Below are 56,400 nucleotides of genomic sequence, written 5' to 3' on the forward strand. Positions count from 1 at the left end.
AAGTTTGATATAATACTTCTTGTATTTAATAGCTAATTTGAACGAAAAAACATTTTTATACAATTATGCTTATTAATAATGTAAATAATGAATGGCAGCTGGCAACAATTGTCACTTCTGTTTATTTTTATATTCTTTGACTGTGCCATATTTCTCGTAGCGCTTTCCCGCCCTGTCATCCTATTTCTATCTCTCTTCCACTCAATATAGATATACAAATTTATCAATAGGTCTGAAAGAGACAAACCTATTTCAGGTTATGAATGAAATATTTTCTTAACTTATGCGTAAATTCGATTACACATACGGTTGTATTTGTAAGCAATATTAATTTCTATATTGTACGCGATAAGGAGTATTATCCCATGAATTTCTGTAATTCGGCACTTCAGTGTCTCATACATTATTAGTTTAATTACTCAAGTCGTTTGTTTCGGGGTTTTCACGTAATTAAGTTCGAACATAAAAAGTCACAAAGTAAGATAGTTAATAACTTTACCGTTTGACTTAAGCATACACGCAAATTTATAATACATATTAATTTAAGTATAAAGTATTAGTTTCCTCACGCGACTTTACCCGTTGTGGGGAGTAGGGGAGTCTTTCCAGGTTTTAGGTAACCTAAGTCGGTTTCTCAACCCCTGCGAAGCTGAATTTCGTAATGATCGGTTGAATAAGAGATGAAATAGTAACAAATACTCTCTGTTAGAATTGAATATAAATTATTACGCTTTTCGCATATACTCGTAAGTTACGCTCTTGAGGATAGTCATCGTTCTGCTCAATATATGTATGTACTTAGCAAAAATATAGAGTTTTAGTCCACGTTGTCTAAGTTTTCTTCAGGTCATGAAAGAAGTTGGAACGATCGTTGTAACCCATGAATTCAAGAATCCCAAGAATCTCCATAAAAAAATCATAGAGTTCCAAATTTGTCGTGCGCTCTAATTAACCCCTTACAGAAATAAAACGTTTGAGGAAGTAGTAGTTATGTTGCATGAAGACGGAAGAGAAATGTGGAAATTTGAGCAGTGGCGACACTCGTTCAGTTCATCTCACTCTATGATCGAAGACCAGGCCTTCTCTCGACGTTTTTAGGAGTTCTGGTTATTTTTGAAGGACTAGCCTTTTTGGAAAATAAAAGTATTTAGAGGGCCACAGTTACTAGGTTAGCAATATCATATTTTTGAACTTCGAACACCGAACGCATCCTGCATTGATTTATTGCCTTAAGTTTCTCGGGCTGAGTGGTTGTGGGATATATGGGTATGAAAATCCCATACATAGTATGAGAATGATTGACTAGAGATCATATGATCACGAACAAACTTTTGCACTGTAATATGACACTAATAATATACATATAAAAACATATTTAAAAAATGGTTTATTTTAGTAAACATAGTAAATATTGGACAAAGTCACTTTTATGAAATATTAAATATGTAATGTGATGAAATGTAATAAAGCTAATAAAGATAATAGGCTCCGTAGATTAGAATTCATTATTAAAAAAAAAAGAAAAATTATAAAAATAAAATAATAATCCTTGATAAAAAAAAAATAATCAACCTTGTATTTCCCACCATCCTTCAAACAGTACAACAATAAGTTTTGCTGTTCGGCAAAAGACTATTTTATGCATGAATTTAATTCAAACACACGCGCTTGCACTAAGCTCTACCACCCATTTCCACAGAGTTCTTAAGAGGTCAAAGTAATGTTGGTAAATTTTATCAGACATATTAAAGTAATTCTAGCAGAAAATATTGCAAATTAATTTTGTTTTAACGATATTCTTCTGTCTTCAAAGCGAATATTAGACCAATTTACAAATTGCATTATGCATTTATCGAGTAAAACACTCTTATAATAGAAACGTTACAAATGCCAAGGCGAATAAAATCGAAATTGTGCTTTAAGTCATAGGCTTGGAGCCTAATTTTGACTGTATAATAAAATGTGGTGTTAAACTGAAATTTGAAATAGCTCTATAATAGAGGTAATTTTGCGAGAGTTGTGTAATTTTAGCAAACGTGGCAAGTTATTGTAACGCAGGAGTATATTATGCCAGGCAAACCTGTCTGTAGCTTCTATAAAATATGAATAATAAATATAGTTTGAATATTGATACCATAGATACGAGAGAATTTTTCTTTTTAATTTATATTTTAATTTTTTTAAAAATTCGTTCTATTTTAGTTTCATTAAGACTGTTGTCATATTTTAACTATTTAGAATGTTTTTAATAATAATCATAATTTACAATGCAGCTTAAAGTATTACTTGGTAGGAGGGCTTTGTACAGGCCAGTGTAGATAAGTTACAGCAATACCAGTGTTGCTGTAACCTACCCAAACTAGCAGGTTTTGTTCAGATTTAAAAGTTGAGTGAGCCAGTGTAATTAAAGGCAAAAGGGACATGTCATCTTTGTTTTTAAGGTTGGTGGTACAGATAAGGAATGGACAATTGACCATTGACCATTTATATAAAAAAAGCCTACCTATTGTATAAAAAAGTTAGTGTTATTAATTATATAAATTTAAATATTTAATGTATAGAATCTGTTTTTATATGGTAGAGTTTCAGTAACTGATTATGTCATTGTTTGCCCCCCCCCTCTCTTCAATTATGTCATCCATCCACTTTATGTTGAAGGCGTAATTATCATTATTCTTACAGGCGGACGTTAAGTTAAGCCTACAGGCCTGTCAAATGAGAGCAATCGTTGACACAAAAAGAAGACCTTTTTTGTCTCGCTGAAAAAACACGTTGCGCGTTTCTCCGACTTGATGTGGTCGGGTATGTAGGACTTGCCAGTGCTCAGAACGAAACCCTTAGTACACACGGAATACCCTCAAAAGCCAGCGGTACCTTCCCCTTTTCGGTGCCACAGGATCGCTTTCAAATGCAACCGTTTCATACTCACTCATACTTCATAGCCGCTCAAAATATATTTTATCAATAAATAGGGGTTAATGCAGATATAATACATATTCACATAGCCACTGCAAGGTTTATATTTCATATAATTTTGTTTAATAACAATAACTACGAATTAAAGTAACGTGAAACGGAACGTATTTCAAAAACACTAATTGGCGTTCAGTGACGTCAGTCCTGTTATGACTATTTATTTGAGGTAATATTTGTAAAAAAGTGAACATTGAAACGAAAATTAATTGCGTTTTTCGAATTAAAAAGGAAGTTAGGTTTGTCAAAGCAGACTCCAGATTCCTTTTTTCAGCTTGAAACCAATTTTATCTCAGTTTTGAGTCAGAAGGTCCACTCAAAAACCATTCATTTGAAAACTTTGTTGAAGTACATGGATACATTGGCACAAAACATACGTCAATATAGCTTTTTGCGAAGTATCGATAGTCCATTTTGTATTTTTCCAAAAAAGTATCTCAAAGGTCGAGAAAAAAAGCATAAGTATGAAAACCAGTGACGACAAGTACGATCATGGAACAGTGACAGACAGCAGTGACGTCATACGAAATATAGATCGGTTTTCGCGCGAAACTTTAAACTGATATTTTGTAACCGCATTTTTGCTGTAAATTACAATGTTTTAGATTTTTAATATACTTGTGGTCTATCCTATATGGAGTTCTTTAAAATAAACACAAGAATAAAAATATTGCATCTTCCCTATTGGTGAAAATGATTATATTCTTACCAAACGAAATTGAAATTGTCATTTTGTAAAGAAAAGTCTAATAACTCTATCGGATATTTAATATCAATAATAATTACATTAAATCAATTACATCGAAATCCAACTAAAACGACAACTAATCAATGACTCAGAAGTATTCCCAAAGCACCCAAACATCGTAACTGAAAGTAAACCTAAGCCTCTTTGACAGGCGTTCCTTTTTAAATATATTACACAAGGCATTTATTCATTAGGCGAGAATGTGGTGAGAACACGGTATGTTATAATTGAACACACACATGCTCACAAACAATTTCATGTTTATAATGTCTACGACAATCGTCTTTGTGCGGCTCACAATCTCATCTTTAAACGATCCCTTTGACGTGTGCCAACGAACAATTACCGCCAGCGCTATGCCTAGAATTACAAGATTTTTTGTTTACTTTCCTCTTTATTGCTGTCTCACTTTCACAGGACTTTTTTGCACTTCTCGTTCCGAATTCGAGACTTTAGTTTACTTTCCGATATCAACCTAATCCATGTCTACTCAGATACACTTAGAGTTCCAAAGCAACTGTTTTAAAAGAGTTACATACATACGTACAGAAGATTTATGTATGTATATTACATGTCTACTTTTAAAATGCTTAATGAACTGCTGTTCAGTTAAGACTCCTGTGTTAAAGATGTATTGAGCAATTAGAATACGGGTTCAAGCCAAAATCTTTAAACTGACTTTATTCAGAAACTGGGGTCAGTAAACAAGTCAAAAAACGAAATAAATCTATTTGTTTTTGTCTATTTAAATCGGGTAATTTAAATAAATAAAAAGCCTTATATTTCTTTCTTAATTATAAAAATTTAAAATGAAAACAAAATGAAAAATGAATACAAAATATTTAAAGTGTATTCTTACTATCTAATTATTTTAAAAATAAATATATCTGTAATTTTTTAATCATATAACTGAGAATAACCCCTCGTCTTGAGGGTGAAGGCTTCCTCTAAAGCTCACCATTGGTCTCGATCACAAGCTACACTCATCCAGTGGCTTCCAGCCACTTTCAATATGTTGTCATTTTGTTGGGTAATTTAAATACTCTAACTTAATTCACGGAAATCCAAACATTTTTATTACAATAACATGTAACTGTATAACGCGTATTTATAATCCACTCGCGAACAAACTAGTGTGCACCAGCTTGTGAAATAAATAATACCAGGCATATAATACTAAGCGACATATCGTGTTAAACATTCGAACTGTCAGAAATGTCACGCGATGACAATGCCAAGGAAACAGAACCAAAAGGACGTAAGTCACGAAAAAATACCTTCCGAATTCACACCGATTTGACGCTCAGAAAATAGTCTTTAAGACAAATGTACTAAACTTAAAATACATTTTTATCACTTACATCCTTTTAGTTATAACTCGTTCATTTATTTAAAAGCATTTCTCGTTGCTTCCATTACTTGTCGACGTTACTTCGAAATTTAATCAAAAATATCAAATACACTTCATCAAATTGTATTTTCATTTACTTTTTCGCCGGTCATTTATACCATTTTAAACTAAAAGGTTCGCTTGTGTGGTAAGTAATCCACGCGATGACTTTATACGTTTTTATGTAAATTTAATAATATAATAGCTTGTCACAAATAGGAACACCTACATAAGTAGTAACATAACTTACGTTTAGATTAGTTTGGAAAATAATATTTTTTTTATTTCAATTAAATTCCCTCACTCACTAGCTAACCGTTGTTCCGGTTTGTAGTGTTAGTCAGCCAGTAGACTACAGACACAAATGGCCTAACATGTTAATTCTCAAGGTAGTTGGCACATTAGCGATTTATTGAATTGTTAATATTTCTTACACCAATGTCTATCTGAAGTGGTGACCACTTAATATGAGGTACACTTGTCCGTCGGCAAACTAGAATTAAGAAAAGCACGAGAATTATATCCATTAAATGATTTTTATCATATCTCAGTCGAGATGGCCCAGTGGTTAGAACGCATGCATCTTAACCGATGATTGTGGGTTCAAACCCAAGCAAGCACCGCTGATTCATGTGCTTAATTTGTCTTTATAATTCATCTCGTGCTCAGCGGTGAAGGAAAACATCGTGAGGAAACCTGCATGTGACAAATTTCATAAAAATTCTGCCACATGTGTATTCCACCAACCCGCATTGCAACAGCGTGGTGGAATATGTTCCAAACCTTCTCCTCAAAGGGAGAGGAGGCCTTTAGCCCAGCAGTGGGAATTTGCAGGCTGTTGTTGTTTGTTGTTATCATATCTCAGTAGTGCTGATTGGAATTTGTACGCCAAGAAATTACCAAGAAAAGCTTATAATTTCCGGAAGTTTGTCGTCATTCGATAATCTCATGCCAAGATCTTGTTGGAAACGTCTTAGACTGAAACAAATTTGTATAGTGAAGTAAAGGATACAATAGAACAGAAGAATATCCGACGCGGGCTATAATCAATCAATCAATATACATACACATTACATTACTTGACGACCTCCATGGTCGAGTGGTGTGTACACCGGTTTTCATGGGTACGCCACTCCGAGGTCCCGAGTTCGATTCCCGGCCGAGTCGATGTAGGTTACCATTAGTTTTCTATGTTGTCTTGGGTCTGGGTGTTTGTGGTACCGTCGTTACTTCTGATTTCCATAACACAAGTGCTTCAGCTACTTACATTGAGATCAGAGTATGTGATGTTGTCTCATATTTATTTATTTATTACTCAAACAGGCTTTTACAAGCGCTTTTGAATCGTCAACATCTATATTAAGTGTAGCTAAAAGAAGATGATATTTTATGACTGATCAACGGTACGGTATTTGTTGATAATTCTTTATTAATCATTATTCGGACGATCTATTCGATGAAAACATGTATGTACCTATGTATTTTCTAAAGGAGAATGTTCGATTTTATTTAAATTCGTATAGTTAATATAATTAAATTTTCATTTATAATATATGAATTTAAGTTTGTTTAATTAACACATCTTTTGTTAATGGTTTAGGTTGGCGGACGAGCATATGGGCCACCTGATGGTAAGTGGTCATCATCACCCATGACAATGAAGCTGTAAGAAATATTAACTATTCATTACATCGTCAATGTGCCACCAACTACTAACTAAAATGTTATGTCCCTTGTGCCTGTAGTTACACTGGCTCACTCACCATTCAAACCGGAACACAACAATACTGAGTACTGTTATTTGGCGGAAGAATAACTGATGAGTGGGTGGTACCTACCTAGACAGGCTAGCACAAAGCCCTACCACCAAGTGTGTAAATATAAATATCTGTGTTATTATAATTTAATCAGTGGAAGAGTTCCGATCTGTTGATAGAGCATACTTTAATACTATACATATATTTTGATCTAAATATATATTAATTCAATCAACAAAAGTAACATATTGTCTCAAACATTAATGTATTTTATTACACAATAAGAACTAAACCAAAATTAATTTGTATAAAAATGAAACACAATTAACGTTGTTCAAAAAAATCACACTTTATTGGCATTCTAACAGCATTTTCACCTAAACTTTGTCATGATACTGTATCATCAGCCATCGCGATATAAACCTTAGATACTACGTATTAGAGTCCAATTTACAATTCCGTGTGCGTCGAAGGGAATTTCTTCAGAACAGCATGGTATAAGTTATAAAAAGCATACACTGATACACTTAAGATTACGAAGAGAGAACCGCCGAATACGAAACTGAGAAAATTCCCATCGATCATGGTTGTCCCTTGGAGACTCCTCGCTTGACCTTGGAACAATTCCTTGGTGCCTGATCCGGCGTTTTTCCTTTCTTCCATCATCCGTTTCATAGATGACAATCGTTCCTTTAATTCATCTATCGACTCCATCACATCTACTGGTTCTGAAACACAAAATACTCTTTAGTTATATTATTTATTGACTTATGTAATTCGAAATTTGAAATTCAGATTTTTTTTTAAATTCGATTTGACATTATGATTTGACAAAGGTAAACATAATAAAGTATACACAAAAAAAAAACAACAACGAAAGAATCGTTCAAATTGATTGAATTATTCTTTAAATTCATTGATATTCCTCATTATTTTCATGTGTGTACACTTTAAGGTCGCTTTCGTTTTAGAATTAACACATTCCCGTTTCTTATCACGAATCCTTATCACTGTTACACGAGTTTTTAACGTATTACATAACACTGTCACTTTAGGAAAACACAATACTTTAAAATACCTTGAACTTCTCTCTCTGGACTCATTTTTTTGGCAATATTTACTGCAGTCTTTTGTTTTCGAAGCCACAGACTATCCTGGTCTAGATACGAACGAAAAATGGCCGCCGCGCATGCGTCTCCCTCACTGGGATCGGTGGGCTATTGATCGAAAGCCCCGGGAACACCTAGCTAAGGAAATTCTAGGGAAATATAATCCATTATTTTTTTATAATTAGTAAAACTAATCCCATTTTTTAAATAAAAATTAACCGAGCTTTTCATACTAATAATCATAAATTTAATTTTAAATTAAGATTTAAAATTAATAATTACCTACATACAGTTAATTCATTCTTAAAAAAGGAATCTATTGTGTTTCGGTTATTTGTGTAGGATTTATATTCCAAAACGAAATTTATATTATACATAATAAAATTTCGATTAAAAAAAAGTTCTTTTAATATGTAAGAATGTTTTTGACTAAACATATTTGTTTCTGGCTTTGAATAAACTAGATTCATAAGATATTATTCCTTTTTCCCATAATTATATTTATGTAGATAATATATTTTTGTGTTTTCATATATAGATATAAAAGTCCTGCTCGGCTCCCTTTATATATTTTATTATTCTTTTTATATTCATTATATATTTTATTTATCTATTTTAGTAACTTTAACAATCTATTGTCATACTTTATCATATTAAGTACATAATATCTTGAAAATATATTTAGACAAAATCGAAAAATTGAACTCCAAGACAGGACATTGGCTACTTTTTTATCTCAAACATACTAACACCTATATTATATATATATAATAGATAAGAACAACCTAAAAGGCGAGCGAAGCCGCAAGCGACTACTCGTATTGAATAAAATATAGTTCGATTTGATTAAAATACTTATTTATTTAAATATATATTTTTTTAATATCAAGCTTATTCCTAATAACTAAAATAAATATTACTAGCAAGGTAACCGAATGTGATCGAGTTCATATCCATGAAAATCACATCCACTGTCTGCACGCCTTTTCATTATCTATATAATATTGTGCCTTCTCACTTTATACAGCTTTCCCGAAACTGGATGTTCTTTACATACATATTATATCTATACGTATAATAAAATTTGAGTGTCTGTTTGTAACTTCAAAATAACATTTTTTTACTAAATGCATAGGTACATATGTATACAGGGTAAATATAGCAAATTAACCTTATTTTTCTATTTTGGTCCGTTTGTTTGCTTCGACTAATCTCTGGAACGGCTGGACCGATTTTGACAGGACTTTATAAATATAAAATATAAATATGAGACAACATCACATACATTACTCTGATCCCAATGTAAGTTGCTGAAGCACTTGTGTTATGGAAATCAGAAGTAACGACGGTACCACAAACACCCAGACCCAAGACAACATAGAAAACTAATGGTAATCTACATCGACTCGGCCGGGAATCGAACCCGGGACCTCAGAGTGGCGTACCCATGAAAACCGGTGTACACACCACTCGACCACGGAGGTAGCACGGAGGACCACTTTCCCTGCAAATAGCTCATGTAATAAGGAGTAACTTAGGTTACAATAACTTTTTTTTTAAATTCAAACGCACACGAAGTCACCTGCACAGCTAGTATAAAAAAATATAACTTAGATCAACGTCTTAGTTATATTGTGTCGATACTTTCTCACGGTTGATGTAATAATAAGTATCAAATATATCTGACTGATAACGGTTATCTAGATACAACAATAATATATAATAAGCCTTTAATTCTTGTTTTATAATAATTCATATTACATGGGCATTTGGTTTTTCCAACCGCTTGTTTTCCCCAAACACTTCCTATCTCTATTCTAATCCATTCTCAGTAAATAAAATATACAATGACACATAATATACACGGTAATTTCAACTTAAATTTGGTTTTAAAGATAATCTTTAATACGTGTATAATAGTAAAGTAAAGTAAGTAAACAGCGTGTAAATTTCCCACTGCTGGGATAAGGCCTCCTCTTCCATTAAGGAGAGGGTTTGGAACATATTCCACCACGCTGTTCCAATGCGAGTTGGTGAAATGCACATGTGGCAGAATTTCGATGAAATTAGACATATGCAGGTTTCCTCACGATGTTTTCTTTCACCGTCGAGCTCGAGATGAATTATAAACACAAATTAAGCACATGTATGTATAGTGGTGCTTGCCTGGGTTTGAACCCGCTATCATCGGTCTATCATCGGTTAAGATACACTGGGCCATTGTATAATGCAAAGAATAAATCGATATTATAATTAAAATGAAAACTTATAAACTACACGACACAGTTAGTGAAGTTAGAAGAAATCCACTATCAATCATATTAATGATACTTTTAATGAGACACGCTATTGTTTTCAGCGCTTAAGCGCTTTATAATTATAGCAACCATTTATAAATATTTCTTTTCGTATAATTGATACTTTTTTATAAAATCAGTTTTGCTAGATATATGTTTTTTTATATAAAAAATAGGTAGGCGGACGGGTACATGGGCCTATCGATTGCAAGTGGTCACCACAGCCCTAAATATTGGTGCCATAAGAAATATTAATCATTCATCACATCATTAATATGCCACTGAGCTTGGAACTTGCCTGTAGGTACTTACCAACCATTATCATTATCTTTATCTTTTACATGATTTTTTCTGAATTTGTGGCAACTGGTAGTGTTTAATTTGACAATCAATAAATCATTTTAATGCTTGAATACTGAATAACTTGCACAAAGTCAGCTAAGAGTATAGACATTTCTTCTTATCATTTACTTACAGTCTATGTTTTCGAAAAAAAAGCTATAAGCGATTTAAAGCCGATCGAAATTCTTACATTGAATATACCATAAAAAAAAAGCATTTTTTTGTATTTTTGTTGTAAAGTTGCAATTGTGAGGTCAGATGCAACCTATGTGATATGGCCTTAGTCGATGTACATAACCTTACCCTCAGGTTTTTACCCTTAATCATTCCATTCAAGTTCTTGATTGCCAATATTTTTTTACGAGCATGAAAAATTCCCTTCAATATTTTCCCTTTCTTAATTTAGGTAACAACCGTGATAAAACGTGTTCCGATTTTTCATTTATATCGAAATATTTTTTCTAAGTTTTTTGTTTAGATATTTTTTTATGTAAATTTTACATTTTATTTTAACTTGTCTGTTAGTTTTTTTATGAGCATAACAATTAATAACATTTAGTGCTTACATATACACTAAATATGAACATACAAATAGTGCCTGTATCAATCTTGACCGCGTGTAAATTGTGGCAAAGATGCTAGCAGCATTTCCTCGTTGAATCAAAAAATTATTACTAAATCGCTAGTTAGTTTAGGTCAAAGCTGAATAAGAATCACTAAATAAAACGAATCCTATGACATTAATCGTACATGTTGGTTCTTTACTGAAAGCAAAGCATTATCGTAGCAAGCACGACTGGATCCTGTATCAGAATTTACTCCGGACGAAGGTCTTCAACGGTCACTGGCATGGACACGAAACTTACATACATACAACTTTGTTTTCAGATTTTTTATGTTGTTATACTTATATCTAGTATTAAGTATTAGTAGTAACTAAAACTAAGACGATATTATATACATACATAAATAAAAATTTTAACAAAAAGAAAAACCGACTTCAAACAAAACACTATTTTAAAACAAATGAATATGCACGAAAAAGTAATAAAAATAATTGCGTATTCAACATATTTTTTAGAGTCTTCCTAAGTTAAATGAAATGAAAAATATTAGACTACTTAAAAGTCAATTAACGATTATATCATGTAGTTATAATTATTGGTATATTTGGAGCCGGTGTCAGCTCGGATTTAATACGTCACGCGGCGTGAACTACAAGGATCGCTCGAAAGAGCTGTAATCAAACTCAGCAAAAAAAATTTGAAAAAGACAAACTATATTTCGTACATCATATAATAACACAAAATTTGATTAAAGATAGTAAGAAATTCTGCCCCATATTGCACCCTAACTGCGAGCCGTATAGGAGTTCCATCACTAAATAGTATAAAACAAAGTCGCTTTCTCTGTCCCTATATCTTTAAATCTACGCAACGGATTTTGATGCGGTTTTTTTAAAAGATAGTGTGATTCAAGGGGAAGGTTTGTGTATAATACATGAACAATGTAGTAAAGAAACACTGATAATAGACGATATTATATACATACATAAATAAAAATTTTAACAAAAAGAAAAACCGACTTCAAATAAAACACTATTTTAAAACAAATGAATATGCACGAAAAAGTAATAAAAATAATTGCGTATTCAACATATTTTTTAGAGTCTTCCTAAGTTAAATGAAATGAAAAATATTAGACTACTTAAAAGTCAATTAACGATTATATCATGTAGTTATAATTATTGGTATATTTGGAGCCGGTGTCAGCTCGGATTTAATACGTCACGCGGCGTGAACTACAAGGATCGCTCGAAAGAGCTGTAATCAAACTCAGCAAATAAAAATTGAAAAAGACAAACTATATTTCGTACATCATATAATAACACAAAATTTGATTAAAGATAGTAAGAAATTCTGCCCCATATTGCACCCTAACTGCGAGCCGTATAGGAGTTCCATCACTAAATAGTATAAAACAAAGTCGCTTTCTCTGTCCCTATATCTTTAAATCGCAACGGATTTTGATGCGGTTTTTTTAAAAGATAGTGTGATTCAAGGGGAAGGTTTGTGTATATAATACATGAACAATGTAGTAAAGAAACACTGATAATTTTAGAAGTTTGCGATGTGATGTCGTAAATAAACAAATTCTGTAGTATATTTAGTATCAGTATTGCACCCGTGCGAAGCCGGGGTGGGTAGCTAGTTGATTATAATGTTCGACTATGATAATTACATAATCATAACCACATTACGGAAGGTGACTCAAATATCCAAATAACCTATAAATAAAAGATTCGACGGAGTATCGCTAACGTGCTCCTCAGAATTGTTCCGTTCCCTTCCGTTCCGTTACTTTGTCATGGATCCTGTGCTCAGAACCTTACCAAACTTTCACCAAATTACCCTTGAAGTATATATTTTATAATAAAAAAAGAATTATCAAAATTGGTTAACTTTATTTTCAGTTATTCACCTATTTGTCGCGTATATACATAATGCAAATTTAAGACTTATGTCGTTTTCATATGGATACCATCATCGGAAAAAAAAGCACTACCTTTCAAACAAAAAAAAAATTATTAAAATCGGTCCACCCAGTGAAAAGTTATGAGGTAACAAACATAAAAAAAAAAATACAGACGAATTGATAACCTCCTCCTTTTGGAAGTCGGTTGAAAATAATATTATATCCTTGCTAAATGGGTGATTATACTCCTGTGTAAATCCTTTTATGAATAAAAAAATAAAAAAGTAATAGTCTACTTTCTTTCCTTCCATCCATCCTCAGAACGCAAACTATCAACATCCGAAGTTAATTACTTTCGCATTTGAATATTATTATATAATAGAATTTTCTATATAAAAAAAATGATCCCGCTGAGTTTCTTTCGCTGATTCTTCTCGGGTCTGAAGTGTTAAATTCCGAATCGGCGCCGCGGTGGTAGATTTTTGACTATTAATAAGAAAGTGTAAGCACTTCGATTTTGAATAAAGATTTTTGACTTTGACTTTGAGTTTGACTTATATGTTCACGCAATTATATTATATATATAAATACTAATAGGATCTGCTTTGGTTTTTTTTATTAACAAAACATGTTGCTTAAAACATTAAAAAAAATCGCTATGTAGGAGATTAGGGCCCCAAGTAGCTGCGTGGTTGATCCAACACTACATATACTCATTTAAATTAATATTTAATTTTAAAATAGAAACAGCACTGGTATCTTAAATATTGTAAAATATTTAAAATATTTTTAGACAATCAGAGTCATCTAGTTGAAAACTGTTGAATTTAAATTAACACGTCAGAACGGTCAGATATGTAATGTTTAAACATTTATCCGGTAGATGTCTCTGACTAAGTAATAAAAAAACTTTAGGTTTGATGTTGGTGAGAGGTTATATATATGAATTTTATTTATTAATGTAAAATATTGAATTAATATTACATGTGAGAAATATTTACTTAATAATAAAATTTGAAATTAAGACAGTTTGAATCTAACATCACTGAAAATTAAATATATTGTGTGTTCAAAATTATAACACATGTGTAATTATATAAGTTAAAAAGAAAAGCTCTTAGAATAGGTTTTTGTATTACAATTGATTAGCCCTTTAAATTCCATATTTTTGAATCACCATAAACATAACGTTGAAAAGTTTTATTCTTATATGTTTATAATATAATATTAAATCAAATAAATGAAATGATAAATATATTTAAATAAGAATTATCAACATAAAAGAAATAACTATTTTTAGAAATAGCTAGGTACTTCGTTATGCTTATACATTTATATTATAATTATATATTTAATAAACTCATATTTTCTTAGTGTATCCGTTTTCGTAAAAGTGTAATCGATTTTAGAATGTCATTGGTATGGCTGTATAAAATAATACAAGTTGTTTTCCCGCGCAAACGGATTATTAAAAAAACAAAAGAGAGTCGCGCATGGAACGACATTTTAAAATTATTCGAAAAAAAAAACAATAAATTTATGATGACATTTTTATTACGTCAAAACGGCAGATTCAACAATCCAATCAGTGTAAGATCCAACAGCGCTGCTGATGCTAGGCCAGCTTCCATTCGCGCAGTCATAGCCAAACGATATCACACCAACAACAATATCACCAAAGTACACCGGTCCACCAGAGTCATCGTGGCAGGCATCTCGACCACCGACATTCAGTACACCAGCACATATCATATCCTGTGTAACGTTGAGCGGCACTGACAGCTGTGTGTATAACTGTGCACATAGCTCGTTGTTGATTGTGTATACCGTGACATCGCGGAGTACATGCGAGTGAGGCCCACCTGACTGAGGAAATGAAGTACTATACAACAGAACTAAAATAAATTGTGTTTTTAGTGTTATTTGAAGTGATTTTTTTAACTATAGCTTATAAGACTCCAGAAATCAAACCCCTGGTCGAGCCAGAAAAATGTTTTGACTTTATCCGTTAAAAATCAAAATATACTTTATTCAAGTAGGCTTTTATAAGTATTTTGAATTGATATACTTTATTCAAGTAGGTTATACAAGCACCTTTGAATCGTCATTTAACAACTTTTTTTTATATTAAATGTAGCTACCACTAAAAAATATTTTTCAGGAGCTAGATATCTGGTAATTGGAAGTATTTACACAGCGTGCCTCGGAAAACATACTACATTTGAATATTTGACCTCTTAAACTTTGACATTTACAAATACATACTTTAAAAAAAAAACCATTTAGGGTGAAAATAATATAGTCGGTAAAATTATCTTCATTAACCGGAAATCGAAATATCGATTTTAATTATTTATTTACAGAATTTTACCTATGACAATATTAAAGAGGCTTTAATTTTTTTTTTTAAATTCGAATTTCAAAATAACGAAAGATATCTTACGGCAATCCTTCCCCATCCAGCAAACACAACTGCATGATTATCGGGCACTGTTGAACCATGCGTCACGATGGTAGCTTGCTGGATGGTGGGGGAGTAAGACAGCGCCGTCTTAAGTCTCACCACGCTGATGTCACCACCTATACCGCTGGATCCGTAGCTGGGATGGTTTAAAGCCTCATCAACATATACAACCAAACCACCGACGTGGCGGTAAGTTGCACCGGCTCTTATACGGCGGAATGGGGCATCTGAGTTCCTATAAACATAAGAAAGGAAATCAAATCCTTACAGACCATATGAATAGTCGGAAGCTGTAACCAGTTTAATCTAATAACTAGCGGTCGCTCCGGCTTCGCACGGGTGCAATACTGATACTAAATATACTAAAAAAATTGTAAATTTACGACGTCTCATTAGAAACTTCTAAAATAATCAGCGTTCCTGTACTATATTGTCCATACATTATGTATAAAAACCTTCCTCTCGAAACAATCTATTAAAAACAACCGTATCAAAATCCGTTGCGTAATTTTAAACATATAAGCATACACAGGGAGAGACAGCGGTAAGCAACTATGTATTATATTATGTAATGATAATGATGATGATTATAATATTGATAAAGAATTAGTCACTGTTAATTATAAAATAACAAATCATTTTATTGACAAGAAATAAGATAGGAAGGATAATAATTATTTTGTCAAATTGCCGATAATTATCAAGGGTTGATGCAAAGCTTTTGTTATATGTATTCTTATATGAATTTTGTAAATTTAATTCAAAGGATTCGTATTTTGGATTGTCTGATAATAATGGTAAAACTTTTCAAAGCACGGCGAATATCAGATATTCTACTGACGACAACAAAAACAACAACAGCCTGTAAATATCAGTGGGATATTTATGCTGCTGCGGATTGGAATTCACATGTGGCAGAATTTTTGTGAAATTAGACACATGGAGGTATCCTCACGATGGTTTCCTTCACCGCCGAGCTTGAGATGAATTATAAACACAAATTGCGCACATGAATATCCAGTAATGCTAACCTGAGCTTAGATGCACGTATTCTAACCACTGGGCCATCTCGGCTCCTAACTACAAGGAACATCACATCTTAACTCCTAAGGCGGGTTGCACATTCGTATGATGTAAGAAATAGTAATTATTTCTTACTGCGTACTGTTTAGACACTTTCCCCCTCTTTCAAACCCCTTACTATCAGGATTATTTGGTCGTCCTCATGAACCAATACCCTATAAGGCGAAAGTAAGACAAGGGAAAGTCTTACCTTACTTTCCCTGGTTTTATAAAAGTATTTTACTACTAAACTTTATATTTGTTCAAGTGAGGTTTAGAATGCGACTTAAATGCGTATACTTACCACTAAAAACAAAAAATAGTACCTAATAAAACTTACCATCCAGTAAAACATTGCGCCGCAGACAAAACGAATCTTGAGGTTAGAATACTGCCGCCGCAGTTATGTGACCATACGCTTGTCAGTTGGCTCAGGAATTCTACTTGCACTATAGAAGGATACCTTTCAACAGTAGTGGGTTGACCACCGACAATGCGATCGGGGGATGCTGATATGGATCCTGAAAAATTAATGAGATTATTAACAAGCAGCGAATTACGGCGTGTAGATTGACTGTTCTTTAAACAAAAAATCTGTTTTCAGTAAGAGTCGAGTAATTAAAGTATTAGCTGATAAAATTTAGTGTATTTGATAAATTAACTTTGTATTTCAAATATTGGAAAATAGAAATAATGATACAGGACTGGATTTACAGTCGATTTTTGTCAATAGACTTTAAATTCCGAACAGATGGTATTTAATGTAATTAAAAAACATTCTTTAATACATTGCAAATGTGATTTTTTTAATGATCTGATGATTAATTCTCAAATGTAATTATTGATTTTGTCCAAACAGTATTGTCCTGTATTGTTATCTTCCGGTTGGTAGGGTAAGTCGGCCAGTGAAATTACAGTCTCAAGGGCATTGGCGATGTCATCATTAATGTTTGAACATTAATATCATTAATATTTCTTACAGAGCCATTGCCTATGAGCTATAAAAGCAACCAAGCTCGTTACGACAAGCGACGATCAATTTCCATGTGCATAATTCATTTCTTGTTTGTTGGTGAAAGAAAACACTTCACAATTGAAGCAGCTTGTTGGTCATAACCTTCTCCTCAAATGGATAATAATGTTATTAATGTACAAAATATATGCGAAACACTTACCTACAAAGAGAACGACGATAAAAACCCAAAACGACGTCATCTTCGTACAATCAACGCGACAGAAATATTACTTTAAAATATCTCTAATCCTTCCACAATACTTAAATGAGTGCTATAAAATTTATTGTAGCGTAATATTCTAGTTGTATATTGCCGATTTTTATTAAGAAATAAAAAATGCTACTGGTGTTTCTGATAAATTTGTAAATTAGTAAATTACCAAAAAAAAAAACAAAGAAAGTAATTATATTATCACCCAAATATCCGATGAAATAGATTGTTACCGTAATTTTTGTTGACCTAATGCAATTACATCCCAGGATCACTAGAGAAATTTCTCCCATTTTAGCCTAATGACTATTTTAGGTAAACAGATTATATAAAATAGGGAACAGTCATTTCTAATTTGTAACAACCACTTTATCTATATGTTAAAATTAATTGATATCCTATCTCTTACTAAACGAGAAATAGATATAAATAATACCCCCCCATAAATAATAATTGTTACGCAGTTAATATATTTATGTTAGGTTTACAGAACATTCATATATTAAGAGATAAGTTCCAGACGAAAAAATAAAATGCTAATGTCGACTTAAATAAATTCGTTTAATTTTAATTAATTCATGACATTCTATGTTAATGTGATACTCGTCAATTAGACGGCGGTTCTCAGGATCCAGTTGGTGTAATAAGTGACTGAAGCACTGATGATGCCGGACCAAGAGCTGTTATTGAAGTTCAATCCGGAGACGACTCCGATGGTAACGTTGCCCAAGAACCAGGGGCTACCAGCGTCCGCGTTGGAGACGTTGTATCCTTGGAACAGGTTTCCACAGAGGACGGTGGAGTTGAAAGTGGTCTGGTTTAAGCCGCACTGGTTGCCACCGACTGTCACGACCGGAACAACGCTTAAAGCGTTTGATATCTGCAAAAATCAGAATTTATATTTACTCGAATGATTAACAGTTTCAAATACATTTATTAATTTAAATGTCATACTATATTGTGATATATCACCTTGTATTACACAACATTCATTTTAAAATATTAAAAAAAGTAACTACTGAGTTTCTTGCTAGTTCTTCTCAATAGATCTACTTTTCGAACCGGAGGTGACTTCACTTAACATAGTTGTTTAATGACAAAAACGTGTTTGTAAAAGCCTACTCGAATAAAGTCTATTTTGATATTTGATTTATTTAATTAACTCACGTTTCTGGAACCCCAACCGGCCTGGGACAGAATTATGCCGTTAGGGATGCTGGATCCTGGCGCTACAATAGGAGCCTGCTGGATGAAAGGAGAGTACTGGAAAACGGCGGCTAGTCTCACAACGGAGATGTCATTAAGGTGGTTGGTGATGTTTCCAGTTAGGTAGTTGTTCTCTTTTTCAACGTAGTTGACAATACCTCCGGAGCTAAGGAAGTTGGAACCAGCGCGGACGCGACGGTACAACGGGTTATAGTCTCTGAAAAAATATGAAAATCATGTAAGTTATAAAATATTCTGTATAAAATATGTGAATGTTGAGGAACGCCCGGCAGACGTGAAATATCGAAATTGATGATTATTGAAAGGAATTGTTATAAAATAATTTACGTTAATACGAAATAAAAGTCAACAATCCTAGTGTCATAATTTTATGGGTATAAAAGAGTAGAGAAAACGGTATAGAAGATCATGCTGTTTGCCGTTATGTTAAGTTCAAGTACTTACGGTCCAGAGAACAGAGAGGCCGCAGTAAGTACATATCTGTTGTTGAGGATGGTTCCAGCACCCTTCTGCTGCCAGATACCCCATGGTTGCAGGAATTCCACTTGTACGATAGACGGAACTGAAGCTATGGTGGAGTTTAACCCAGCGATGTTGTTAAAGTGAGAAGCCGAGGAGGCACCTGGAATAACCCTCTACCCTTTAATAAGGAACTATTCTATATTCAAATTAATTGTAAGTCAGGCCCAGTTCAGATTAGTAAATCGAAGTTGTATCAATGATGGCGGTATTTAACTAAAGATCTGCTACAGAAAGTTTTTTGGTAGGTACCCAATTACTTCAAGATATACTTTTATATCAGGAACTTAAGTATGAGTTAGACTGAAGCAAAAATGATCTTAAAATAACGAGGTTATATAAGATTTATGAGAAAAAACAGTTCGTACCCACGAAGAAGGCAAGGCTTAAGATCCAGACGAAAGCCATTTTGTTTGTTGCCAATTGGTTTTTGATTAACGATCTGATATTCCGTGATATTTATACATATTGTCGGCTTATTTGTTGCTTACTTGTTATCTGTATAGATTAAAAATTTATACATAAAACATTCGGTTTAAATGAGTTACTATTAATAATAAATAAATTTGTTGTATTATACAATATTTGTCGTGTTACTTTGTCTGCCTTCATTAATAACAGTATAAACCTTAAAGTTAATGGAAAACTCAAATTAATTAACATTTATATGTGATTATTATATTGTCAGCTGAGATGGCCCAGTGGTTAGAACGCGTGTATCTTGACCGATGATTTCGGGTTCAAGCCCAGGCAAGCACTACTATATGCACACTATGTATGTGCTTAATATGTGTTTATAATTCATCTCGTGCTCGGCGGTGAAAGAAAACATTGTGAGGAAACCTGCATGTGTCTAATTTTATCGAAATTCTGTCACGTGTGCATTCCACCAACCCGCATTGGTGGAACATGTTCCTCTCGTTAGTGGGAGAGGAGGCCTTAACCCAGCCTTGGGAAATTTACAGGCTGTTACTATGCTATGTGTTTAATGAGGATAGTAAAGCATTTTCTATATTTTATCACCACCAAACCAAACACAAGCGTCACTAGGCGGTCTGGATGGCGAATGGTCGGTGTAATTTCAATCCAATTACTTAAAAAATATTGGCCGTGATAATAGTCTAGAAATTCCTCAGTGTATCTACGCTCATTGTATTTTCTTATTGATTGTGATTTTATTGCTATTCAAAGTCAAGTTAAAGTCAAAAATCTTTTTTACTATAGAAGTGATTACAGTCGTTAATTGATAGTCAAAAATGTACCACCGGTTAGGAATTCAACGACGGACCCAAGAAAAACCGGCGAAAGAAAATCAGCGGCATTTTTATTATATTTCATGTGTCATGTACAATGATATGTACGTAAATCAATATAATAAGAAGACTTTTTTATAAGATAGGTGGCAAACGAGCAGGAGGCTCACCTGATGGAAAGTGACTACCACCGCCCATGGACATCTGCAACATCAGGGGGCTTGCACATACGTGCTGGCCTTTAAGAACGGACGAAGGGACGCTCTTTTTCTTTTAGGTTACTGTTTCTTATCTTTATAATTCATCTGGTGATTGGTGGTGAGATATTCCTGAGGTATGTTTGATTTGAATTTCAATGAATGATCATCCACGTGCTATCCTTACATCGGATCTGAATGGAATAAGAATATAAATGACTTGTTTGGTTCTGTGGAAGTCCGAAAAGGTCAACATAAAGTATTACACCGAACATACAAACAGATGTACAGTATCTACAAAAACATATATTTATCTCTTTATCGGATTTAAAGTCATCGGCATAAAGCTAGATTAGGATAAAGTTAACGATTAGTAAATTCACAGTAAGTATTATATTATTAATATTTTATCGCTAAATATTAATACAAGTGTATAATTATTTAAGTAGTAACTTCTTTGAAGTAACGCTCGATTTTAAATATATAGGTTTTCATCATTCGGATGTGCGTTTCTATAAGAGTAACACCCTGTAAATTTCCCACTGCTATGCTAATAGACCTTCCCTCCTTTATTTAGAAGGATAGGAGCATATTCCATCACGCTGTTCCAATGTGATTAGGTGGATTCAAATGTGCCAGAATTTCGTTGAAATTAGACACAAGCAGGTTTCTTCACGATGTTTGCCTTCACCGACGGGCTTGAGCTGAATTATAAACAAGAATTACACATAAAATTTCAGCGGTGCTTGCCTGGGTTTGAACCCGCAATCATCGGTCAAGATGCACGCGTTCTAACCACTGGGCCATTTAAGCTCATTAAATATTCATAGCAATCATTATTTACAACTAATGTCTTTGTTTTGGGATCGCAAAATCGCCTGTCATTCTGATCTGTATAGCAAACAACATATAGATTTTGTACAACAAATTAAAAACTAACTTAAAAAATTTGGCCTTCTTTGTAATTAAATTAAAATAAAAAAATGACACTTAAATTCTGAGAGCGCCTTGGACTAAACCCGTAGCAAAACAATCATTCAATTAAAATACAAAAAACGAATTGAGGACTTTCTTTTTGCTGATAGGCTTCAAATAATAAATAATATACCTTAACAATTTTATTACGTTGAAATCGGATTATCAGTTTACATGGATTTTTATAAGACTTTGACTCTGAGCGAAATATTTATTAGTGCCTCAAACAATAAATACAATGCAAAAGTTACGTCTCTTAGTAATATTAGCTGTTAAAAATCTTGAATATATTTTTTAATAATTTATTCTTTCATTAATACAACCCAGTAAGATTTGTTTATTTTTCCCTGAGAGAGCTAAATCTAAAAGCTATTTAGAAAAATAAATATATCACAATAATATTTTAGAATGAAAACCAAGCTAAGTGTTAAGCTTTAAACTTTTTATTTATTTATTTAAATATATTAAAAGTCGAATTTATACTAGAGGTATAAGGAAATAAATCAAATTACAATCACTTAAAACATTTATTCTAGACGAGAGTGCTCTCCTACAAGCTAGACATTTTAATTATTATGTATTTTGATTATGCAGTACTTTAATTTTTCTGTTAATTTGTCTGCCTAAGTACTTAAGTACTTATATTATATAATTAAATTTGTTTCTACCTGAACGATTGTAAATACAAGAGTACTACTCTAATCTCATCACTGATAAAAACAATAATAATTATGAGAAAAAATTTAATCTTCAAATCAGACAATAATTAATCTGTAAACATGCTATTCTGATAACTGATAAAGAATAACACACATGAACTAAATAAAGTTATTCAATTATTCTTAGAAACATAAAATAGTATTGAACAAAAAAATACTATACTTATAAATAAGATATCTAAAATTTTTAGGAGAATTAACTTTTTAAAGCATCGATGCTTTTTTTTCCATATATAATCTTGGAATTGAAAGACGAAAGTCAAAATTCATACTATGATTCTTGGTTTCTTTAATATTCTTTTTATTAGAAAGCCTTTTTTATTCTTTATTCCAATTACGAGAATTTAACGCATACATACATACATTCTTATCATTTAAAACAAATGAGATAGGTGTTTCTTTGATATTACACTTTTTTTTTTCAAATCACATAACATAGGTATATAGATGTGTGTGAACTTAGCAGATCATTGTCCAGCAGATCACAATTAAATGTGAGTTCTGTTAGCATGCAGAAGACTTCTATAGTTCCTGATAGTTTTTAGGAATAGTTCTGGCGTTTTTACCTTAAAAAAAATTGTCGACGAAATGATCTGCTAACTTCCCGTAGCAGATCATTTCCCAGCAGATCAAAAATTAATAGGATATCTAAGCGCAAATAGCTGAGTTCTATAGTTCCTGATACTTTTTAGAAATAGTACCGGTGTTTTTACGGGGAAAATCGTGAAAAATAAAAAAAATCGTAGGAACATAAAACGCCTAAAAAAACCGTTTTAAACGTTTGAAAACATTTTTAAAAGAAGGAACTCTTTTATTTCTGGTACAAAGTAATGATAAATATCAATTAAAACTCGCAATTAAGTTAAAACAAATATTTTACTGTCAGCAAATCATGGTAGAGCAATTAACTTAAAGGAAAACTAAAATTCAATGGTTTAAGATTATAATAATCAACACTAAAGGCTAGAACTCCCTCCATTATCACAGACTGCTGTGAGGTCTGAAACAAAAACCTCGTTTCGAGTCGAAAAATTGCGTTTCAGAATCAGCGAATCATGGTAGAGCTGTTGAAAAGCCAATTTTTTGTTATATCAATGTAATTTACATTCTGATCGTGCCTGATGGCCTGAACTCTTTAGGTCCTGACACATCGCTATCAGAAATGTAATATGGAAGTGAATCCGAGTCCACAACTCGCTTTTAAGTACCAGCAGACCATGGTAGAGAAATAAAAAACGTCATGGTAGAGAAATTAAAAAGTCGGAATATTTTATTATATTCGAGTTAAACTTAAGTCATCGCTAAAGGCTAGAACACTTTCGTTTCTTACAAACGGGTATCACAACTGCGACAAAGAATACTTTTCAGGGCCAGAACTCGCATTTAAGTCCCAGCGCTCAGTGTTACCAGAATACTCAAATAACTTACATACTCGTATAACTTTGTAAGAAACATGCATATATTAACTCTCGGTGTACTTACATTTAATTTACGGATTTTGTGAACGCTGATCTCGACTTCAGCTAGCTATGAACTAAAGGACTAATGGGCTATTCGCGCAATCTTTAACCTAGGAGCCAAGTAATCTAACTGTTGCTTCTCAATATATATTGAGAAAATGTGATTCCCATTACATTGGTACAAGGCACTAATACGATCTTGTAACTCCAGTTACTCGACTGCATAGAGTCTTTTGTCACTCTTTTGTTGGGCAATGTATACACTTCTACAACAGAATCCCAGAATGCGTTCAAAATGGTTCTGTTGCCAAAATTTAAAAAAAATGAAAAGAAACGCTTATGAGCGAAAGGCTATATACAGTTAGTTTATGTTTGATAGCACACTTTGGAAATGAAACGATCGCCTCTTGGCTATTTCTATCATATCATAAGAGGTTTTCCAATACCGACTTGACAATTTTGAATTTAGTTTGTAAACGCACCTTTTAACTATGACTGCCAGATTATTCAGTAGACATGACATTTCCATCATGGTGAAAAAAACGAACGTCTGCAAATCATAAAAATTTACTATAGAAATTCGGAGTCGGTGGCCGCTATTTTAAGAGCATTAACTCCAAAAATTTGGCCCAAATTAGACTATATGGACTTGGACAGCATGCGGTTTCAACAGCACACGCCACACTGCACATGTCACAATCGATTTATTGAAAAACAAGTTTGATGAGCGTGTTATCTCTAGAAATGGACCAGTCGACTGGCCGCCTCGTTCGTGCGATTTAACGTCTCTAGATTATTTTTTTTGAGGCAACGTCAACTCATCGGTCTACGCTCATAAGCTTATAGAAGTCAATAAGACGTTGGAAGAGCTCAAGGCCAACATTGAACGAGAAATAAATTCGGCCGAAACGTGTGACCAAGTCATAGAAAATTGGGTCCAACGAATCAACCACTGCAAAAGTGTCCGCGGTGGCCATATGAGCAAAGTCGAGTTCCATTCATAATTTTTTTAAATGTATGTACTTCAACCTGAAAATAAAGATTTTTTAAATATCTCTATAGGTTTTTAATTTTATTTTGAAAAAAAAATTGCCTTTCCTTATTGGAAAACCCTTTACAATATGTATTTTATTAATTTGACAAAAAAAAGACCCACTGAGTTTCTTTCGCTGGTCCTTATCAGGTCAGAGTGTTTCTTTTTCGGTGGTTGTGTTTAATTTGACCATCAATAACAAAGTGCAATGCTACTACATTGAATAAAGTTATTTGAGTTTAAATTTTGATATGGCTTACAATAGTAAGACTAACGGATACCTGCTGCAAGCACTGCATTCAACAATAGATCGCTGCAAAACTAGTAGCGATCGGCGTTCTCATTTAAAATAGAACCTTAAAATAGAAATAAATTTTTTGAAGTGTCGTTTTATTACATTTTCAAGGGTACATGTATTTTTAGAACTCAAAATCTCTATTTTATGACCGTTGATTCTCAGGCAAATTTTGATTGAGTCTAGTCAATTTAGTAATTAGCACATTGTAATACACATATGTCTTTACGAAAATTGCGATCAATTTTCGTAAAGACATATTGCGAAAATTGCGATCATATTCAATTATGGACTTTTGGAAAGAATTTCAGGAGGTATTCCTCATCTGAAATGAGGGATTACACATGTAGCAAGTTGTTACCACTATACAAGCAGTTCGCACGACTTTGTCACGATATTATAAAATATTAAGTCATTTAGTAAATATAACTCCTTTTGCAAATTAATAGCAATAATTTACTGTACGACATGAATAAAGAATTTTGGTTTAAATTTCAAGTTATCAACCAAAATGTTTTTACAATTATAAGAAGTGGTATATACAACTTCTCCAGTTCTGAAGATATACATACAATATATGTAACTTACCGTTTATTGTGGGTGGAATCTCAGGGATAATAAGGGGTAAAACATATAGTCTAGGTTCCATCTATGTCAGTGTTACCATATGGTGCTACCATATTTTCAGTATATAGATAATATATGAACTACTACATATATGTTTTTTCATATATATAAGCAGTAATATCGGAGTAGTTTTAGATTGAACCTCCAATGAGAGTTAAATGGGAATGTTTTGATAAAACTCAATTCAAACCATTTTTATGACCATATATACACAGACCGGAATGTAAGATCGTGCTGGTATAAGTCGTGAACAGACTCTTTGGCGTGTGTGCGTTATGTTGTGCTGCGACCATGGCTTGACGAAGTTCTCAGGGCGTGAAGAGAATCCCCCAAAGCACTCCTTCTCCTTAGGATATTATAAAATAATACGCAATTTGCGCGTCCATGGCGTCTGACCCTGAGCCCCTGGCGTAGGGGATGTGGGAGGTCCGAGTCGACTCCTCCACCGAGTATAATCGTTTCCTAAAAGAATTCTCTTTAGTGTTGATAAGTTACGTAACATGTGTAAAAACCGAATTATTCTTCTACTTAAAGGTAACTTAGTAGAAGAGACATATTTTTGTTCGTGCAATGTATATCTTAAATCAAAAATATTGACAGCAGAGTGAATTAAAAAAATCTAATAAGGACTGTCGTTTCCAAATATGTATTTGATAAAGTTGTGTTTGTATGAACATTAAAGACTTTTACAGAAATTATATATTTATAAACACTGCTACCCGATTACTAATAATTAGAAATAATTTTGGCCGAAACGTGTGACCGAGTCATAGAAAATTGGGTCCAACGAATCAACCACTGCAAAAGTGTCCGCGGTGGCCATATGAGCAAAGTCGAGTTCAATTCATAATTTTTTTAAATGTACTTCAATCTGAAAATAACGTTTTTTTAAAGATCTCTAATGGTTTTTAATTTTATTTTGAAAAAAAATGCCATTCCTTATTGGAAAACCCTTTTCAATATGTATTTTATTAATTTAACAAAAAAAGTCCCACTGGGTTTCTTTCGCTGGTCCTTTTAAGGTCAGTGTTTCTTTTTCGGTAGTGTTTAATTTGATTATCAATAACAAAGTGCAATGCTACTACATTGAATAAAGTTATTTGAGGTTAAATTTGAATTCGAGCTGAGATGGCCCAGTGGTTAGAACACGTGCATCTTAATCGATGATCACGGGTTCAAACCCAGGCAAGCACCACTATATATGTGCGCTTTATTCTTATTATTATTATATATATTATTATTATAATTCATCTCGTGCTCGGCGGTGAAGGAAAACATCGTGAGGAAACCTGCATGTGTCTAATTTCATCGAAATTCTGCCACATGTGCATTCCATCAACCCGCATTGGAACAGCGCAGTGGAATATGTTCCAAACCCTCTCCTTAATGGAAGAGGAGGCCTTATCTCAACAGTGGGAAATTTACAGGCTGTTAATTTACTTTTTTTTATATTTGAATATGGCTTACAATAGTAAGATTAACGGATACTTCACTGCATTCAACAATAGATCGCTGCAAAACTAGTAGCGATCGGCGTTCTCATTTAAAATATAACCTTAAAATAGAAATAAATTCTTTGAAGTGTCGTTTTATTACATTTTCAAGTTTTCAAGGATATATGTATTTTAAGAACTCAAAATCTCTATTTTATGACCGTTGATTCTCAGACAAGTTTTGATTGAGCCCTAGTCAATTTAGTAATTGGCACATCGTAATATATGTCTTTACTAAAATTGCGATCAATTTCAATTATGGACTTTTGGGAAGAATTTCAGGAGGTATTCCACATCTGAAATGAGGGATTACACATGAAGCAAATTGTTACCCTATACAAGCAGTTTGCACGACTTTGTCACGATAATATAAAATATTAAGTTATTTAGTAAATATAACTCCTTTTGCAAATTAATAGCAATAATTTACTCTACAATATGAATAAAGATTTTTGGTTTAAATTTCAAGTTTTCAAACAAAATGTTTTTACAATTGTAAGACGTACTGTATTCAAGTTCACCAGTTTTGAAGATATACAATATACATATGTAACTTACCGTTTATTGTGGGTGGAATCTCAGGGATAATAAGGGGTAAAACGTATAGTCTAGGTTCCATCTATGTCAGTGTTACCATATTTTCAGTATATAGATAATATATGAACTACTACATACATATATGTTTTTTCATATATATAAGCAGTAATATCGGAGTAGTTTTAGATTGAACCTCCAATGAGAGTTAAATGGGAATGTTTTGATAAAACTCAATTCAAACCATTGTTATGACCATCTATACACAGACCGGAATGTAAGATCGTGCTGGTATAAGTCGTGAACAGACTCTTTGGCGTGTGTGCGTTATGTTGTACTCCGACCATGGCTTGACGAAGTTCTCAGGGCGTGAAGAGAATCCCCTTAAGCACACCTTCTCCTTAGGATATTATAAAATAATACGCAAAACCCTCAATTTGCGCGTCCATGGCGTCTGGCCCTGAGCCCCTGGCGTAGGGGATGTGGGAGGTCCGAGTCGACTCCTCCACCGAGTAGAATCGGTGCATAAAGATTTATCTTTAGTGTTGATAAGTTACGTAACATTTGTAAAAACCGAATTTACTCTTCTACTTAAAGGTAACTTAGCAGAAGAGACATATTTTTGTTCGTGCAATGTATATCTTAAATCAAAAATATTGACAGCAGAGTGAATTAAAAAAATCTAATAAGGACTGTCGCGCTTCCAAATATGTATTTGATAAAGTTGTGTTTGTATGAACATTAAAGACTTTTACAGAAATTATATATTTATAAACACTGCTACCCGATTACACAGGGTCAACAATTTTTTTGGGACAACGTCTTTACACACACGACAGGATCCAATAATAACAAAGATTCAATTGTACAATTTAAAATAATCGTTAGAGAACTATTGCGTGTGTGGATAAATTAATACATTTAGACGATAAATTATTTGTACCTTGGGAATGAAACGATATCCAGGTTCAAAATATAAAGGTACATATGAATACATAACACTGTTAAGTTCTTTCGCAGGTTCTTCTCAGTTCCGAGGAATTGATGTCAAACACGCGTGGTAGATTTTTAACAATTAGCTAGATATATAAAATATATATAATATAAATATATAAATATGAGACAACATCACATACATTACTCTGATCCCAATGTAAGTAGCTGAAGCACTTGTGTTATGGAAATCAGAAGTAACGACGGTACCACAAACACCCAGACCCAAGACAACATAGAAAACTATTGGTAATCTACATCGACTCGGCCGGGAATCGAACCCGGGACCTCAGAGTGGCGTACCCATGAAAACCGGTGTACATACCACTCGACCACGAAGATCGTCAAATAGTTATATACTTCCTTATTTAGATTTTGACTTTGAAACTAACCTTGCATGGGCCGTGGATCGAGTCTCCTTTGAAAAATGTCCTATTTTTTAACTTTCAGAACTTAATCCTTAGCCTTTGGTGAAGAGTTTTATTTTATAATATATTTGAACGGAGATAGGGGTCACCAGCACCCTACAAGAAATATTAAAAATTTCTTACATCATCAATGCTCTGCTCTCTAGTTGATGTTTTGTGTTATATTTTTGGAAATATTATATTCTAATCGTTGTGATACATAAATATCACAGAGAATAGAATAGAAAAGAAAATATTGTACGCAGCTATAACATTTTGAAAGACGTACGAACAAAACTTGGAGCTAGATTCTGTCAATTTTTTCAACCCAAACGTCTGCGAAAAAAATAATATTATGTCAAAGAGAGAATAATTTTGTATAGTCATTTTTTTCGCTTGAAATAAAAAGTAATATTTACTTAGAAATTATAATCTGCTGTTTAGCCTGTCGATAACGTTATTAAAGGTATATTTTGTTGTTGTAATCATCATAGATAAAAAAGATTTTGTATATAAACTTTAGGTACGATTTCAAAAGATCATTCGAAACAAAGAAACGTATTAAAATGGCTCTCATCTGGTTACTGAGTCTCGCCCTCGTGGGTAAGTTTTATATCGAAGATAATTTATTTTAACTTTAATAAGAAGAAAACACAGTGTACAGTTACAAACAAAACTATTTTGACCATCAGGCGCAGCATCGGCTGATTATTTGCAAAGGTACCCTTCCATCGTGCAAGTGGAGACTATTCAGCCGTGGGCCTTCTGGGAGCAGACTTGCGCCGCGAGCATTCTCAACTCCAGATACGTGCTCTCTGCTGCCTCCTGTTTCTCTGCATCGTGAGTGCTTCAGGGCTTATTTAAGAATAAATTAAACAATCGTTAACTATCAGCTATATTTTTCCGTATTGCTCATATTTTCAGACCATCTTCACACCGTATCCGCGCCGGCGCTAGGTACCTCCACACCGGTGGTGTCATCAACTATGTCGACAGAGTTATTAACTACCCCAGAGACAACTTCACCGCCCAGTTTCACGATATCTCCGTAGTGAGACTGGCGTCCGTTATCACGTACAGCCATCTCATACAACGGGCTGCTATTTTGTTGGATTAGTTTTGGCGCAAGGAGGTTGGGGTCGTGGCAATGTGAGTTGATTACTGAATATTAATTCTCTGTGTGTAGTTGTATCAAATTACATTATTGGTTATGTGAATACGTTGTTCTCCTTGTTGCAGTCCTCATACGCTCTCAGCGTTTCCTCCATAAGGACGGTTAGTGGCAGTAACTGCGGCATCTATCTGCCGACCAACCAGACAAATTTCAACTCCACGTCTAACATCCTCTGCGGAACTTACACTCAATGGTACAACGTCTCCAACGCCGACGGCGGCAGTCCCTGGTTCTTCGGCAACGTCACAGTGGGCGTAGTTTCTGGACTCAACTACGGAAACAGCTCGTGGTCTAACATTGTCGCGACCCCTATCGCTTATTTCACCAACTGGATCGTCAGAACCGCTGTGTAATATAACGACATGACCGAAATAAAAGATAACCAAAGCCATGTACCAACTATAGATTTATTTCATAATTAATACATTTTTACACTCGCATAAATACATTTTTTATTTTCTTCTTTTATTTCATGAATAATTTTTGTTAAATTACTCATAAAAATTTTAATGTAGTTATTTTAGTATAGTCAAATAATCTTTTATTTCAGTCATGTCGACTGAAATAAAAGACAACCCAAGCCATGTACCAACTATACATTTATTTCACAATTAATACATTTTTACACTCGCACAAATATGTTTTTAATTTGTTTTCTTTATTTCACGGATTAGATTTTGTTAAACGGTTTATGACAATTCTTATGTTATTAATTTATAATAGTAAAAAAAAAATGTGGCATTATGTAAAGCAATATTTACTAATGTTACACAATAAGCATCTATTATTGTATTGCCTATTAATTATAGAAGATGGACCTAAAAATGAAAGATATAAAAGTAAGTTCTATTTTACTTTATTGTCGGCAACACCGTCATATAAAGAAATTCATGTTCTTTTTTCTTTTTTCTTTTTTCTCGCTGCAACAAACGCTCTTATGCGTTTTCCCATGTGAAGTGATATGTGAGATTTACCGGTAGTGAGAGTGTCTGGTGCACCTCAGCTCATCGGAATACTCACTAAAAAACCAGCGATATTCACTCCATCTCTTCAGGAGCAATATCTTCCCATCTTTACTGAGTGCTACTTGGCTTGCAGACTAGAGGTGATTCCCTATTATATAGCTGATATCTATATATTTTAAAAATCAATCGATTAATCCCTAGGTCTTAAAGTTAACCCTATGGAAGCACAGGATACAGTTACCGCTAATCAAATGCTAGATGACACTAAAAATCTACTGCTCGAAAATAATCAACAGGTAAAGCTAATTTGTGATTATGAATTGAAAATTCAGAAACTTACACATACTAGAGAGCATGTACCTTCGTGTGAATCCAGTAATCAGTTGAACATGATTAAAATGAGAACCAAGATTCTGATACTGAAAATAAACTTATGAGTAAAAGAAAATCCATTGAAGAAAGAAATAAGAGAGAGAAATAAGAGCAAGAAATAGTTCCAGTAACGCCATCTCTTAGCGAATCTAGGAACCAAAGCGATCAATTATTTTCGAATAATACATATTACCCTCCAAGTGACACTGCTTGTTCCAACCATATTACGACCGGAGCCGTGAAAAGTAAAGATCCAGTAGCTGACACTGCACGAAATAATCATCCAAACACCATTCACGCATCACATTATAATAAAGAACAAGGCAGAAAACTAAAAATGTGTATTTTAACCAGTAGTGCTTGCGGTACATTACAAACTGTCGATGCAACATTTAACCAATTTGACTATATTCGTTAGGTGTCACCAAATTGTAACATAAAACGTCTTCTTCAGAAATTAGACTACAAATTACGTAATTATAGTATGATTGACTATTGTATTATAATGTTGGGAGAAACAGATTTTGAGGCATCTTGTACTGATTATGCAGAATTGATTGTATATTTGAGGGAAGCTATACAATATGTTTCGAATACAAACATAATTATATGTACACCTACGTATGTGTGTGGTGCACCTATATACAATTACAAAATAGAATTATTTAAAAACCTTTTATACCTAGAACTTAAAAATAACGCTTATGCATATTTCTATTATTCCAATGCCACAGTTACTTTTGATATGTTCTCGTTAAAAACTGGGAAGTTGACTAATTCGGGTTTAAAGCATGTCTTCAATGATATATTATGTAAAATTTTGGCTGATTACAAGTATTATGGATATTTACTACCGAGGCCTGCTAAACCTAAAACTTTAGATATGGAAGATACAAGTCCGCAGTTTTTTCTCGCATAATCATTATTATAGCAGACGTAGTTTTAAATATCCGAAGTAAGGAAATAAACACAAGATTAAAAATATTTATACCAAAATTACACGTCCTAAAAAAATATTGTTATATTACCAAAATGTAAGAGGTCTCAGAACGAAAACTAATATGTTTTATAATAATATTAAAATAATAGCTAGCGATATTGTCATCCTTACAGAAACCTTCCTCAATAGCTCTGTAAATGAAACTGAACTATTTCCACCCGAATACTGTGTCCTACGGAAAGACCGGCCCGGCGAGTGGGTCGGGGTGTATTGGCAACTAAAAATTGTTATAATATGAAAAGAATTACAAATGTAGATAACTTAACTGATGATAAAGAATTATTGTTTGCTATTATTACCTGGAAAAATATTTAGTTAATGATATGTGTAGTATACTTACCACCCAGTTACATGTATAGAAAATGCTATAAATATGTATACTGAATATCCATTTATGATAGTTGGTGATTTCAATTTAAATTCATGCAATAATAGTGTTAGATCTCAATTTAATAATTTTATGGAAAATAGTAAGTTACAACAATGTAATAATATTAGCAATAAATATGGATGTATCTTAGATTTAGTCCTAACTACTCTAGATCCCAATAATATTAAAATATCATCCGATACGGAACATCTAGTCCCCATGGATGTATACCACCCGCCCTTAGAGATACTGCTCACACTTCCTAGAACAGCAAAAAATCCAACATCTCTTACACCAGGAGAATATTTAATCACGGAGTGGAACTTTCGGCAAGCAGATCTGCATAGCTTGTACTTTGATATTGCTAATATTGACTGGACCGACTTACTTGAAACAGCATTTAAATATAGACTTAGCCGTAGATATACTCTATAATAAACTTAATAGTGTAATTAGTACACACGTTCCTACAAGAACAATAGTCAAAAGTAATAAATATTTTTATCCAAAATGGTATACCAAAGAAATAATATATTATATAAAATTAAAATATTTTAATCTAAAAAAGTTTAAGTGTTATGAATTAGAGTTTAATAAAGAACTTTTTAAATACTACAGAACTAAAGTCAAGTATCTTATAGATATAGAATTTAAGAATTATATATCTAGAGTTGAAAACAATATAAATAAAGAGCCATCAAGCTTTTGACAATTTGTAAAGGAAAAACGTAAAACTAGACAGCAGATAAAAACATATACTTATAAGAATAAAGCTGTAGAAGGGCAGAAAGCCATTGATTCATTTGCTAAATATTTTAGTTCCGTGTTTCATGATACTTCTCCTCTGTTAGACGTTAAGATAGCTGAGGAAGAGGCTAATCGCTTTGGTTGCCAATCTACAGTAACCATCGAACAAGTGACAGTTGTCGAACTCAGATTTGCAATAGCGCGACTAAAAGCTTCAACTACTTATGGTCCTGACAACATACCTCCCTTTCTAGTAAAAGATTGCTTGTCAGCTTTGGAAGTGCCGTTACTTCATGTATAAAATCTTTCAATTAAACAATGTTTATATCCTACCAAGTGGAAAGTGTCTCGAGTAACACCTATTCTAAAAACGGGCTCGTCCATATAACAAATTATAGACCAATCGCTGTTCTATGTGTATTTGGAAAGATATTTGAATCAATTCTTAATAACATAATTTTTAAACAAATAAAGGGACAATTGAGTGATTGTCAGCATGGGTTTCGTCCTGGACGCTCCACATTGACTAATCATACAGAATTTGTAGATTATATAAATACTAAAGTTAAGTCTGGTTGTCAAGTAGATGCCGCCTACTTTGATTTTAAGAAAGCCTTTGATCTCGTAGATAATGATGTACTTTTAAACAAATTTGCTTTATTAGGATTTTCAACTTCTCTCTTAAAATTGATGGCTCACTATTTAAAAAATCGAAGACAGTTTGTTAAGTTAGACGGGTATAAATCTGAAGAGTATTATACTCGATCAGGGGTTAGTCAAGGTAGTACTTTGGGTCCTATGCAATTTTTGATGATGATAAATGATTTGCCAAGTGTTATCTCTAATGCAAAATGCCTTATGTTTGCTGATGATTTGAAATTGTACATATCTGTAACCGAAACTAAAGACTGTAAAGCGCTACAGCGTGATATTGATACCGTAGTTGACTGGACTATAAGAAACAAATTATCATTTAATAAATCAAAATGTAAAACTATCACCTTTCTCGATCTCATAAACTTATTAAAAATATGTATATACAATCTGTCTGACACACCAATGGAGAATGTACTAAAAATCAGGGATTTAGGAGTTATAATGGATAGGAAATTAAATTTTCATGATCATATACTTAAAAAATGCAAAGATGCTAATAAAGGCCTTGGTTTCATTATTAGAATATCATCGCAATTTAATAATACCATATATACCATACAATATAAATAAACCATATAACAATTGTATAAGGCCTATGTCCGCAGTAAATTAGAATATAATGCAATAGTTTGGAGTCCACGTGAGGCAAACTATGCTATAATGTTAGAAAAAATACAAAGAAAATTCTGTAGATATTTGTCTAAACGTAAATATGGGTACTATCCTTTTCTACACCCTTCAATGTTTGTGTCAGGTATGGTTGGTCTAGATTCACTTCAGCTTAGGCGAGACTCCGCACATATAAAATTTCATTATTTAATTTTAGTGCACAGGGTGGATAGCACTGCTGTACGCGAAGCAATATATTTATATGTTCCCGACAAATATATGCGTGGTGTTGGAAGACGGCAACATACTCGTAGATTGTTTTGCTACCCACCTATGTGGCATTTAGCCCAAGCTAGCAACAGCCCCACTGCTAGGGCTGTTAAACTTTTGAATGACTTTATACGTTGTCGAGATGTAGACATATTTTATGATCCTTTTAATACTATATTTAAACAAATTTACATATTCCAAAATTTTAAAGAAAAAATTTGTAGTTCCTAAATAGATTTAAGCTTATTTTGTTTATAAATTTTAATTTTATTTTTTTTACTTAATTTTATTTCATTTGTCCTCGTGGTATATTTTATTTAAATTAGTAAGAATGTTTAAAACATTGTTTAGTAATTAGTGTAGATATAAGCGACTTGGTGTAAATACTGTAATGCTTATATTTTTCAAATTAAGATTATTATGACGCGGGTGGACTTGTCACAGTAAACATAAATTAATTTCGCCTTCCACCAATCTGCGAAAACGTAAACACTATTACTTCCCACAAACAACTCTCTTGTCTTGACTCTCCACGTCTTTGTTTCCTTCGATTGCTTAACAAGGTAAATAAATGTTTGCCTACTGTGAATCGCTTTTTCTTAAATCAGTCAGTATATACAATACTGATACACCTTATGATAATTAATATGAATTCAAGAAATCGCAGAAGTACCGAGTAGCTCCACTTTTACACAAGTTCTTAAATATGTATCCTGTAAGAGATCAGTAGGAGATCTGATCTCTTACAGGATACGTTTGGAAACTGACTTGTAAATTATATGGGAATAGGTTAAATAAATAAAGTATATATCTGATAACGTATAAAATGATAAATATATTATTAAATATATATTAATTGTCACAACATATTTAAGAACTTTAATTATTTTAAAGCATATGGTACTGTTAAATGTAAATACATTCCACTATTCCTATTTTTAGCTTAGAATAAGTTACGATATCATCCTTTTTTGATATAAATAGAGACTATACTAGTGGATCGAGCGATGAAGCCAAGCAGTTTGCAACTTTTGGTTATAATGCTGTCATAATGATCTCTAAAGGTTAATTTATCAAAAATAACTTCTAAGTCCTTGACAGAGGTCCTTTAAGGCTATAATCAAAGACAATCTTGCTTTGTTTTTGAGTGTGAAGCTTATCACAAAGCATTTGCTTGTGTTAAGTTGCATATGACTTAAATCTCACCATTTTTCTACAGTATGAAGATTGTATTGAAGACCCAAAGCATCATTGGTGTTACGGATCGTGTTATAAATTTTAAGATCGTCAGCATAAAATAAATAAGGACAAGACAAGCATTCAGCAAGGTCATTAATAAAGATTATAAAGAAAAGCGGACCCAGATGGGATCCTTGGGGAACATCAGATATAATAATAGAGGGTGTTGATATAAATCCTTTGATTGCAACAAACTGCGTTCTTCTACTTAAGTAGGATTCAACCCATCTCAAAAGATTTCCACAAACACCATAAGCTTCTAGTTTGTGACACAAGATGGTTTGATTAACTTTGTCAAATGCCTTGGAAAAATCTGTGTATATGGAATCCGTTTGTCCCTGTTTTGCAAAAGTGTTGCAGATGTAGTTTTTATATACTAATGAATTCGATGTTGTGGAACGATGTCTAACAAAACCATGTTGTCTGTTTGTCAATACCGGGGCCACGTGGTGATAGATAACATCGTATATATTGAATCACTGGGATTCAAATATTTTTGAAAAGCTGGAAAGAATACTTATTGGCCTGTAATTTTCACATTGGGAGCGATTGGACCGGATCCGGACTTCAGTATTGGAAGGACGTCGGTATTTTTCCAATATTTAGGAAAGATTCCATTCGGGCATGTTGAAAATCAAAAATATAGGATAACACAATTCACTGGCACATGATTTTATGACAATAGGTGGTATATTATCAGGACCTGCTCCCTTATTTACATCAAGATGTTTAATTTTACAAAGTATATCTTTAACGGAAATATTAATAATACTCAATGAGCAGTTGTGAAGAAAGCCAAGAGTAGGTACTGAATTTATGTCAATACTGGTATAGTCGAAAACAGAGCCAAAAAAATTCGCAAAAAGTTGACACATCTATTCACCCGTGGTTGACGCTAGGTTTCCATATGTGACAGACTGTGGTATTGACGACACCTTACTGTCTTTTATATTATTTACATATCTGTAAAATGCCTTTGGATTATTGATGACTGATTCCTTAACAGAGTTAATGAATTTGTTTTAGCAATTATCAATAAGATTTTTACATTTTGTTCTCAAAAGCACAAAATTGTCGTAGTCATGTGTATTACCAAACTTTCTATGTTGTTTGTGATATCTATGTTTTTTTTCTAAATTATGTTTTAAAGTATTACTGAACCAGATTGGATATTGCGATGAATGTGTTTTTTTTGAAGTATAGAGTTAAGCCTGTCATAGAAATTTTTTACATTAATATCCACATCAGAAGAGGATAATATTTCATTCCAATTGACTTCTTTCAACTCTGAACGAATGTTGTCAAAATTGCCTTTAAAATGATTAAGTTTCCCACTATTTTTGGATTCCATATTGTTTTAACAGTTTTTAATAAAAGTAAGTTCAATACTTAAAGGTGGATGATGTTTGTCGTTGGTACTTATTGGTTGCGCCTCAAATATCTAAAAATTCCGAGTTGCTTTTGTTATTGATCGTTTTCATGCAAGAATCGTAAAACTCTTCGATGTAAGTAGCATACGCATATATTAATGACATTGACATTTCCATTACTATTAATTAATATACTCAACCATAAATCCTCATTTTTACTATCCCGAGATGTTTGACGAATAACATGATAATAATAGTATAAATAAGAAAGCCACCGCCGTCTTTCTTATTTATACAGAATGAGCAACGATCTCTACGGAAAACATTATAACCAGTGTCAATTATTTCGTGGCTAAATATACCCGGATTAAGATTTGTTTCTGTCAAGCATATTAAATCATAATTACAATTTAATATTTTGATTAATAAATTATTTTGGTTAATTTATGCCAGTTATGACATATCTAAATAAAAACAATAAAAATTGAAATAAATGAATTAATTAATAAATATACATAAATCTATTTTAAATTATTTAAAAGTTCTTCATTTTTATTAATATAGCAGGCGATGATTCCGTTTTACGCATATAAATATTGCCAAACTTAATCCATACGTAACGATGATTTTTCTCTTTAGAGGATCTTCGAGCAGCAGCATAGAGCATTTTACACTCGGGCGATAGATTTTTACATTTCTCCTTCAATTCCGATTAAGTTTGAGTTTGGTGCATCGTTTGCGTGACTCTCATTATAGCAGTTTGCTGCAGATATTTAATAAGGCCTTATATTAATCGCGTTTATTTCAACGTATTGAAATAAAAGTGAGTATTGTTTATGTTTATTATTGCTTATTTAATATTTTATTTATTTATATAACTATTCAATTCATATTTTCTTTATGATATATATTCTTGACTAACTCGTTGGTATATCGGCTGGACATAAGGCCGCAGATCCCGAAGTCCTTGCCTAAAACCCCAGGTTACCGTTAAAAAGTTAAAAAATAACCGTAGTAACCGTGCCTCGGAAAGCGTGTAAAGCCGTTGATTGTACGTCTGAACTTTATTATGCTATAGGTGCCAAACAAACGGAAAACACACCTGATGAAAAGTGACTACCATCGCCCAAGGACATCTTCAAGACCGGGAGGCTTGCAAGTGCATTGCTGGCCTTTAAGAAGTGAGTTTCGCCCACTAAAGCTGGTCCTATAGAGTGGTTTTGTGGAGCAGAAAATGTCTTAAATATCAGGCCGTTGTGGATTTTCGAACATCTTATAGTTAATAAAGTTATTTTCCAGTCTTGTCACATTTACCCACCCTCCCATCAGATGAGATTGACAAAATAGATAGTGTATTACTACACCCTATTGTACACTCACATAATTCCCATGTAGCCTGACCTCCTATATATGATATATGATCTTCCTTCCTATGTTTGAAGTATCTGTGATATAATTTTGTTTGCTGACGATACTTATATAATATAAAATCTAATTATGACAATATAAACAATGCATTCTTCTGAAGACATAAAAATTATGATTTTATCCACCAGATTGTGATAAAGCCGTAATGAGGTATTCTGTTTATGGCGGCAAAGACACTGGATCAGAAACCATAGTTCTATTTATACGATATATATATTTATTCTTACCAGCGAAGTCAGTAAACAGCTGGCACATGCATGTAAATTTGCATGACAAGCACAATTTTATCGATGAGATAATTAGAATATGAAGATTTAGCGTAAAACGTAAACATAATAAGTTTATTATCATTGTTCTGAATATAAGCGATATCAGGAAAATATTTAAAAATGGATTTCACATGATATTCGCTTATTGTGGTTATTCTGAGAAGGTTTTAACAATCAATATTGAGTAATAATCAACAAATGTTTACAATTTCCTATCATTATTACGTGTAAAACCTGTTGTAGATAGATAACATCTATTAGAGGAATTATTTTTATTTCTGTGTGAAGATGTGATGACAAAATCGAAATAAAGCCTATTTTTATTGGACATCATATTTGAGTTGGGCTTTACAATTGTTTGTAAATCGGCATCCAAAAGACATTGAATCAAATCAAAACCAAAGTATACTTTTTTCAAGTAGACTTTTACAAGCACTTTTGAATCTTCATTTAACAACTTTTTTATATTAAGTGAAGTTACCATCGGTTTAGAAAGTAAATTCTGTCGAGGAGAATCGACAAGTAACTCAAACTTAGATGAAAGTAAACATTTCACCGGTTTGGAATATATGTTTTACGGCACGGAACTGAGACTGTCATAAACTGTCTTATTGAACTATCACTGTTCTAAATTATATTAATGTCGTAACGGGTCGTTTTTTATGGTATATTCAGGAGGCCACCTGATGGTAAAGTGGTCGCGACCACCCGTTAATTCTCTCTCTGTTACATTTATCATTAGACTTAAAATAATTTACGGTCAAAATTTTTCAAAAATGAAAGAATATGTCAGTAAAACACCATTTGTCATGGGTTTAATATTTTCGTTTGATCTGGAAAAGGCTTTCGACAGCGTACCTCGGGAAGCCTTATGGGTTATGCTGACGAAGCTTGGATACACGGAAAAGTTTGTAAAAATGGTCGACTCCTGCATGACGACATACGATGCTGTGTCAGTACAGGGTGAATATTCAGAGTTTTTTTGTAGTAAGCTGTGGTGTAAAGCAAGGCTGCGTTCTTGCCCCAACTCTGTTTGCTCTGTACTTTGAAGTTCGGGAATGTTTGCAGACTTTGACTGAGGGCATCTGTATCCGTTTTCGCACTGTGGGCGGTGGAGTCTTCAATCTGGCCAGACTAAAGGATCACACCAAAACTGTTTCACGTCATTATTGCTGAGATAAAGTACGCTGATGACTTGTGTTTCGTGGCGGAATCCCCAGACGGTTTACAGAGACTTTTGTCAAGTCTTGCTGAGTCGTGTCATATATTCGGGCTTATGATCAGTGTAGACAAGACGAAAGTCATGTTCTGTAATACACTGAATAGAGACCCAGTCGACGTAAAACTCGGTAATGAATCTCTTAAGTTGGTAGGCAATTTTAAGTATCTGGGGAGCACCATAACATCAAAGTGCCTTATGGACGACGAAGTAAACAGCAGAATGGAGCAGCTGCTGCAGCCTTTGGCAGACTTCGTCTCAAGGTTTTCCACTCACACGACATAATGCTTTCTACGAAAGTAGCGATGTACAAGGTGGTCATTCTGCCGAATCTCTTGTTTGCCTCTGAAACATGGTGCCCCTGCCGCAAGCATATCCGTACATTAGATAGATTCCACCTTACGTGCCTACGTGATATTCTTAACATCTGCTGGTCGGACCGTATCCGTAACACAGAAGTTCTGCGAAGAGCTAATGTCGACGGTATAGAGGCTTATTTAATGCGTTGGCAATTGCGGTGGGGCGGCCATGTCTCCCGAATGTCCGTGACAAAATTGCGAATCGCATCTTTTACTCAGAACTGCAGAATGGCTATGTCAGTCACTTGAGAACACACAAAAGAAGTTTATTTTTAGTTAGGTTCTCAACTACATATAATAAATAAACATCTTTACTAGAAATCTTGACTTTATTTAGCAACACACATCAATTAATTGACACTATATTTTTTATGCTATGTGCTGTAACGCACAACATTATAAATTTATAGTATGTACAATTGTATAGGTATAGGCTCTGATATATCTGATTATATATTATTTTATAAACCATACTGTACTCTTAAATGTCTTAGTCAACTTTTATCACTACATAAACTATTTTGAGTTCAGAATAATTTTCGATATAAAACTCTGAGAGAGGCTTTGAGCTCGCTTTTGGTGATCGACTTAGATTGGACTCTCATTTGATGTAAGAGAATGCAAATTAATGAGTCACACAAAGGAACTCGAAACACTTTTTAAAATAAAGAGAAATAGCTAGATCGAATACAATTGATTAGACAAAAACAGAATATATGTATTTCTGCAAAGGAGTAAGTTGAGCCACTTGGCGTTTCTGCGATTCTCATTTAAAAAAGACAGTCCTATTAGTTAAATACAATTATATACGTACGTAATGTATCCTGCCATTCCTGCCTGTCAACAGGTATTAACTCCACGCTTTTTTATCATCTATCATCTAACTATCATTTTATCATCTATAAATTTTTTTATCGAATAATATGAATAATATCGAATAATATTGAAGCCATGGGTAACACCAGGGCTTATGAGGTGTATGAGACATCGAGACAAGTTACATAGTCAACACAGAGCACAACCAAACAACGATTTGCTAAAAGTCATTTACACAAGGTACCGTAACTTTTGTACTATTACGAAAACTTAAAGCTGATTTTGAACAAACAGAATTAGAAGAAAACAAGGATAACTCATACAAACTATGGAAATCTATCAAAAATATATGTTATATGACAAAAGATGTGAACGAACCAGAAGAACTACTTCAAATAAAAACCTCTAGAAATAAACTTCATTCCTTGAACATATGCTGCGAGTACTTTGCAACCCTAGGAGAAAACCTTGCATGTAACATACTCAATGACATCGCTCAATCTGAAGAAGTTACCACTAACTACTACAATTGCTAAACATTTGGATAAAAAAGAAAAGTGCATTGGTATGTTTCTGGATCTTGCAAAGGCGTTTGACACCGTTTCGATACCCATTCTTCTAAGGAAACTGGAACTGACGGGTATTAGAGGGAAATCGCTAGACTGGTTTAAAACTTACCTTACAGGTAGACAACAATGTGTTAGGATAAACCATCTCACAAGTCAGCACCAAGTAACCAATTTTGGAGTACCTCAAGGAAGTATACTCGGACCAACGCTGTTTATTTTATATATAAATGACCTACAAAACCTGGTGATAAGAAATGCCAACATAATCTCATATGCAGACGATACAGCACTAATCTTTCACGGCTCCAATTGGGAAGAAACAATCCATCATGCCCAGAAAGGTATAGAAATGGTTAAAAACTGGTTGCAAGAGAACCTTCTCACACTAAATATAAAGAAAACTAAGTATATATGCTTTCACAAAACTGCTATTTCATCTCCAGAAACATCTTTATGTCTAAAAATACACACGTGCAAAATAGCAAATGATCAATGCAGTTGCGAAGAAATAGAAAGAGTGGATACCATCAAATACCTCGGAATATATATTGATCATAACCTCTCATTCAAACATCACATCAACTACATCACAACTAGGACGCGCAAAATACTTAACGTAATGAATAAGTTACGAGACGTCACTAACACTAAAATTCTCCGAACAGTATACATGTCATTGTGCCAGTCATTAATAAATTACTGTATATCCTCTTGGGGCAGCGCAACAAAAACTCTGCTGCTTGAACTTGAGAGAGCTCAAAGATCAGTACTTAAAGTTATGTTGAAAAAACCGTTCAGGTATCCCACATCTGCGCTTTACAAAGAAGCTGAAGTTTTATCAGTTCGGCAGTTATATATATTAAAAACATGTATAATAAAGCACGCTAAGCTACACAGCAATCCGGATAATGGGATTACTACAAAAAGAGTTTACAAAGTACCCATACCACGTATCACTACTGCCCTTGCAAGACGCTTTCCTCCTTTTGTTCAATCTCAAGTATACAACAAAACACTAAAATACTGTGACTTAAGACATCTAACAATGAAAGAGGCTAAAATTAAAATAACATCCTGGCTCAAGACCCTCTCCTATATATATATATATATATATATATATATATATATATATATATATATATATATATATATATATATATATATTATTTTTAAATATATATTTTTTATTACTATATTTATTTATTATTTAACAATTATAATTATATTTTTATCATACTAATATAAGTACTTGTTAAAGACGTACATAAAGTATAAAATACTAACACGTTACACCAAACACAAATGCTATAGGTATAGAGAATCAGATTGGTGAATATTTAAATCTTGGTCCGATGATAAGCAACCTGTTAAATCAAGTGTTCGGGCTCCACGATACAGGTCTCCTAGTTTGGGGTCCAAAGATAATCAAACATTTTAAAATTGCTAAAACCATAATGCACCAAAACCAATGGAAATCATTGTAATCGTTTAAGCTAAGTTTAAGAAGATTAATATTGTGCCATATGTTCTAATCTATTATGTAAGCATTGTGTTTTTTCAATAAAGTTTTTATTATTATTATTTTTTTATTTGTTTTAATTCATATATAGTTACATTTTTAAATATAAAATACGAACATAAAATATATTTAAAAATATAAAATACAGAGGCCAACCAGTGGCGGGAACAGGGTCCAAGCCACCGGTGGTCAGGGCTCCAGCGAGAGGAACTTCCTCACAATACGCGCCGTGCCGAAGAGTACTGCCTTCTGCATCAGGCCCTTGACCCAGCTACCTAACGAGAGCCTCTTAAGGTGTTGGTCGAGGCTCTTGGCCATTGGGCCATTCGCTGAAACAACTATCGGCACAATAACTGCTGTATCCACATCCCACATGTCGACAACCTCGTGAGCTAAGTCAAGATATTTTATTTGTTTATCTTTCTCAGCCTTCACGAGATTCTCGTCATGAGGGATGGTGATGTCAACAATTATCGTGCGGTGCTCTGACCAGTCTATCACCACTATATCAGGCTTGTTGGCGACAACAGTCCTGTCAGTGATTATAGATCGGTCCCAGTACAGTGTGATATGACCATTCTCGAGAACTGGGTCGGGCACATACCTGTAGTATGGTACCTCTGATACCACAAGACCGTATCGAAGTGCAAGTTGTTGATGGATAATCTTGGTCACTTGATTATGTCTGTGCAAATACTCTCCGTTAGCAAGACGAGAACAACCGGAAATAATATGTCTAAGGGATTCGCCCGGAGTGTGACACGCCCGACATATGTCCACCGTGCCATCCCTCACAATATACTTGCGGTAGTTGTTCGTCATGATAACTTCGTCCATAATCGCACAGACAAAACCTTCGGTTTCACCAAATAGGTTGCCGAACCGTAGCCAAGATACGGATGCCATAAAGTCCACATCGGGACCATGAAGGGCCCGATAGAAGCGTCCGTGTAACTCCTTGCTCTTCCATACTTCCTTGCGGTCCTCAGTACTTAGTACTACAGGTTTGCGCCAGTTCTCTTTGCCTAAGGAGAGCGGAGTTAGTCCCTTGTCTATTGTAACTACATCTCGGTGCATATCCAAGTCAGTGTGGAGAAAATACTCCCTGAGTTTGTATACTTCACGGTTATGTAGGGTCTTGGCATTTAAAAATCCACGGCCACCACATCTCCGTGGGATGTACAAACTCATCACCGAAGACCGAGGATGATGCATTCGATATGTAGTCAGCAGGACACGGACTCTCCTATCCAATGCGTCTAGTTCTTTTTGAGTCCACTTGAGTATGTCGAAAGAGTACATCAAGACCGGCATGACCCAACCATTGAAGGCGCGAACCTTATTGCCACCTGATAAAAGACTTTTGAGTACCTTTTTCAGGCGACCAAAGAAACGCTCCTGCAATGATTGTTTCATGTCGGTCACATTGATGCCTAACGCTTCCGACATACCCAAGTATTTGTATGATTCGTTTGCGGACAGTGACTTAAAGTTTATGGAATCTGAAAGTTGTAATCCGTCAGATTCCACAGTCTCTCCTCGCTTTACATGCATAACCGCGCATTTGTCAACTCCAAATTCCATTCTAATAGAATTACTAAAAGTTTCTGTTACCTTTAGTAACTCTACCAGTTGTGAATCCGAAGGTGCAAAGAGCTTTAGGTCATCCATGTAAAGTAGGTGGGATATTACTTTACCTCCTCTCCGCAAACGATAGCCCAGCCTTGAGCTCTCCAACAGAGTACTTAGAGGGTTCAAGGCTAAACAAAACCACAATGGACTCAAACTATCGCCCTGGAATATTCCCCGCTCAATCCTTATCGGTTCGTCATTACTATGAATCGTTCGACATCCTGGATAGCGAAGGACTGTCCGCCATTGTCCCATACATGATCTCAAGAAACTGCATAGAGTTGTATCTAATTTATACAACTCCAGCACCCTCAAGAGCCATGTATGCGGCACAGAATCATAGGCCTTCTTGTAATCTATCCAGCATGTCGACAGACTCTTTCGAGAACGACGAACCTGTTGGCTAATGGTCATATCAATGAGGAGTAGCTCCTTAGTGCCTCGTGATCCACCCCTACATCCATTCTGAGAGACGGACAAAATACTATTATTTTCTATGTGACTATTAATCTTATCTCTCAGAATGGAGGTAAGGAGCTTATAGACCGTCGGTTAAACAAGTAATCGGTCTATAATTTTTAGGATCTGTTGCACTACCTGACTTATGGAGCAGGTGGGTGACTCCGGTGGTAAGGAACTGTGGTAGCGACCCAGACTCTAGAGCTGACTGGAACTGAGATGCCAAGCATTTATGCGAGCTGCGCAGCCATTTTAGCCAAAAGCTATGAAGCCCGTCCGGTCCTGGAGACTTGCAGTTTGAACGGACCGAACTGCAGCGGCTACATCTTCAGAAGCGATGGAAATTTCTCCCATCGCTTCCAAAGGCTCGCACGCTTTCCTGACTTCCCGCATCCAGTCACCTTCTTTGAGGTCGACGGGTACCGACCAGATGTTGCGCCAAAATGTATTCGTGGCATCATCATCCGGGCGATACCCATCGCTCACACCCTCGTCGAGTCGCTCCCACGTTCTGTACACCCACCTTTGATCGCTCTGGAACATGCGATTCAAGTAATAACGGTCCACTCGCCGCCTGTACCGACGGATGCGGCTCGCCCATGCATAAACTTTTTGTTTTAGGAAGTCAATACGCTCCACGATATGGGATGGATATTCTTGCGGACTGATACCAGTCCCCAAGAACGCCCGCCCCACGAAACGCATTACACGTGTACGCGTATTCCCTTCCTTAAAACAACATAGTTTTCCAATGAGCACACTGGTCTCATTAATACGTTTCTCAATCCTGCTCTGCCAGGCCGATGCAACAGTCTTTGGTCTTGTAGCTCGGTCGGTGTCTTCAAATGTAACACCAGCTACACGACATGCGGCACCAGCCGCACAAAACAGAATTGAGTGCGTATCTTCGAGATTTTCACTGCTCTCGAAATAATCTGCGAGCAGTGGATCCAGAGTGCACACTAGGTCCCTATTCCGTTTAGTCATGACTTGGCTGGGGCACTGCCGTGCCCTCAGATATTAAACCTCTGTGTACATTTGTTTCATTCGCATATTAATTCAGTTTGACGTAATTGTAAACATCCGTCGGTAAGTACTCTAAGGGCAATAATAAAACTTTAGTAAAGCATGACGATGAGCCTTAATATGGTCCAATAAAAAAAAGGTTATATTTCGATTTTGTTTATTTGATTTTGATCTATATTTTGCCCGTATTGAGTAAAATTTTTGAGAAAATCATGCTTCATCAATTGTTATTATACTATTTCTCGAACAAACTATTGCGTTCTCAACAGTTTGGTTTCACTAAATGTGGCACGACTACTGATGCGGATGTACTGATGGAGCATTCATTGAGCACATTTATAGTGCGTGGGAGTTTTTTGTTACTTATCGCAAGCATTCGATTGCGTTAGGCATGGTATTCTCCTAGAAAAGCTTAAATATTATGGTATCAGGGGCCTTGCATTGAAATTAATTTCCTCCTACCTTAGTGAAAGAGTTTTGAAGGTTGTGGTTAATGGTGCAAAATCAAATGGCGCTGTGGCGCAAATGGGTGTACCACAGGGTTCAATTTTGGGACCTTTCTTGTTCTTAATATATATAAATGATTTACCTTATTTCGTAAAAAATACTTGCGATATTGTACTGTTTGCAGATGATACATCCCTCATTTTTAAACTTGATAGAAAAATAAACAACTATGACGTCGTAAGCAGTGCTCTGTCGCGGGTTCTTAGTTGGTTTGACATAAATAATCTATGTAGTACTAAATGCAAAAAATCCTAAATGTGTTTTGTTTTCCCTGCCAGATGTCAAATAAAATCCTCCTGCGATCACTTTAAAAAATTCAATGCTTGAATTCGGTGAGTCGACGGTCTTTTAAGGGATAACCCTTGACCCTAAACTGCAGTGGGGCACGCATTTGTATGCGCTAGCAAGGAAACTAAGTAGTGCCATGCCATTTATGCAAGAAAAATAATATATAAATAAGAAAAATAATTATAAACATAAGTACTGCTAGACTAGTTTATTTTAGTAATTTTAACAGTCTATGTCATATGGAATGTTGTTATGAGGTAATGCTGCAGATGTTGTTTTTATTCTGCAGAAAAGAGCTATCCGAACTATTTACAATATCTATAATATCTGGACCTGATTACGCGAGAAGAGTGCTCCACTGCCTTTTTAAGAATAAATTAAGCAACCGTTAGCTATTAGCCATATTTTTACGTATTGCTCATATTTTCAGACCATCTTCACACCGTATCCGCGCAGGTGCTAGGTACCTCCACACCGGTGGTGTCATCAACTACGTCGACAGAATTATCAACTACCCCAGAGACAACTTCACCGCCCAGTTTCACGATATCTCCGTAGTGCGACTGGCGTCCGTTATCACGTACAGCCATCTCATACAACGGGCTGCTATTTCGGCGCCACAAACTGTTATCCCCAATGGATTAGTTTTGGCGCAAGGAGGTTGGGGTCGTGGCAATGTGAGTTGATTACTGAACATTCATTCTCTGTGTGTACTCGTATGAAATTACTAATTTTTCGATTGGGTATGTGAATACGTTGTTCTTCTTGTTGCAGTTCTCATACGCTCTCAGCGTTACCTCCATAAGGACGGTTAGTGGCAATAACTGCGGCGTCAATCTGCCGACCAATCAGACAAACTTCAACTCCACGTCTAACATCCTCTGCGGAACTTATACTCAATGGTACAACGTCTCCAACGCCGACGGCGGCAGTCCCTGGTTCTTCGGCAACGTCACAGTGGGCGTCGTTTCTGGACTCAACTACGGAAACAGCTCGTGGTCTAGCATTGTCGCGACCCCTATCGCTTATTTCACCAACTGGATCGTCAGAACCGCTGTGTAATATAACAACATGACCAACATAAAAGACAACCCAAGCCATGTACCAACTATAGATTTATTTCATAATTAATACATTTTTAAACTCGCACAAATATGTTTTTAATTTGTTTTCTTTATTTCATAGATTAGATTTTGTTAAACCGTTTATGACAATTCTTATGTTATTAATTTATAATAGTAAAAAAAATGTGGCATTATGTGAAGCAATATTTACTAATTTTACACAATAAGCATCTATTGTATTGCCTATTCATTATAGAAGATGGACCTAAAAATGAATGATATAAAAATAAGTTCTATTTTACTTTATTGTCGGCAACACCGACATATAAAAAAATCATGTTTTTTTTTCTTTTTTTCTCGCTGAAACAAAAGCTCTTTGCGTTTTCCCATGTGAAGTGATATGTGAGATTTATCGGTAGTGAGAGTGTCTGGTACACCCCAGCTCATCGGAATACTCACTAAAAAACCAGCGAAATTCACTCCATCTCTTCAGGAGCAAAAATCTTCCCATCTTTACTGCCACTTGGCTTGCAGACTAGAGGTGATTCTCTATTATATAGCTGATATCTATATATTTTAAAAATCAATCGATTAATCCCATGGTCTTAGAGTTACAGGATACAGTTACCGCTAATCAAATGCTAGATGACGCGGGTGGACTTGTCATAGTAAACATAAATTAATTTCGCCTTCCACCAATCTGCGAAAACGTTAACATATTGGTATTACTTCCGACAAACATCTCCCTTGTCTTGTCTCTCCATGTCTTTGCTCCCTTCGATTGCTTAACAAGGTAAATAAATGTTTGCCTACTGTGAATCGCTTTCTCTTAAATCAATCAGTATATACAATACTGATACACCTTATGATAGTTAATATGAATTAAAGAAATCGCAGAAGTACCGAGTAGCTCCTACTGATAACGTATAAAATGATAAATATATTATTAAATATACATTAATTGTCACAACATATTCAAGAACTTTAATTATTTTAAAGCATATGGTACTGTTAAATGTAAAGACATTCCACTATTCCTATTTTTAGCTTAGAATAAGTTACGATATCATCCTTTTTTGATATAAATAAAGAATATGCTAGTGGATCGAGTGATGAAGCCAAGCAGTTTGCAACTTTTGGATATAGTGCTGTCATAATGATCTCTAAAGGTTAATTTCTCATCAAAAATTACTTGTAAGTCCTTGACAGAGGTCTTACGCATTAGATTTGGACCCTTAAGGCTATAATCAAAGACAATCTTGCTTTGTTTTTTGAATGTGAAGCTTATCACAAAGCATTTGCTTGTGTTAAGTTGCATATGATTTAAATCGCACCATTTTTCTACAGTATGAAGATTGTATAAAAGACCCAAAGCATCATTGGTATTACGGATCGTGTTATAAATTTTAAGATCGTCAGCATAAAATAAAGAAGGACAAGACAAGCATTCAGCAAGGTCATTAATAAAGATTATAAAGAAAAGCGGACCCAGATGGGATCCTTGGGGAACACCAGATATAATAATAGAGGGTGTTGATATAAATCCTTTGATTGCAACTAACTGCGTTCTTCTACTTAAGTAGGATTCAACCCATCTCAAAAGATTTCCACAAACACTATAATCTTCTAGTTTGTGACACAAGATGGTATGATTAACTTTGTCAAATGCCTTGGAAAAATCTGTGTATTTGGAATCCGTTTGTCCCTGTTTTGCAAAAGTGTTGCAGATGTAGTTTTTATATACTAATGAATTCGATGTTGTGGAACGATGTCTAACAAAACCATGTTGTCTGTTTGTCAATACCGGGCCACGTGGTGATAGATAACATCGTATACCAGTGATTCAAATATTTTTGAAAAGCTGGAAAGTATACCTATTGGCCTGTAATTTTCACATTGGGAGCGATCACCGGATTTCAGTATTGGAAGGATGTAGGTATTTTTCCAATATTTAGGAAAGATTCCATTCGGGCATGTTGAAAATCAAAAATATAGGATAACACAATTCACTGGCACATGATTTTATGACAATAGGTGGTATATTATCAGGACCTGCTCCCTTATTTACATCAAGATGTTTAATTTTACGAAGTATATCTTTAACGGAAATATTAATAATACTCAATGAGCAGTTGTGACGAAAGCCAAGAGCAGGTACTGAATTTATGTCAATACTGGTATTGTCGAAAACAGAGCCAAAAAATTTCGCGAAAAGTTCACACATCTGTTCACCCGTGGTTGACGATAGGTTTCCATATGTGACAGACTGCGGTATTGACGACACCTTACTGTCTTTTATGTTATTTACATATCTGTAAAATGCCTTTGGATTATTGAAGACTGATTCCTTAACAGAGTTAATGAATTTGTTGTAGCAATTATCCATAAGATTTTTACATTTTGTTCTCAAAAACGCAAAATTGTCTTAGTCACGTGTATTACCAAACTTTTTATGTTGTTTGTGATATCTATGTTTTATTTTTCTAAATTATGTTTTAAAGTATTACTGAACCAGATTGGATATTGCGATGAATGTGTGTTTTTAAAGTATAGAGTTAAAAAATTCTTTACATTAACATCCACATCAGAAGTGGATAATATTTCATTCCAATTGACATCTTTCAACTCCGAACGAATGTTGTCAAAATGGCCTTTAAAATAATTAAGTTTCCTGCGATTTTTGGATTCCATATTGTTTTGGCAGTTTTTTATATAAGTAAGTTCAATACCTAAAGGTGGATGATGTTTGTCGTTGGTACTTATTGGTTGCGCCTCAAATATCTAAAAATTCCGAGTTGCTTTTGTTATTGACAGGAGAGTCGAGATGGCCCAGTGGTCAGAACGCGTGCATCTTAACCAATGATTGCGGGTTCAAACCCAGGCAAGCACCGCTGTTTCATGTGCTTAATTTGTCTTTATAATTCATCTCGTGCTCAGCGGTGAAGGAAAACATCGTGAGGAAACCTGCATGTGACAAAGTTCATAGAAATTCTGCCACATGTGTATTCACCAACCAGCATTGGAACAGCGTGGTGGAATATGTTCCAAAACCTTCTCCTCAAAGGGAGAGGAGGCCTTTAGCCCAGCAGTGGGAATTTACAGGCTGCTGTTGTTGTGTTTGTTGTTTGTTATTGATCGTTGTCATGCAAGAATCGTAAAACTCTTCGATGTTAGAGTTTGGGAGGTCGGGAGGTAAGTAGCATACGCATATATTAATGACATTGACATTTCCATTACTATTAATTAATATACTCAACCATAAATCCTCATTTTTACTATCCCGAGATGTTTGACGAATAACATGATAATATTTTTATAGCTATAAGAAAGCCAGCGACGTCTTTCTTATTTATACAGAATGAGCAACGGTCTCTACGGAAAACATTATAACCAGTGTCAATTATATCGTGGCTAAATATACCCGAATTAAGATTTGTTTCTGTCAAGCATATTAAATCATAATTAGAATTTAATATTTTGAGACATACATCATTAATTTTAGATCGTATACGATGCACATTTTGATAATAAAATAACATTAAAATCAAGATTAATTTATGCCATTTATGACATATCTAAATAAGAACAATAAAAATTGAAATACATGAATTAATTAATAAATATACATAAATCTATTTTAAATTATTTAAAAGTTCTTCATTTTTATTAATATAGCAGGCGATGATTCCGTTTTACGCATATAAATATTGCCAAACTTAATCCATACGTAACGATGATTTTTCTCTTTAGAGGATCTTCGAGCAGCAGCATAGAGCATTTTACACTCGGGCGATAGATGGACCGCCAGATAAATTCTACACTTTTCTCTTTCAATTCCGATTAAGATTGAGTTTGGTGCATCGTTTGAGTGACTCTCATTATAGCGGTTTGCTGCAGATATTTAATAAGGCCTTAAATTAATCGCGTTTATTTCAACGTATTGAAATAAAAGTGAGTATTGTTTATGTTTATTATTGCATATTTTATTTATTTATATAACTAATAACTATACACTTCACATTTTCTTTATGATATATATTCTTGACTAACTCGTTGATATATCGGCTGGACATAAGGCCGCAGATCCCGAAGTCCTTGCCTAAAACCCCAGGTTACCGTTAAAAAGTTATAAAATAACCGTAGTAACCGTGCCTCGGAAAGCGTGTAAAGCCGTTGATTGTACGTCTGAACTTTATTATGCTATAGGTGCAAAACAAACGGAAAACACACCTGATGAAAAGTGACTACCATCGCCCAAGGACATCTTCAAGACCGGGAGGCTTGCAAGTGCATTGCTGGCCTTTAAGAAGTGAGTTCCGCTTACTAAAGCTGGTTCTATAGAGTGGTTTTGTGGAGCAGAAAATGTCTTAAATATCAGGCCGTTGTGGATTTTCGAACATCTTATAGTTAATAAAGTTATTTTCCAGTCTTGTCACATTTACCCACCCTCCCATCAGATGAGATTGACAAAATAGATAGTGTATTACTACAACCTATTGTACACTCACATAATTCCCATGTAGCCTGACCTCCTATATATGATATATGATCTTCCTTCCTATGTTTGAAGTATCTGTGATATAATTTTGTTTGCTGACGATACTTATATAATATAAAATCTAATTATAACAATATAAACAATGCATTCTTCTGAAGACATAAAAATTATGATTTTATCCACCAGATTGTGATTAAGCCGTAATGAGGTATTCTGTTTATGGCGGCAAAGACACTGGATCAGAAACCATAGTTCTATTTATACGATATATATATTTATTCTTACCAACGAAGTCAGTAAACAGCTGGCACATGCATGTAAATTTGCATGACAAGCACAATTTTATCGATGAGATAATTAGAATATGAAGATTTAGCGTAAAACGTAAACATAATAAGTTTATTATCATTGTTCTGAATATAAGCGATATCAGGAAAAGATTTAAAAATGGATTTCACATGATAATCGCTTATTCTGGTTATTCTGAGAAGGTTTTAACAATCAATATTGAGTAATAATCAACAAATGTTTACAATTTCCTATCATTATTACGTGTAAAACCTGTTGTAGATAGATAACATCTATTAGAGGAATTATTTTTATTTCTGTGTGAAGATGTGATGACAAAATCGAAATAAAGCCTATTTTTATTGGACATAATATTTGAGTTGGGCTTTACAATTTTTTGTAAATCGGCATCCAAAAGACATTGAATCAAATCAAAACCAAAGTATACTTTTTTCAAGTAGACTTTTACAAGCACTTTTGAATCTTCATTTAACAACTTTTTTATATTAAGTGAAGTTACCATCGGTTTAGAAAGTAAATTCTGTCAAGAAGAACCGACAAGTAACTCAGACTTAGATGAAAGTAAACATTTCACCGGTTTGGAATATATGTTTTACGGCACGGAACTGAGACTGTCATAAACTGTCTTATTGAACTATCACTGTTCTAAATTATATTAATGTCGTAACGGGTCGTTTTTTATGGCATATTCAGGAGGCCACCTGATGGTAAAGTGGTCGCGACCACCCGTTAATTCTCTCTTTGTTACATTTATCATTAGACTTAAAATAATTTACGGTCAAAATTTTTCAAAAATGAAAGAATATGTCAGTAAAACACCATTTGTCATGGGTTTAATATTTTTCGTTTGATCTGGAAAAGGCTTTCGACAGCGTACCTCGGGAAGCCTTATGGGTTATGCTGACGAAGCTTGGATGCACGGAAATGCATGACGATATACGATGCTGTGTCAGTGTACATCGTGAATATTCAGAGTTTTTTTGTAGTAAGCTGTAGTGTAAAGCAAGGCTGCGTTCTTGCCCCAACTCTGTTTGCTCTGTACTTTGAAGTTCGGGAATGTTTGCAGACTTTGACTGAGGGCATCTGTATCCGTTTTCGCACTGTGGGCGGTGGAGTCTTCAATCTGGCCAGACTAAAGGATCACACCAAAACTGTTTCACGTCATTATTGCTGAGATAAAGTACGCTGATGACTTGTGTTTCGTGGCGGAATCCCCAGACGGTTTACAGAGACTTATGTCAAGTCTTGCTGAGTCGTGTCATATATTCGGGCTTATAATCAGTGTAGACAAGACGAAAGTCATGTTCTGTATTACACTGAATAGAGACCCAGTCGACGTAAAACTCGGCAATGAATCTCTTAAGTTGGTAGGTAATTTTAAGTATCTGGGGAGCACAATAACATCAAAGTGCCTTATGGACGACGAAGTAAACAGCAAAATGGAGCAGCTGCTGCAGCCTTAGGCAGACTTCGTCTTAAGGTTTTCCGCTCACACGACATAATGCTTTCTACGAAAGTAGCGATGTACAAGGCGGTCATTCTGCCGAATCTCTTGTTTGCCTCTGAAACTGGTGCCCCTCCGGCAAGCATATCCGTACATTAGATAGATTCCACCTTACGTGCCTACGTGATATTCTTAACATCTGCTGGTCGGACCGTATCTGTAACACAGAAGTTCTGCGACGAGCTAATGTCGACAGTATAGAGGCTTATCTATTGCGGCAGCAATTGCGGTGGGGCGGCCATGTCTCCCGAATGTCCGTGACAAAATTGCGAAACGCATCTTTTACTCAGAAATGCAGAATGGCTATGACAGTCACTTGAGAACACACAAAAGAAGTTCTCAATAGTCAGTTTCCAGTCGCTGTGGCCGAATACGGTCGGGATATGGATAGATTTTTCGTTTATATTTTATTCTTAGTTAGGTTCTCAACTACATATAAATAAACATCTTTACTAGAAATCTTGACTTTATTTAGCAACACACATCAATTAATTGACACTATATTTTTTAATGCTATGTGCTGTAACGCACAACATTAAAAATTTATAGTATGTACAATTGTATAGGTATAGGCTCTGATATATCT

At 34.3% G+C, this 56,400-nt stretch overlaps 4 protein-coding genes and 1 long non-coding RNA gene across 5 annotated transcripts; 2 read left to right on the top strand and 3 right to left on the bottom strand.

Moving 5' to 3' along the window:
* Positions 1-7,198: 7,198 nt before the first annotated feature.
* LOC124538970 lies at positions 7,199-8,035 on the bottom strand. Its single transcript, XM_047116261.1, has 2 exons — positions 7,947-8,035; positions 7,199-7,596 (listed from the first exon to the last, which is right to left on the bottom strand). The coding sequence occupies exons 1-2, from the start codon at positions 7,969-7,971 to the stop codon at positions 7,319-7,321; spliced, it is 303 nt and encodes a 100-aa protein (XP_046972217.1). The 5' UTR covers positions 7,972-8,035; the 3' UTR covers positions 7,199-7,318.
* A 6,592-nt stretch (positions 8,036-14,627) lies between these two features.
* Positions 14,628-17,832, bottom strand: LOC124539113 (trypsin, alkaline C-like). The gene is made up of 4 exons (XM_047116438.1): positions 17,793-17,832; positions 17,010-17,138; positions 15,535-15,818; positions 14,628-14,957 (listed from the first exon to the last, which is right to left on the bottom strand). The coding sequence occupies exons 1-4, from the start codon at positions 17,830-17,832 to the stop codon at positions 14,646-14,648; spliced, it is 765 nt and encodes a 254-aa protein (XP_046972394.1). The 3' UTR covers positions 14,628-14,645.
* Positions 17,833-18,385: 553 nt separating this feature from the next.
* On the bottom strand, positions 18,386-20,052 carry LOC124538799 (trypsin, alkaline C-like). Its single transcript, XM_047116004.1, has 4 exons — positions 19,954-20,052; positions 19,515-19,685; positions 19,011-19,266; positions 18,386-18,723 (listed from the first exon to the last, which is right to left on the bottom strand). The coding sequence occupies exons 1-4, from the start codon at positions 19,995-19,997 to the stop codon at positions 18,454-18,456; spliced, it is 741 nt and encodes a 246-aa protein (XP_046971960.1). The 5' UTR covers positions 19,998-20,052; the 3' UTR covers positions 18,386-18,453.
* A 10,089-nt stretch (positions 20,053-30,141) lies between these two features.
* Positions 30,142-49,502, top strand: LOC124539114 (trypsin delta-like). The gene is made up of 4 exons (XM_047116439.1): positions 30,142-30,178; positions 30,268-30,415; positions 48,870-49,116; positions 49,214-49,502. The coding sequence occupies exons 1-4, from the start codon at positions 30,142-30,144 to the stop codon at positions 49,499-49,501; spliced, it is 720 nt and encodes a 239-aa protein (XP_046972395.1). The 3' UTR covers position 49,502.
* LOC124538967 lies at positions 30,684-31,189 on the top strand. The gene is made up of 2 exons (XR_006966999.1): positions 30,684-30,724; positions 30,815-31,189. It is a non-coding gene; the product is annotated as an uncharacterized LOC124538967 (long non-coding RNA).
* Positions 49,503-56,400: the final 6,898 nt, after the last annotated feature.

This window comes from Vanessa cardui, chromosome 21, assembly GCF_905220365.1.
Source record: "Vanessa cardui chromosome 21, ilVanCard2.1, whole genome shotgun sequence".
Taxonomy (NCBI): Eukaryota; Metazoa; Arthropoda; class Insecta; order Lepidoptera; family Nymphalidae; genus Vanessa; species Vanessa cardui.

Coding starts and splice junctions, on each gene's coding strand:
- LOC124539114 (XM_047116439.1), top strand. CDS start 30,142: ATGGCTCTCATCTGGTTACTGAGTCTCGCCCTCGTGG. Junction 30,416..48,869: donor GCCTCCTGTTTCTCTGCATC/GTGAGTGCTTCA, acceptor TCATATTTTCAG/ACCATCTTCACACCGTATCC. Junction 49,117..49,213: donor GAGGTTGGGGTCGTGGCAAT/GTGAGTTGATTA, acceptor TTCTTGTTGCAG/TTCTCATACGCTCTCAGCGT.
- LOC124538970 (XM_047116261.1), bottom strand. CDS start 7,971: ATGAGTCCAGAGAGAGAAGTTCAAG. Junction 7,597..7,946: donor TCCAGAGAGAGAAGTTCAAG/GTATTTTAAAGT, acceptor TTTGTGTTTCAG/AACCAGTAGATGTGATGGAG.
- LOC124539113 (XM_047116438.1), bottom strand. CDS start 17,832: ATGACGTCGTTTTGGGTTTTTATCGTCGTTCTCTTTGTAG. Junction 17,139..17,792: donor TATCGTCGTTCTCTTTGTAG/GTAAGTGTTTCG, acceptor TTAATTTTTCAG/GATCCATATCAGCATCCCCC. Junction 14,958..15,534: donor CTGGATGGGGAAGGATTGCC/GTAAGATATCTT, acceptor TCATTTCCTCAG/TCAGGTGGGCCTCACTCGCA.
- LOC124538799 (XM_047116004.1), bottom strand. CDS start 19,997: ATGGCTTTCGTCTGGATCTTAAGCCTTGCCTTCTTCGTGGGTAC. Junction 19,686..19,953: donor CTTGCCTTCTTCGTGGGTAC/GAACTGTTTTTT, acceptor TCCAGGTGCCTC/CTCGGCTTCTCACTTTAACA. Junction 18,724..19,010: donor CCGGTTGGGGTTCCAGAAAC/GTGAGTTAATTA, acceptor TGATTTTTGCAG/ATATCAAACGCTTTAAGCGT.